The sequence below is a fragment of the Capsicum annuum genome, chromosome 8 (assembly GCF_002878395.1).
Source record: "Capsicum annuum cultivar UCD-10X-F1 chromosome 8, UCD10Xv1.1, whole genome shotgun sequence".
NCBI lineage: Eukaryota > Viridiplantae > Streptophyta > Magnoliopsida > Solanales > Solanaceae > Capsicum > Capsicum annuum.
Genome location: NC_061118.1, coordinates 54,011,436 through 54,083,524, shown reverse-complemented (window position 1 = coordinate 54,083,524; position 72,089 = coordinate 54,011,436). Strand labels below are relative to the sequence as shown.

Genomic DNA, 72,089 nt, shown 5'->3' with positions numbered 1-72,089 from the left:
TGTTCCCTTGATTTATTTGTAATCGCCTTTATGACAGCATTTATTTTGTGATATGTAATTACTTGGAATCCCTTTCCTTTTATGTACAAACTATGTTTGACCTGAATTCTAAAGAAAGGGATACGTAGGTGGCCAATGTCTTCTTCGGTCAACCCCTTAGGAGAATTTATCCTTTTCCTTTATGTATGAACTATGTTTGACCTGAATTTCCAAGAAAGGGGTACGTAGGTGGCCTATGTCGGCTTTGGTCAACCCCTTAGGATAATTTATCTCTTGCTTTTATGTATGAACTATGTGATGACCTAAATTCCTAAAAAAAGGATGCATTGGCAGATTATGTCGACTTCGGTGAACCTATTACATTTTTCTATATATCTCTAGAGTAGTCTTGAACTATGTTTAACCTGTTTCATGCTTCAACAGGATACGTAGGCACCCCAACAACTCAGTCATATAATCCCAGGAAATGGAAACTGGGGCAAAAATTTTAAGAAGGAATCTAAAAAATTCACAAGAGGAAGATCATCTTCCAACGAAGAGAATAAAGATCAGCAAAGACTTCAGATCCTTTCAAGCCAAGATCATCTCAAATAGTAGTAAACTGGGGCTGAAATTTTGAGGAGGTTTTCAAAATTTCCATAAATTTATTGGAATATATGTCAAATTCTCCAGCACTAGAGGTCAAAGGTAAGTTCTGGATATCACCAGCTACGACAAAGTCTAGATGGACTAAATCTCTTGCTATGATGAGACTTTTTGAAAACCCTCTAGCAATAATGATGAGTTTTGAAAATCCTCCGTCGGATGTCGAACATATCTAAACCTCAGGAAGAAGACGTTCGTTAAGATAGTACATGACATGACTGGCAGAGACTTTCTAAAGCTTTTACAGAATTTTTTTAAACTAGTTTCTAAAAATAAGACTACTTTCGAAAATCTATACACATCTTTTTACTTAGTGATTGCTTAGGTATCTATTGGAATGGGGAGTCAGGGTGGGGGTCCCAATATGACAGAGCACCTAAAAATATAGCGAGGAGCAAACCAAAGATCGAAGGAGGTCAACACGGACTAGTTCTACACCAAACTAATCATTTTTTTGTGGATGCAGGGATTGATGTTGGGTGTATTTATACACTTTAGTGTTACTATTCCTCTTGTTTAGTCTTATTTTGAGGATACATTATGTGCTTAATGTGTTAATTATGATATAAAGAAGCATATAAGTGTTCAAGGACGTGAGTACAATGGTTAAAAGTATTTTCCAACAAGTTTGTACTTAATTGAGTCATTTAAAGTTCAATCGAGATAACTAGTTTTACTAGATTGAGCTAGGTATGTATCTAGTTCGTTTCATGGAATTCTAGTGAGTTTAATGAGTTCCAAATGGTTTAAATGTGTGATTATATATGGAAAAACGCGTTGTTGATGTGTGAAGTTTAATTTGAGTAAGTGTAGAGGTGGAACAATAATTGAAGATCAACATGAACTAGCTTAGTCTTAGCTCTGGTTTTGATTCATCGTTATGGATATTGTGTTGTTATGATCTCTAATCCGGGGTGTGTGATTATGTAAGAAGCTTTGTGAGTTGAATATGGTGATATATTAATGATATAAAGCCTGGAAATCCATTGAAAATATACCACAGGACAAGGGATGAAAGATTGGACGATAAAGCCTTAACCAAAATTTGGATGGCAAATTCCAGTGAGGGCACGTAGATAAGCCCATGTAGCCCCCTTCATTACGGTGTAATAGAGCAGGTGCAACCTCCTTCATTGTGGTACACTAGAGCCCGCGCAGACCCCATTAGTGTGGTGCACTATAGGAGGCGACGTCCCCTCTACTCCCATGCTCAAAAATTGGAATTCTTCTACTCCTACACGACTTGTGATTGGGGCATTATAAATACCACTTGTTAAACACTTTTGTGGGGTATATTTGGACGTCTTGGAACATCAAGGAGCTTCTACTACATGTTTTTTTAGGTTTACATTCTTTTATTCAGCATTCTATTAGATCATAACATGTATTCAACCTTTTGGATAATAAATATGACTATAAGTGGCTAGAAACCTCTTTTTCGGGGTTAAAGCCAAGAACATAAGTATTATTGTTTTGAATTGATTTCATTTAATTCACTTATCATTATTGATTGTTTGTTTATTCTTGATTTAACTATTTTGAGGATTGATCACCCTTAGAATACATCTATTGTCAACCTTTTAATCTCGGGAGAGGGAATGGAGAGATAGAACATGGGAATGAACAAAGTATGGTTTGTATTCCTTTATAAAATAAGGAGTGCAAATTAGCGTCTAGGACAGGAATGTACTAGAAGCCTTACTTGATTCACACGTAGAATGATAGCTTAAAGAACTTAATTAGATTATTATATCCCCGCTCAACGATGTAGTTGTAAGGTCCAAGTTAGGTAAACGATTAGAGGTCGAGAGACCATGATCATGCGATTAACCCTACGAATCAACAATCAAGACAAGCGAGTTAACGAATGAAGTTCAACAACATAGTATGATTGTTCAAAGCGCTTTAACCCTGGGCTCGTATTGATTGTTTCAAGACTTTTCTTTTTGCACTGTTACTTTACTTTTAGTTACAATTTCCAAACTCTCTTTTTGGTTACTCTCGGATCAATTAAATCTAAACTGTGAACTGAAATTGAATCGTTGTTGAACCAAGTCCCTGTGGGATCGATACTCGGCTTTCTTGAAGGCCACTTTACTTTTTGATAGACCACGTACACTTGCGTGTGTGCTTGGGCGTTGTTAGGGATCAATACATAAAAATGAGGATTTTTTTCAAAAAATCCCCAAGTGAGTTGGGGACCACACAAAATCATATAAAGCTCAAGAACGGTATTTTTTGGGTAGCCCTAAAGACGGGTTTAGTACCCACTTATCAAGGACCTTTTGAATGGTCTATCTCAATTCTTGAGACCATGAAGGACAAACAAAGGCGCCTTATCTTCTTTATGAATACTGTATTTGGAATTTTTTAAAAAATTAGTCGTTAGCAAGTAGCGAATTTGTGTCTACTAAATATTTACCTTGAGCGCAGGTATGGATAAAGGAGACAGCCATATAAGGTCACAACCAAAAAATTACTCGAGAGAAGGGAGAGAAAAAAGTCACCCCCAAATCCGCCATGAGGCGACACAAACGGTACATTCATAAAGCAAAAACCCAGACAAACAGACTCAAGTGAAATTGTATTCATTGCCAAGAGGGTCATTTCATCACCAAGAGGATCATAGCATTAAATATTTGATGACGTGCGAGATAGCATACTCTAGCATCGAGAATATCATTTGTATTAAATATCTGATAACATGTGAGATAGCATACGCTGGCATCGAGGATATCATCCGTATTAAATATCTAATGACGCTCGAGATAGCATATGCTGGCGTCGAGGATATCATCTATATTAATTATCTATGACACGCGAGATAGCATACGCTGGCATCGAGGATATCATCAGCATTTAATATCTATTAACACATGAGATAGCATACACTGGCATCGAGGATATCATCAGCATTCAATATTTGTTGACACATAAGATAGCATACGCTAGCGTTGTGGATATCATCAGCATTCAATATCTGTTAAGACGTGAGATAGCATACGTTGGCGTCGAGGATATCATCAACATTCAATATCTATTGACATGCGAGATAGCATATGCTAGCGTCGAGGATATCATCAGCATTCAATATCTATTGACATATGAGATAGCATCACTGGCATCGAGAATATCATCAGCATTCAATATTTATTGACACACGAGATAGCATACGGTGGCAACGAGGATATCATCACCATTCAGTATGTGTTGACACGCGAAATAGCATACCCTGGCATTGAAGATATCATCATCATTCAATATATGTTGACACGCAAGATAGCATACGCTAGTGTCGAGGATATCATCAGCATTTAATATCTGTTGACACGCGAGACAGCATACACTGGCGTCAAGGATATCATCAGCATTTAATATCTATTGACACGCGAGATAGCATAAGCTAGTGTCGAGGATATCATTAGTATTTAATATTTGTTGACATGCGAGACATCATATGCTGGCATCAAGGATATGTAACGACTCAATTTTCTGGAATTGAAACACTACATAGTGCTCATGATCCCGAAGGACCACAAGTTAACCCTCTACTGATATCTGTACTTGAACATTGCATAATACAGATAATAAATGCATAAACTAGCCATAAGGTTCAAAACATCTAAAAATACTCAGAATTTAAAACTGAATACTGATACATCTGTCCGAAAAGCCTCGAAACTATTTGAACTGTGGAGTTGATGGGACATGTCCCCAACTAACTCCATCTACAAACATAAATAAAATCCGATACGATAATAATAAAAATAAAGATCATCCTTGACTGAAGAGGACTCACTGTTATGTCTACTGCTACTGACTGGGACTGAGCTGCTAAGGATACTCTAGATCTCGTGGCTCTGAACCTATGGTGTCAAATAAAACACCATAGTACAAATGTTATGGTGTTAGAAGATGAGGTAAGACTATTGACAGAATGGGAATGTACTGAGTATGAAGATGAGGTAAGGCTAAATGCAAGGTCTTATGCATGAACAATTACATAACTGAATAATCATAAGAGTACTGAATGAGAACACATGCATGCATGCACGAACCATAACTGAAATTATCGTGACTCGAAGTACTAAAACTGATTAACTAAATTTATTCATATCCATGACTGAATTCTGAGCTTTCTACTCTCAGTTGACTGTATCAAAGATCAAGCAGATGATTCCAAAATCAACTATCAATGATTAGAAAAGATCATGTCCGAATCTGACAACAAGAATACTCAACTGAATCTGAGACTGAGATCAAGCCTATCTGACGGGTGATCTCTAGATCTGATAATGAGATTACTCAACTGAATGTGAGACTGAGATCAAACCTATCTAATGGGTGATCTCGGGATTTGATAATGAGATAGCTCAACTGAATCTGAGAATGAGATCAAGCCTATCTAATGGGTGATCTCGAGATTTGATAATGAGATTACTCAACTGAATCTAAGACTGAAATTAAGCCTATCTAGTAGGTGATCTCGGGATATGATATTGAGATTACTCAACTGAATCTGAGACTGAGATCAAGCCTATCTAATAGGTGATCTCGGAATCTGATAATGAGATTACTTAACTGAATCTGAAATTGAGATCAAGCCTATCTAATGAGTCATCTCGGGATCTGATAATGAGAATACTCAACTAAATATGAGACTGAGATTAAGCCTATCTGACGGGTGATCTCAGGATCTGATGATGAGATTACTCAATTGAATCTGAGACTGAGATCAAGCCTATCTGACGGGTGATCTCTAGATCTGATACAGAATAACTTTATATGGGACCAAGCCTATCTGACGGGTGGTTCATGAATCAATGGAACTATCTGAGTTCCTCACTAAGATAGATGACTGTATCTGACAGTCCTGATTTTTTAAGATTGATACTGAAACTGCAACTGTTGGAAGTAGTCACTTGACCGACATGCCCCGAATCTCAACTGGTGGGGTCCAACCTGTAACCACAGCTGGAAAGGTGTTAATACCATGCCACGGGTAAAGACCTCTCTGGTCAATCCTATCTGACGGGTGACCCTCGTAGGAAGTCAATCCTAAGGTAATATAATAGTCAAGCCTATCTGAAGGGTGACTAACGTTTCCTGACGGGTGACTCCTATACTCAGCGCTGGCTACACAGTTCTGGAGTTTATCGATTGCTCTTAATAACTCTGCCTCTCTGACGGGGAGCCGCTATCCCTGTCCTCGCTCGGTGCTAGCTCCTACTTCCAACTGAAAGACTCTAAACTGATTCTTAATTGAACATAAACTAAGTTGAATTTAATACTGATCATGTTTCTTGAATGATCTGACTAAGTTTAACTGAATTCACTTATTCCGCATCTAACGGAATACTACTGAATCTCATTATCTAACTGAATGATACTGAGCTTTGAATAGAGTACCCAATTACTACAGACGTCAGAACTGAACACTTGAATATTATTAGATCTGAGTTGGGTATAGAACTGAGGCTAGATTACTAGCGATACTAGGATTACGACGATTACAGAGATTCTGAGATTTTTTAAATTCTGTATCTGTCTGAGAATACAAAGTTCTATAACTTGCTGAGTTTTGAGAATCATGACTCGACTGAAATTATAGTGAAAAATGACACGGGCTCTAGACAACAGCTAAATTGTTGGGTATAAATACCCCCAAGACTCGATAACATAAAAGTAAAACATAACCATTCTTGAATAATCAAGACCATGGACAATCATTCACCATCACAATCACTAAGGCATCACTTCAATTATTTAGGAATCATAAACATGTGATAGTATAGGTAGACATGTTATTGGATCATACTTCATCCAACAAGGCCTTGCATCAAGCACTTCACACATATTTAAGTTTTGTCATGTACATGAGAACACATAATTGGGGAACTTCATGCTATCATGTTACAATTCATTCATCAAACACTTAGCATGTATTAAAGTCTTAGCATGTATCAAAGAGCACAGAATTGGGGAATTTTATTCTATCATGCTACAATTCATTCACTAAGGCTTTTCAACAAACACTTGACATGCATAGGCTTACACACAATTGGGGATTTCTAGTCAACATGATATAATGGTTCAAATTCATTTACATACGCATTTTATCAAGCATATGGGGAGCATGCTTTGATTATTCAATAATTTCTACACTTAATTAACATGAACACACCACTTAACAAGCAACTTGAAGAGGGTTTATCATGAACATCACATGAATACCACATACTAGGGTCAAAGCTTGAAAACCTTGTAAAAAAACATAAATCACAACTCAATAATAGCATGAATATCAATTTCAACTCACATGAATCATGAAAACTCATAACATACAAGCTTTGAAATTTAGAAAAAGGGTTTTTGAGCTTCTTGGATGAAAGGTACCCAAGAATCAACATCTGCATACCTTAGAGAAACTCTTTCTTAAAAGCCCTTGGAGAGATTCTTGATTTCTTGATTTATCTTGATGAACAAGAAAGGGTTTTGATTTGGTAGAAACCTTAGTTTTGATATTGAAGAGAATTAAGAGAAAACAATGATATTTTGGGTGAAATGAGGCCAAATCCCGTGTTAAGGAGTATATATAGAGGTTGGGAAAAAACCCTTTTTGCCCTTGGAATTAAATTGAAAAATCCCGATTTTACATGCTGGCACGACGCGCCATAATCGCGCTAGCTCACTAGAAATTGTACAATATGGAAACTGCTTGATGGCACGAAGCGGTGGAAATCGCGTTGCCACCTTGGTTGCGAACTGAAAAGGCACCACGACGCGGTGGAATCACGTTGGTGCACTGGAAATTAACAATTCTGAAACTAAGCCTTGGCGCGATGTGCCATAATCACGGAGGCTCACTCGATTTTAACGATTGCCATTTTGGTTGGCCCCATGATGTGCTAAAGTGCCAGGTGGCACACTGTCTCACTAAAATGGCTCTAACTCTTTGCCCGAGTGTCGGATTTGGGCAAATTTCATATCGACGGAAAGCTTATTAAATTATCTACATAGTTCAAAATATTTCTCACTTGGGAAGACACTTCTTAATCTTTGAAGGCTGGATTTACGTTTTACTGAACATGCTCTAAGGCTCAGACTATGAGACAATTTTGTGGGGCCTTACAGGATATCTCATCATTTAATGAATCACCATCTGAATGCATCACAAACATATAATTCAGAGGGACATCTTTAAGTCGCTATCTCAAAGCGAATGACATATGAGACTTTGTAGAAATTAACAATTTGAGGATCATCTATAAGTCATATTATTTGAAATAGAATGGTGTGCAGGATTACCTATGAGTTGATCATTCATAATTTATCTGTAAGTTGCGACATCCTAACTGGATAGTGTGCAAGGTTTCCAAAGATCAATAATTTAAAGGTAATCCATAAGTTGCAACTAAATCCTTACCAAAAAATATGCGAGATTATCAAATTGATAAGTCCAAGTGTTCTCTATAAGTCACATCTTATCCAAGATCTATTATGTGTAGGATTACTTAAAGACTATCAATTTGAGAGATATCTATAAGTCATACTGTATCCGAGGTCGAATGATGTGCAGGGATACCTAAGAGTTAGTAATTAGAGATATATCTGTAAGCCATCTCTTATCCAAGGCCAAATAATGTGCAGGATCACCTAGAAGCTAGAAATTCAAAGTATATCTGTAAGTTGCCTCATATCCAACATTAAATAATGTGCAATATTATCTAAAAGTTATCAATTCAATAGAAATCTATAAGTCGTATCGACACAAAAGATGTGGAAGACTTACCCGAGGTTACACGCAAAGAATCATTGTCAGTGACCGGAGAGGTTATCATACAACAAGCGTTATAGGTGACCAAAGGGTTACCACATCAACATAATATTACACAGTTACAGGGACCATTCTGCATAAATTGTCGTCGGTGTCTAAAAGGGTCACCCCACTTTGAAGACATATTCAATCGACAAATGAGATAATTATGCAACAACTAAGAAGGTTTTTGTGTCTGTCATTGCAATTTATTTCCTTCCAAGCAGGTACATAAAAGGATGAATTCATTTTTCAAGCGACAACTCACGTGGAGATATAGTAAAGACTATACACCTCTTTCGTGAATTATGTTTAACTAACGATTTTTGTTTGAGACATTGTCGAGAATATTCGAGAGGATGAAAATCATGAATTAGAATCAAAGGTGTGGCCAACTCCAGATAGGACGCAGCACAACGTGGAACAATTCCCTAGAAGCAAAATAGGACATAGTCTAGAAGGGCGTCAAACTCCTTGGACGCGAGATAAAGGATGACCCCCACCATCAATCACACCACACCCTTGTTAGAAGGAATTTGGATACTTTGGGATATTTTATTCCAACTTCACTCTCGAGATATTTCTAAACTCATATCAAGGGTAACCTTCTCCTTTCTTCAAATTCGAGTGATAGTACACTTAGAGTTTTAGAAATTATGTCCAGCTAAGTTCTTACCTATGGATGTAAAGAGCTCCCAATTCATGGTTAAAAGGTTACAAACATCTTTTCTGCAACTCAATCAACTTGTCACTTATCTCAAGTCAAAGATCGTTTGAAATAAAATATATCTATTCTACCGATTGAGTCAAACTACCAGCAGTCTGATTTGCGGAGTCTCAGAGATATGTAGGATGAGCTCTATGTAGAAAAATTGACTATATTCCAACCCCCCCCCCCCAAATCCCTTTATTCTCCAGCTTTTGGATTTTACAAAAACTTCAAAACCAATATAGCTTGTGAATCTCTTGAAAGCGTGCTTAAAAATCAAGCTTTATAAACTACATGCAGCCTGAATTCTCATATAATATGAGAAATGTAGGAAACTTGATATCGAGGTCCGACCATAACTCCATGAAACTCATGTAAAAACCAATCTCCTTCAAACATAAATTTGTGGTCGAACAAAAATTAGGAATGTCAAACTCCATTTGTCCAGGGTTACTTGCATCCAACCTACCCAAAGGGACGAGGCAGTTATTGACACCTAATTTTTGCCCTCCACGACTGAGTTTAATTCTGAGTTTCTTCAATTTTAAATAAATTATAACATTTATTTAATTCAGATAAAAACCTTTCTAAAGTGTTTATCTGGGTAATTTCGTCATTTTAAGTGGCGATTATATATTATCGTATTCAATTATACGAAAAATATATATAATTTTGTCACTTAAATATTTATTCTATGAAATATTAGATTTTAACTAAGAATTATCTTGAAAATAAATATAACGACTAAAATCTTGATTTAAATATATTCATTCTCAAAATAATTTATTTGGAGAAATACCTGTTTGATTTTAGGAAACCAAGATATTCGAGATTAAAATGGTTGGTAATTTGTTTCAAACCTTCATTCTATTTAGTCAATTTATTAAATTTAACCTTAATTGAAAACAATTAGGCTACAATCGTAATGCTATTGACCAACTGATTATCAATTAGGCTAAAATTTAGATACAATTGACTAATTTCTTGAAAATAGGCAATTTGATAAATGACTTAATCTACCCATCCTTCCTAAACATGCACCAACCCATTCCCATTAAATATTCAAACATCCATCAACCCAACAAAAAACCCCAAGACCTGGCCCACTAAAGTCTTCAATAACAAATAGCTTCAGTAATGCACAATCAGCATACTATACCAACAATAGCGGGTACAACATTGAGCAACATCGACAACTAACAATGCCGACCCAAACCCAGACCCGACCTCAACCCGACCAATATTATATTAACTCGATGACCCAATGCTGGTATTAGCCACAATAATGATTTCAATATCATCCAACAATTCAATGATCAACAACATCAAAATACGAACTAGTCATGTAATCAAAACCCGACAAAAAACTGACCCGATCTCAATCCACTTAGGTGGCATGCATTGATTATGGAAAAACCAAGAAGCTTTTAAAACTTGATGAGTTGGCTCATCCAACGTTTAAATTCTGAGAATTTTGGGCTAATTCATACGAATTCGTACATTTATGGCCGAATCTCATTGGTTCATGAGGGAATTTTGAATAGTTGAAGAAAAATCCAAATTGATAAAAGATTTGGACAGGTAACCTTATCCTTGGCTCTAATTTTGAATTCTCTCTTAAAAAAATCCCCAAATTACCCCCGAGATGGTTGTTCCCACATGATTTAAGCCTCAAAATATATACCTGATTTCCATCTATAAAAACTCCTTTTTAAGCTAAAAAAAGAGGCCAAGAAGAGAGAAAAACTGGTTTTGAGAACACAAGAAAAAAATTTTTAGCAAAAATTTTAGGAAAAGCAATCATCTAGTCAAAATTTTTGCAACGGCATCGAACTTTTCGGTGGTAGTGAACTCCGAAGGAGCTTGAGGTTTTGTTTTGCTACTTCAAAACAGGTATCATTTCGTTCTATTTAATTTTTGATTATTTTTTCTTCATCTCGCCATTCTGTAGTCATAAGTAATGTTTCGATAATCTTGTGTGTTGGGTTGTCCACTATAGAGGTCTTAAAGGCCATAGGTTTCTCTTTTGGTGAGTCAATGTTGGTTGTATTGTTACTTTAGGTTAATTCCTATCTTAGTTGCCTGATATGTGGTTTTTGTTATCTTTGTCTCAATTTCGTAATCTGTCATTTACTCATGACATTATTGATTAATTTTTGACCTAATGCCTCATCTTGTGTACTGCTTGTGGTTTCAATCGTTGGTTTCATGGTTAAAGTTCATGCTTTGATTATCGCTTAACAGTTTCAGCCTGATGTTGTCTTATTCGTAGTTGTTATTTGACATTATCTTGTTTGTTGTTATTGCTGGATGGTGTCGTAATCGTTGAGCTAGTATCGTCGCTAGAAGAACTACCTTTTGAGCTCCTTTGGCTTCTTATATGCCAATAGGACAATGAGCAAAGTCCAAAAATGTACCAGAAAATCATAGAATTCCTCGACGACCATTTTGTTTTAGTTTGTCGAAATGAGGAGGAGGATTAGAATAATATGTCATCTCATTCATTGTTACTATTTGATGTTGTGGTAATTGTTGAGTTGGTAGCATCATTAGCTGGATTTTCTCTTAAGTTCTTTGGCTCCTCAAATGCCAAAAGGATGATGAGGATATATCCTATAGTAAACCAGAAATCCCATGGTTCCTCGATGACCATTCCGACTATTAAAAAATCATTTTAAGTCTATCGGAAAGAGGAGGAGGATAGAATAATATGCCCCACTGGCTTCCCTCTTTAACCTGTTGGTTACGCTCCCTTTTTCATAAAATTTTGAAGTTTGATTTTTCTATTTTCCTTTTGAGTTCGTTTCAAACCGATGCTTTTTTGTTTGAAGCGTTTGAAAAATGCAATGGTTTGTTGAAAAATGTTAAACATGAGAATGGATTTGATCTCGTTTGATGTCTTTGATGTCAAAAATCATTATAGTGTGTATATTCTCTCTTGATCTTGGTTTGTATCCTTTTTTTTAATTTTATTTCAAGTATTGATTTCAGGTTCTAAAACTCTTGAGGTTTTGAAAGACCGTGTTTTGGAGAATAACTGCATTAGCCTTTTAAGCTTGTTGTTTTGGATAGTAGAAATTTTAGAGGTTGTTTTGTCATTATCGCAGCCTTCCGAAGTTTGGGGTTTTCCCTGGGATTAAGTCTAGGAACTTTGGGATTTTGTTTTATTTTTGACTATTCTACTTTACTATTTGTTTGTATGATTTAGCTGCAACTCGCAAGGTCTTTTTGATTTATGATATTGAAAGGGACGTGTAAGTTTGTGATGAAGTCATAATACCAATTCTACGAACCTCTAATATCCTGCATTTTTGTTCTTTTACATTATTTGACAAAGAGGGGGAAGGATTTGTTCAAGATTGTTAATTTAATCAAATAGTTTTGAATCAGTTTAAAGAGTGCTCCCCACCGCTTCACTAGGTTTATGTGGTTTTATTCAAATTGTTGTGTTACTTCCTGGTAGTTGTACCTCCTTCCTTTGCTCTAATTTTATTTAGATTGCTTGGTGAGTTATGTTTTGTTTCCTGGAAATTATTTTATGATGTTATTATACCATTGATTTAAGTATAAATACGAACTCATTTTTAGCCTTCTGGCAACTCTAGCAATCTTATTGATATTTAAATTTTTGTTGCTTTCTTTCTTGGTGTGATTAAGATCTGATGCTTTCTCGTAAAATAAGTCGTAATTGCAGTCTTGTAGTTGTAGAATTTGTGAGAGTCTCTCCATGCCTTACTGATTTATTTTCCATGAATTAAGCCTTCTCCATATTCCCATTTGATAAGGACTGTTAAGATTCTCTCATGCCTTATTTGAAGTGTCTTGTATGGATTTAAATTTCCTGAGTGATTATCATTTGCATCTTGATTATAATATGTGATTAGTTAAAATAAGATCAAACTGGTTAATACGAGTCTTAATTTTTTTCCTCTTTATTTTTGATGCATGTGAATGTGTTGGGTCTGAGTTCACCATGAACTTTCGATTGCATTTTCCTCATCAAGTCAACTCCTAGAGAAAGTCCAAATGTCGATCCTATGGCGTATCGATACAAGAAGATGGAAGAAGAAAAATGAGTTAAAATCCATGGATGAAGATGTTAAGAGACTCAACAAGTCTCTATTTATATTTATGAATTTTTATATGTTTATTTATTCGTTCATTCATTTATTTGGGGCCTCAAAGCCAAAGTTGTAAGTTAATACATGTGAAATTGATTATGGGTCAAAAGGTCCAAAAAAATAGTTTAGGACAAGTTATGGGCCAAAAGTCTGATATTTAGATTAGGACAAGTACAGGTGGTCCAAAAGCCCAATTAGATTAGGACATGAATAATAGATTTGGGCTTACGAGCCTAAGTCTTCTACTTTTTCCCTTTCCCTTTTACGTGCTTATTTGTTATCTTATTTGCTTAGACTTAGTTAAATTCCCTACTAAGTCGTCAAAATTTATAAAAGTATTTTTCTAAAACCACATTCTTTTTTCAAAAATCAATTTTTCTTTTTAAAAGTTAGTCAAAGATAGTTTTCAAATAGTCCGGATAACCGCAAGTTAGTGGACATTTTAGGTTCCTTAAAAACCTTCCTAAGATGTTAATAAGAACCTTTTACCTGGGATTTTCTTAAAAGCCTAAGTCTTTTTTTATGTTTTAAGACTTAGGATTTTCCTTAAAAGTTTTCTTAATTTCTTTTCAAATAAATTAAGTGGCGACTCTATAATTTCTTAGATCATTTCGATTTTTCTTTAAAGTTTCGAAATAGTTTAAAATTTTAAAATCAATGTTTTTCAACCCTTCGAGTTAAAAAGGGATAAAACAGAAATAATCCTTTCGACTAGAACCACATCCGAAAACCCCCCATTTGAACCTCAATAACGAACTATACCAACCTCGATATACCCTTTTTGCTCTATTTTTCACCAACCCAGACCTGCAACTTGACCAATCTATCCAACCCGCTCCCACTTTTCACTAATTCAAGACAAAAACCACGACAATAAGAATAACCACATCTAAAACCACACAACAGGTCTGTTTTGGTGTCCTTTCCAGTCAATCTCACCGGAAATAGAGACGGGGGGAGGGGTTTGGTGGTTTTTCAGCTGTAGGATCGCGGATTCTCCGCTGGTGGGCGTTTTTCAATGGATCTCGAGGCGTTAAGGGGACGGAACCGACGTTGGTTCACCAAAACAGTGAACTCCGGTGATAATTGCTTCATTTTTTTCCTCTTTTCCTGATCTCTTTCTTTCCTAGTTTTTCCTCCCTTTTTCCCTACTGTTTTTCTCTCTTTCCTATGTGTGTATCGATATTTCAATGGGTGTATTATTGTTGTTGGTTTATTGTCTACTAGTGAGTGCATGGTGTGTGTTTTATTATTTTTTGTGTGTGCGGATGTGTGTATTGTAGTGTACTGTGAGATGTGTGTAAAAATAAATTAGTGTGTAAGTAGGTGTGTGCAGAGGGTTGTTGGGAGTGGGTCGATTATATGGGGGTGGGGGATGGGTAGATATAGGGTAGGGAGAGATAAATGGGTAAAAAAAATTTAGAGAGAGACAAAATTATGTGTCTACATTAAATTTTTACAAACACTCATATTTGGAACTCTCATTTTATGATTAAACATGAGGAATAGATAGACTTCAAGAAAAGTTAAATTACCTTAAAGACAAATTTATCTAGAGTTGAAAGAAAATAAAGAACTAAGCATGGATAAGTGCACTTCAGTACCACATGAACACATGCTAATCGTTTATTTTATTGTACACCTTGAAATAAAATTATTCAAGGAAAATAAAAATTTTGAAATATGACACCTACTACTAGAAACTTTATCATATTAACATCCCTTGGAACATGATTTCTAACAATATTTAAACAATATAGTACATGAAGTTATTAGTTGCATAAGAAAATATTATGAAACTTTAGACATGATTTTCAACCTGTAAATTGTATTACGTACACAATATTTAAATAAGTAAACTAGCCAACAACTTCTTAGTAGATGAGATCACTAAAGAGAGAATAATACATAACATCTACCTAACAAAATAAATCATGCTCTCAGAAACATAGTCTAATTTAGATTTGATATTTTGTCTCTGATATTTAACGAAGAACAAAATAATTCATTTTTTGCACTGATATGATTTCTTTTATCAGGCAGCACACAATTTCATTCACACAAAAAGGTAAAAAGACAGATTCAACTTGATATTTCTACTATAACTAAAAGAGGTACGAGATTAAAATTAAGAAAAAAATGAGGGGGCTAACCAAACGTTTTAGATGATTGACATCTTTGTGTAGATTTAAAAAAAATATAGTATAAATTTTTGGAGGCTAAGGGATGAGACACGTACGTCCCATATTTACGCATAAATGGACACATACAGTAACAAACAAGGTAAGACGAGATACAAATAAGGAAAGATGAGATGAGTTACATACTTAATTCGAACAAAACATCAAGGAATGCGAAATACATATGGAAAGCAGAACTTGATAACTTCACATCCTTAAATAGTTATATTGAACCAGGAAAAACAGAAACAATGAAAACGTGAGGGGTTTTTACGTACTTTTGCACGATTAGATGCAAAGAATTCATTTGCTGAAATAAACAAAATTTAAACGAAGTCATATATTGCGACTAACAAACAACAACATCACAATCAAAATAAATCATATATTCACATTATCAAAATAAATGAAAGTTAAACTAAAGGGATAGATTCACATTTTTTTGGGGGCAGCAAACTGGGGCTTCCTAGTCGGAGATTCGAACTTCAACTTTAAACTCGAAAATAAGAGTAAGAAAATAAATAAATTTGATGTTAATTTTTGATAATTGTTGATTCTTTCAGTAAATCTTCATGAAAAGGGGAGTCCAAAAACTCCTTTTATAGTCAAAACAAATGAGGGCTTGCAACGGTTCTCTAGTGAGGCTTCTAAGAATTCAAATTTTGAATCCTTGAAAAACCCAAATCACATAGAGAAAACAAAGAGATGGAATTGGATATTAAAAAAATATTGATTTTCTTACCTTTTATTATTGATGTAAAAAGGGAAAGAGATGGTTTGAAATCTTTTACTTTTGTATCCATTGGATTAAGATTGAAATCAAAGGCCAAAACACCTTGAATCCGTTGGATCTTTGAATTTCTCATCTTTTTTTGAAGTTGTAAATTTTTTGCTCTATTTTTGCGTATGAAAAGTGATGAAAGAGATGGGCGATGTTGATAGAGATGGAAACAGAATAAGGGAGAGAAGAGACTGCCTAATTTTTCATTATCCGATAATTTTAGGATTGTTCAATGTCGTTGGTGGATATTGTTGTCGTTGTTGCTTGTATTGTTATACATTGGTGTTGCTGATGGCGTGTTTTATCGGGTAAAAGGAAAAGAGATATAGAGTTGGGCTGGATCTGGGCTGGCTAGAGCAGACTGGTGGGTTGAACTTGGGTCAGATTAGGATATTTTAAATTGTTGGGCTGCTACTCTGGCTGAAAAAATTGAGCAAATGGCCCAACTATTGTGTATAAGCGAATTGTGCTCGTAAAAAAATTAAGTTTCCTCGTCACTTTTACTTAATTAATTTGATACTTCTCTCATCCTAATTAATTTTCGTAATGTATCGGTTATATATGTATACATATAAATTTAAATAAACATAACTATGTTAAGAAAATATTATAACGATACGACAAAATTCGTTTAGAATTAAAAGTAAAATTTAACAAATTAATATTTAAATATTTATTGCGATATATATAATGTTTGTGTGATATATATATATATATATATATATATATATATATGTGTGTGTGTGTGTGATAAAATTAAAAAATAAGTAAAAAAAAAATATTTTGTTTATGTCAAAATTACTAAAATTAATATGAAAAATAGGAAACTTCATTTTGATAAAGTATTTAGGACTAAGAAGCACAGAGATATTAATTATATGAAAAGGAGAGTTAAATTTGGGTGTCAACAAATATAATGCTGTTTTTTTCTATATTTTTTTCTTGGTTGTTAAGATGATTTAGACTATACTATCAACAATTGTAGAGCTATAGATATTATGTTGTTGTGCACATAAAGAACAATAATATAAATTAAACAAACAAAAACGCAGTATCTAAATTAAGTTCCGACATCCTTATCCATTGACATTTACTATATACTTCCTTCGTTTTATTTTACTTGATAATGAGAGTTGCTTCATTTGTTCAGCAGTATGACTTTCTGTTTTGGTATTAAATTTTTTATTGGTAAAAATTATGATGTTATTTTCACTTTGTTCATCGGCTCATTGATGCTGGATACGATTATTTTATACTTTTGCTTCTTGTTTTTCAGTTGTTTTAATCCAAACATGCGATCATTTGTGACTACAAAGGGATCAAGTAAAATAAATAGAGAAAGTAGCATGTGAACCGCATAGTAAACATATTGATTGAGTTTCCGGAGACTATGTTGGATCAAGAATTAGGATATTAAATACTATAAATTTTTTTAGAGGAAGAAACACTTATTTTTGGTGCTGCAATGAAAGTAGAACCCTACACACAAAAATAAATAAATAAATCTCTCAGCAAGACGGATCACCATCCAATGAAATTCACATTCTAGAGAACAAACTCACAATAATATTTAATGCCATAACATTTGCTCATACTAAAATCAAACAATAAAATAAAAATAACAGTTTGAATTATAATAATTTGACTTTCTTCTTCACTTTTAGTTATAGTCATTTCATTCCAATACTTCATAGTTTATTGTCTAATAATAAATAAAATAATAATAATAATACATAATTTTTGCAAAATAATTTATCAGAATTGTTAAGTCATAAAAGCACAAAATCATCAATAATTATCCTTATTTATGAGTGAACAAGCAGAGAATGAACGCATCAACTCCTAATTGTACTAAAGGTGGTAAAAGTTGTACATTAAATTTGACTTTATTTTATGGGGGAATGAACAGATATCTCATTTTTGCTTCAGTTTATGCCCCACTTTGCAATACCACTTAGCACTATCATTTCTTTTATAATTCTCTTCATATTTCTTTCTCCTTCATTGATAGGTTTCATCACTTGTTTCTTTTTAGTGAATGACTCTGTTTTCTTTGTCCCTTTGTAGATTCATTGTGACGGTTGAACTCAGACATTTTTGGTAATCTTCAAAAGTTACGTCTACTCGAGTAATTGATCTTGCAAACTTGACAATGAAGAGATGATGGACTATTGAATCTAATCGAAAGTCTATGAACATAAAAGTACTATGGCGAAGCTTTTGAGTTTCCTCTTTATATTTTGATTTTATTTTTTATTACAGTTAGTGTCTTTTTGGGTAATTTAATTTATTCACATCTTAATTTTTTTCTTTTTCATGTTTTATTAATTGATCTTATACATGCACTTGATTATTTGTTCAAATACTTTTACGAAATGCTTCAGGTTTATTGCACAGGTTATTAAATAACTTAACACACTAATTTTTGAACTAAAGACAAATTAGTAATGAAAAAGAAAGAAATTTTATGTTACTAAGGTGTTTGTTGAAACGTCCAAAATAAAGAAACTTCATTTTTTTCTTAAGAGTTCTATTACTTAAACATCTATCATTTAGCAACTCTCTGATGTATTTTATCAAAAGAAAATATTACTGTCATTCACTACAAAAATTATTGAACCATATACATTATGTATCAAGTTGTTTGATATTGAGATATTACAAAAATTTAAATTATATTTGTCTTAATTGCTTCTAATACAGATTATTTGTTTTAAGATTTTCTTCTGTCTCGGGCAGTCCTTCGCGTATCGTCATATTAATTTGGGTGGTTGAGGCTGTGTTGTGGACTTAAGACATTTTCTATTAATTTAAAGCTTTTGTAGTTAACAACGTCAAATTAACTTTTGCCGTGATGTCATTTATGATAACTTTTGTCAACTTCTGTTGTATGGACAAAAAGGTTTTTTTCGCTTATTTCTTTACAAATAGCGTATGATATATCTATTTAAACAATTAATCTTGATATATAAAATTAAGAGACCAAATAAATAACTAAGGTTCGACGTATTAATAGTATTCAAAATCTTTTATAGGATAATAAGGTATATCACATTCAAATTCAAAATAATTAGTAACAACATCGTCTTTCTCCTATTTATGTGATTCTATTATTCTGTTTTGAAATTTATATTCTTTTAGATCTGATTTTATAATTTTTTTTTGTTTGTATTTGGTATGACTTGGGTGCGTTGGGGTATATCTGTATATCTATTTATGATTTTTTTACTGTATTTTTTGTGATTGTTACTCGAAATATAATTTAATTTTTTTATTTTTCTCTTTGATATATTGATAAAATCATGAATGTATTGTTTGATAAAAGATACTTCGATTATTTTCTTTGTATTCTAATTAAAATAAGTAAATGATTAACGTTGTTGCTCTTTATTGTTGTAGATACTTTTACAATCTGGCTATCTTTTATGTAATAAAAAATTACGATGATTGACATACATTGTTTTGGACAAGACATATAAGCAGAATCTCTAATTTTCAAAGAAGTCTTTTGTATTTCAATCAAGAATATTGCTTATTGATTCTTTGAATTGGTAGGATAATTCATTGATCGCATAATGGTGGAATAAGTATGTTCTTCATCGTAACTGATTCAAATTTTCAAAAGGACAAAAATTATTTTGTCCAATTTTTTTATAAAAAATGCATAAATTTTGATGTAAATGTTTTGAAAGCTAGATCTCGACTGATCGCATAGTAATAGTGTCAGTGTGTCTGTTGTAGAAGCTGATTATTGACAGAAAATAACACTATGTACAATTCTTCTACATAGTTAATGTTGTTTCATCAAAATATCTAAGTTTTTTATGTGAAACAATTTCTTTAATGTATAATTCTTCTATACTATGCACATAACTTTTTTTTAGATATTTTTATGAAATAAAATTAAATAATTTCTTTTAATGTACGACATTAAATAAATACAATAGACCTATCAAAAAACTTAGATATTTTGATGAAATAACATTAAATAATTTCTTTTAATGTACGACATTAAAGAACCTAGTTATTTATGTGCTTTTAGTTTAGTCAACATTTTTGATAACCTATAATTTATTTTTCTAAAATTTTAATAACTTGACTACAGACATAAACTGTCTTAAGCCTTATACGACTTATCAAGCTACTATGACTATAGTGCCGAAAGATCACAAGTCAAAATAAATTATATTTTTTAACTCAGATAAAAATATTATGTTAATTCTGGACTCATCTATCGGTGAAACAATAAAATATAAACATTCTTACTTTACTTTTGTTGGAGGGAAATCCTCTTCTACTAGGCCTCGAAGAATAAGAATATCAATTCATTAAACTACTATAGTTTGCTCTCATTAATTTATCTGCAGTGTTTCACAAGAGGATAATCTATTGATTTACCTATGAAATGCGTCTTTATGAATATGACATGAATCGACAAATGGCTACGATCTGAATGTCTTCAACGTAAATGATTTTCACTCAAAGTCATGACCCACACTGAAAATCCTTTAAGCCCTCTTTTCTTGGGCCTATTTAATGAATTTTTTTTTTTTTGATTACTATCCGAAAATTTTAGAGAATTTACCATGGCCTCCCACCGCTACATAAAGATGATGTCACTTTCACTTTAGATACGAAAGTGGAGCATATTTGCATCCCTTTTCTATTTATTTTTCTGAAATTCTAGGTCTTCACTATTTTTGTTTTGTGAAATTTTCACAATAATAATCCATTTAAATATTTTTAATTTTAAACTTCATTTTTTTTTTCATTGCATCCTTTGTTTGTGTGACCTTTTTGAGAGATAAAAATGAATAAAATCAAATACCTTTATTAAGATTGAATTAATTGTCTGCAACTGTTGTGTATATTATAGAGGTAATGAATGAGGTTAGAGTTGATTTCAGATTAGACACTTTAAATTATCGTGTTTCTCTTTTTCTATTGTTTTGTTGTTTCATCAAAATATCTAAGTTTTTTTTAAAATAATCTTGAATGTTTTGTGAATTGTGGTCATTTGTGTATGTTAATTATTTATTTTGTTATAATATTCGAGAATTTGGGTGTGTTAAAATTCACTTGAAAGTGAATTTTTTTATAGTGAGTATTGTTCAATTTCTGAAAATTGAATGAGGTTTCTGCATTAGCAATCTCAAAAACTATTTTAAATTTATCTTATTTGCTCTCTCATTTATTTGTGCTTGATCTTGCTATGTTGTGGCTTCTTCACTTCGTTATTTTTTTTCAAATTGCTTTATTATGTTCTTTTCTTGAGTCAAGAGTTTAGCAAAAACAACCTTTATAACTCACAAGGTAGGGTAAGGTCTATGTGTCTGCACATTATCTTATTCAGTTAAAGAATGATGAAAATAAAATAAATCGATACATCTTTAGAAGGTGGGGGCCTACATTGAAAGAGGAAACAAGACGAGGAGATGAAAAACAAGTACCTCAAAATGCGGCAGATCCATAAATTTTCCTTAATTAGAGAAGATGTTGAGAACAACATAAGGAACATGTGTTGACTTAATTTTTGTTTGGAATCCTTTTTATGAAGTTATATGTTTATGATTATTCGCAAATTAGATAGAGATTTGGGGCTTAATGTCTTTCCATTATTGTTCACTACTGCTTCACTCAGCCTTCAATCTAAGTGATTTATTTAATTTGAGTGTGGATAAAGTCCTAAGAACACCAATTTTAAGTTTAGACAAAAATACTTTTAAGTTTAAAAAGAATATGGTGCACAAAGTAAATTTTGGACAAACAACTGTTGAAAGGCTTAACTTTATGTTTAAAGTAGCACATTTACAGGGATTTGTTGTTAACGATTTTATTGAAACACTTTCAAATGAAAGTGTAAACCCAACCTCTCTGTAAGGAGCTTAAAAAGATGCATCCGTTGCAAGTTTGTAATAATTCTTAGAAATTCAAATGTATTTCATAGTTCGAATATACTTCTTCTTTTCATTACATACAAAAAGTCAACTCTTTCGTTAAAAGTCTCCCTTTAGAATAGAGATTTCAAAATAGGATATAGTTTCACGTTCATTAATTCATGGGAGATATGAGGTTATGAGAAAAGAACAAATATGAAATCATTTTAGACTTTACTTGCATTTAATATATCAATAGATGTGCTTATGCAAGTTCAGCATTATGTTCTATCAAAGATAGAATTCTTTGTTTTGTTTTTACTTTTATTGCTATCCTACTTCTCCAAATGATTATATAAATATTCCTCGCTTTGAAAATGAACAGTATTGGGCCTGTGCTGACAACGGACTGTGTCTATCTAGTTCAAACTAAATCCGCTTAGAGCCCATATGCATATCAAAAGTCTAACAGTGGATTGCTTATATTCTTCATAAATATCAAAAATCTGTAAATCAATTCAACCAAATCTAACTAAAAATCAAAGAGAAAACTGAATAAAGAAATATGCAGATCAAAACTTTTACAAATTCATTCAACTAAACAAAAAGATTGAAGATGAAGATGAATCGATTTTTCTTTCGAGAAATTGAAGTGGGCATAAAAGTTGTGTACTGTCAAGATATCCACGTGGAAGGACAATTGATATGAAATGACGAAAATACCATTATTTATTTGTAGGTATTTGTACATGAGAATTTTTTCACTTTTTTTTTTTACTTTAGTGAAAAAAAAAAAGTAAAAATAGTGTATTTGACCATAAGAATTTATTTTAATTTAGTGAAAATTATTTTTGAATTTTTTTTTCACTCCCATTTCTCTCACAAATTTTTTAAAACAACTCCAATTTATATCTATGACCAAATACAATACCAATTCCAACTTTAACTTCAATTCAATTCCAACTCTAAAAAATATATTTCATGATCAAACGAGTCCTAAAATTTTGAGTGTTTTACATAAATTCCTACATATTTACCCCTAATTACACCCTATCCTAATATTTAATAAAATTTTATAAAATCGCAAATTTTTATTTTTCTGATAAATCCATTAACAAGAGATATATCTTATTTGATACGTCCATTAAAACAACTATGATGCGCAAGAAAGAAAAATAACATAAATTTACTTAATTAAGGAGAAAATCACGCTTTAAAACTTCAAAATTATTATCAAAATCTCCAGAAAATTGTAATTAATTATAGTGTTAGTATTAAAAAAAAGGCCCTTATTCATCTTGCTGAAACATTCTTCTCCTCTCTTTGTAAATTCAAAAAAGTACCACCCCATCTTCTGACCGAATAATTCCACGCCTTCATCTTTTAGAATTTTTTTAAAATCTTCTAGAATTTTATCGTTGCAAGAACTATCAAACCTGAACTGACGTGGTGGAACTTCTTTAACGATGTGATGCATAGAGCAGTTAGTCATCGACTTGGTTAGTAGTCATATTAACTAAGATACATATATTTTTTAAAGTTATTATTTGGAGATACATAATTCTGTTCAATATTAAAGAGAGATGCATAATTAAAATTATGTCTCCTGCATGAAATTAATGTTAATTATGTATCTCAACATCAAAATTTATTATTGAGATACATTCATTTTTTAATCTATTTGATCGACGTACATAATGCAGTAATTAAACTGAAGAGAGAGATATAATTAAAATTACATCTCATGAATGAAACAATGTCATTTAGGTAGTTCGACAACAAAAATACTGTATGTGCCGAATTTTTAATCTGATACATATGTATAATACTTTTTAAAGTATTTTTTTTTCAACAATTTTGTGTTTTGAATGACCAACTTTTTCTTTCAAAGAAGCAGAACCCTTTTTTATGGTGAACAACCCCTTTATTGTTGTTTCTTTCTGATTCGGCTTCTTCGTGAGATAATAATAATAAATACATGATGGGATTAATAAGAACAAGAATTGAAGTTTTTTTTATTTAATTCATGATTTCTAAAGAAAAAAGTGTGAAATACGGAGAGAGATTAGGGAGAGGGATTTTGCATGATAGTTGAAGCAATGATTGCAGAGTATGTTTTCTTAAAAATACTTAAAATAAGGAGATGGTTAAATGCTAATTGTATTAAATTGGTGGAGAGAAGACTTTCAGGTAAACTTTTAGTGGGACAATTAATATAGCTAAATTTTTAAGGTGGAAGTGTTGTATCTGAAAATTTAAAGAGAGAAAATGTAAATTAGGAATATTAGTAGTTAATTAAAAAGATAGAAATTATAAGTAGTTTAGGCGAGTTAAGTTGTGGTATTAGGTAATTTATCCAAAAAAAATTACCTTTAAGCATACATATTGATATCAGGTTACTGGTAGAGTTTGTCAAAATGAATTTGGCCCATAGGATTGAGTTACAATTTCTGAGCTCATTTAAAACTAGGGCTTATAACTCAGCTTAAATCAGTATGCTAGCCTTTAAGGCTTGACTGAAGTGGGGTAGGACTGGCCCTAGACCAAAAGACTATTTAATTTAAAAACATATGAATATTGTGAAAGAAAAAGTATAACAACAACAACAAATTCAATATATTTCCATAAAGTGGGGTTCGGAGAGGATAAAGTGTATGCAATTCATATCACTATCTCAGATGAAGTAGAGAGGTTGTTTCTGATAGACTCCCGGCTCAGGACAGATAAAAATATAACAAACAAACAACATAAAAACATATAACAACAAAGGATATCTACTGCTAGATAGAAAAAAAAAATAAGACACCTACTAAGTAATATTATAAACTAGTTATACGAAATCATAGACATCACTAAAACACCATAAACAAGAGGCTACAAGACACTACAAGCACAACTATAAATAAAGCACTCTTTCCCACTAGTACGAATGTACTCCCACCTACTAGCCCTCTACCCTAATCCGTGTTCTTCACACCTTCCTATCAAAGGTCATGTCCTTCGTAAGTTGTAACTGCCTTATGTCCTGCCTAATCATCTTCCTTCGATATTTTTTTGGCCTACCTCTAACCCACCTAAAACTACCCGTAGCCAGACCCCCATACCTCCGAACTAGAGCATCCACGTCCTTCCTCATTACATGTCCGAACCAACGGAGCCTTACTTCTCGTATCTTGTCCTCCAGCGAAGTCACTCTCACCTTCTCCCGAATAGTCTCATTATTAATCTTATCCCTCCTGGTAAGTCAACACATCTATCACACCATCTTCAGCTCTGTCACCTTCAACTTTTGAATGTGAGAGTTCTTAATTGGCCAACTCTCCGCTCTATACAACATAGTCGGTCGGACTACCACTTTGTAGAACTTAACTTTAAGCTTAGAAAACGCTTGCTTATCATATAAGACTTCGGAGGCGAACCTCTATTTCAACCACACTGTACCAATATGGTGCATGACATTTTTATCAATCTCATAATTTTCTTGAATCATATATCCAAAATACTTGAAATTCTCCCTCTTCTGGATGGCCAAGACTCCAACTCCACAACCACGTCATCCTCATGCGATAAATCACTAAAATTACATTTCAAGTACTATATTTTAGTCCTGTTCAACCTAAATTCTTTAGACTTATGAGTCTGTCTCCAAACTCCAACTTATCATTAACTTCTCCCCAAGTTCCATCAATCAATACAACATCATCAACAAACAACATACACCAAGACACCTCCCCTTAAATCTGTCGCATCAAAACATTCATCATCAAGGTAAATAAAAAGAGGCTACGAGTCGATTTCTAGTGCAACTCTGTCAAAATAGGAAGGTGCTCTGAATATCCTCCTACCGTTCTCACACGAGTATTTTACATAATATTTAACTTATTAAGTGTTAAATCTTAATCACAAAGTATAGTTATTTCATTCATTATTGTTATTCAATTAAAACTTATTTTAAAAAAAAATTGTAAGCAGAAAGAATTAAAAATATAAATAACGATTACGTAATAAATTCTAGCTACTATCATAATAATATTTGAAATCGCTAATACTAAAATTTTTAACCATAAATATAAAAATTACATCCATCAAGAATTGTTCAAACACTAATTGCAGCTATTCAAAATCGATTTCAGAACTATACTCAGATTCAAAGTGATAGTATTTTTAAGTGAAAATAAAATATTATTAATTTTTGATTTATAACATTTATATTGTTTAACTTATTAAATTTGCGTATGAACTTAGAAGAAGGTGATGTTAATTAAGATAATTTAATCAATAAATTCAATATACTTGACGATGTGTTAGTGGTGAAAATATTATAAACTATCGCAGATTTATGTACTTTATATTATAATATATTAAAAATGTGAATGAATTATCACACTTACAAATTTAAATATAAATAAAAAAATTAATCAAAAAAATAATAAGAATGAAGAATCAGCTGCCCCCAACGTGCGATCCTTTTAGAAAATTACATGGTATAGTCCCAATAGTAAATGACTTTGGATTTTTGACCCCAATAAAAAAAATCTTTAAAGACTCGTCTTCCTTCCCTTTTAAGTATAGTATAAATACATTTTTACCCTTCTACACTTCAAATATTTTTAAACTTTTCTTACTCATTTGTCTCTCAAATTCTATTTTTATTTTTATTATTTTTACTTTTTTATTCTTCTTTTATTTTTATTTTCATGTTTTAATTCATTTGTCTCAACCTTTTTTTTTTCTCTTTTTTCTTTTTTCTCAAATATTATCTATTTCTTTATTTTTTATTTTTTTTATTCATTTGTCTCAACCTTTATTTTTCTTTTATTTTTGATTTTTATTATTTCTCTTTTTTCTTCCTCAGTTTTCTCAAACTTTTTTTTAATTTTTTCTCTCATTTTTATTTTTCTCAAATTTTTTTAATTCCTGGCTTTTTTCTTAACCTTTATTTTTTTCTTGTCTTTTTTTTCTCAATCTTTTTTTTTTATTTCTCGATTTTGTTTGTTCTTTTTTTTTCTTATTTCTCAACTTCTATTATATTTTGTTAATAAATAAAAAATTGAATAATCCATAAAGGAATCTTTTTTTGGACATCAAAGTGAATTTAAGGGCATGAATTATTGTTAGGAAGTTCTTTGGGATAAGTTTTGCTTCTAAAGCAAAAAATATAGAACAACTCATAAATCAAGACACAATGTGGTAGTGTCAAGTTTTGCTTGTGGAGCATACTTTATTTTTTAAAAATTCTTGAGTTAAGTCTTGCTTCTAAGTCAGGAGTTATAGAACATCTAATAAATCAAGAAATAATGTAGTAGTGTCAATACTTGTCCATTGGGTGTAACTTATTCTTTTGGGAGGTTCTTGGGCTAAGTTTTGTCTTAGAGGCAAGACTAATAATAGAGCATCACATAATCAAGACACAATGTGATAGTATCAACTTTTATCCATGGGGTGTAACTTGTCGACTAAGTCTTGTCTTTAAGGCAAGAGTTATAGAATATCTCATAAATCAAGACATGATATAATAGCGTCAACTCTTGTCCATGGGGAATAACTTGTTGTTTGAAAGTCCTTGTACTAATTCGTGTCTCTAAGACAAGAGTTATATACAAAATATATCACAAATCAAGACATAATGTGGTAGTGTCAACTCTTACCCATAGAGCATAACTTGTTGTTTAAAAGTCCTTGGGCTAAGTCTTGCCTCTAAGACAAGAGTTATAGAACATTTCATAAATCAAAACATAACGTGATAGTGTCAAATCATACCCATGGGGTGTAACCTATTGTGTGAAAGTCTTTGAGTTAAGTTTTGCCTATAAGGCAAGAGTTATAGAATATCTTAAAAATCAAAATACAATGTGGTAATATCAACTCTTGCCCATGGGGCACAACTTATTACTTGAAAGCCCTTGATCTAAGTCTTGCCTCTAAGGAAAGAAATATAAAACACCTCACAAATCAATACACAATGTGGTGGTGTCAACTCTTGCTCATGGGACATAAATTATTGTTTGATGGTCCTTAGGCTGGGTCTTACCTATAAGACAAGAGTTATATAGGATTTCATAAGTAAAAAATGCAATGTGTTAATGTTGACTCTTGCCCAATGTACGTAACTTATTTGAAATTTTTTGGAATAAGTCGTGTCTCTAAGACGAGAGTTGTAGAACATCTCATAAATAAAGACATAATATGATAGTATAACTCTTGCGCATGGGGCACACTTTATTGTTTGAAAGTTCTTGAGTTAAGTCTTACCTCTAAGGCAAGAGTTATAGAATATCTCATAAATGAAAACATAACGTGGTAGTGTCAACTCTTACCCGTGGGGTGTAGTTTGTAGTTTGAAAGTCCTTGAGCTAAGTTTTGCCTCTAAGGCAAAAGTTGTAGAACATCTCATAAATGAAGACATAACGTGACAGTGTCAATTCTCGCCCATGGGGCATAATTTATAGTTTGAAAGTTCTTGAGCTAAGTCTTGTTTCTAAGGCAATAGTTGTAAAAGATCTCATAAATGAAAACATAACGTAGTAGAGTCAACTCTTGCCTGTGGGGCATAATTTGTTGTTTGAAAATCCTTGAGCTAAATCTTGCCTCTAAGGTAAGAATTATAAAAAATCTCATAAATTAAAACACAATGTGGTGGTGTCAACTCTTGCCCATGAAACATAACTTGTTATTTGAAAGTCATAAGTCTTGCCTCTACAATGTGGTAGTGTCAACTCTTGCCTATGAAACGTAGCTTGTTGTTTGAAAGTCATAAGTCTCCTGCTCATGGGATGTAACTTAATTGGAAGAAGTCAAAGAAAAGAACAAAAATAATAAAATTGCAGAAAAAGAAGAAAATGAAGAAAAAGTATTTAAAAAAAATAAAAAATCAAAGAAAATGTAGAAATTGAGAGAGAACGGAAAAAAACACAGGTTGAGAATTTTTTTTTAAAAAGATAATATAAAAATAAAGCCTGAGAAAAATTTAAAAAGAAAAAAAGGAAAGAAAAATAAAAATTAAAGAAAAAAAGTTTTTTTTAAAAATAAAAATAGACGTTGAGAGGAGTAAAGGAGAAAAAGAGTAAGAGTTGAGAAAAACTAACTAACTAACAACAACAAATCCAGTGTATTCCCACAAAGTGGGGTCTGGAGAGGGTAAGATGTACTCAGTCTATACCGTTACCTCCGAAGAAGTAGAGAGACTGTTTTCGATAGACTCTCAACTCAATAGTTGAGAAAAGCTAAAAAGAACAAAAAAAAAAAAACAAAGTAGAAAAAAAAAGAAAAAAAGAGAAGTTTAGAGGAGAAAAGAAAAAAAAGTAAGGGCTGAGAAAAAATTAAAAATATAAAGAGAAAAATAAAAATAAAAATCAAAGTAAAATTAAAAAGAGAAAAAAATAAAAGTTGAATGATTAATAAGTATGGAGTTGTTATCCATTATGGGGATCATTTATGTAATTTACTTCATTGATCAGGGGTAATTTTATCTGAAAATATATTCCTTAATAGGTGAAACTATTTTTATGAAGATTTTTTATTTAAGGTCAAAATTTGAAAGTCATCTTACTTTTGAGGCTATTACTATAATTTTCCCCGATCCTTTTAAGGTTGGATTGGGCCATATATTTTAAGATAAGGCCCTTTAAAGTGAGCGTGACTTTGTCTTAGCCCATCAAGTTTTTTTGGCCCGTACGGCTTGGGCTGGGTTGGATTGGGTCGACAGCTCTACCTATCACCATTACCCCCACTTGGACTGTACTAGAACGATTACTACTGCACCACCACCTACCCTTTCTCTCTCCGGCGAACACATTTCTCTCCCCTCTCCTCGCCGGCGAAGATTTTGCGTTTGTTAGTCCCCCCTCTCCCTCTCTCTTCCCTTCACCGTTTACCTCTCTGCATTTCTTTCTTTCTTTCACTCTTGATTTCAAAAACCCTAAACCCTAAGCCATCGTAGCACTAACTGGACGGCCTTCTCACCGGAGTTACGAATTCGTTGTTTTTGGTTTCTTCACGTTGCTATTAACAGGTAGGCCACCTCCTTCTGTCCTTTCTCTCTCTCTCTCTCTCTCTTTTTCCCTTTCCTGTTTGCCTTTTATATTTGTGTTAAAACTATTTCCTAAAAATTTAGGTTGGTATGTTGTCTGAAATTTGGTTTGAGTGGTTACAGGATTTTCATATTAAAGATTAGAAATCTAGAATGTAGTGCTATTATAATTACATTACTACTCTCCTTGAAAGTTTCTCTAGTCCTGTGCGTGTGTGAGATCAGTGATGATATCAGTGTTATCAAAAGCGAAAAGGTCATTGATTCTGAGCCGTTCAGGCGATAATTCAGGCTCTTCAACACCCAATTGCAGCTCCTCCAGCGTTGTTCAAACATCATCAACATCTTCAGCACACAAACCAGACCCCTCAGCTTTTTCTACACTATCACCACTCAGTTTTTCTTCGTCATAAGAACTCACGATACCATCCACCTCACTTCGTTATCTTCTGATTTCCTCTCCAAATTACCATTAACCCCATAAGCACCCTGCCTATTCCCAGATACCCTTTTGGAGTTCCTACAATTCTAATTGTGTTTTTGGTCTTTTTGATTATATTCCAAGATGGGTTCTTGTACTTTTTCCATTACAGGTGAAAAGTCTTGATTTTTCCCTTTTTGGGTCAATGGGATTTTGATGGGGTTCTGGAGTTCCCTCAATTGGATATGGCATCTGTAAGATATTTTGCATATTGATCTGGTCAGCGTCTGAAGAAGAATTTTGATGCTGATGTTTTCTATTAAGAAACTTGAATCAAATATTATTGCATTTGCATGTGTACATAATGATGTAATTATTGATTATTTTTGAAAAATAACAAATTGATGTGACCTACTGAAACGGTGATGTTTATATTTGCATATTTGTGTTTAGGTGGTTGTTAACTTTTTTCAAATATGTATTGAAAATATGGATACAAGGTACTTGGTCCAGTTATTATTGTTTATTAACTTGAGATCATTGTCCTAGAACTTTGAATTTTGTATCCATAAAGTTGAAATCTTGGTTCAGCCTCTATCCTCAACTATGATGGCGAGTGGTGATCCTCATCAGCATCAGCAACACCAGCACCAGCCGATGCCACAGCAGCACCAGCATCAGCACCAGCCTATGCCACAGCAACAATTCCAGCAACAACACCCTCCACATTTTGGAGAGTTTCCAAGGGGTCCACAACCTCCGCCAGGGCCACCTCCCATGATGCGTCAGCCCTCTGCATCCTCCACTACTCTTAATGTTCAGCCACCTGGACCTCCTCCTTATCCTTCTTATGATGGTGTGTTTTGTTTACTAATGTTTCATCTACTCTTTACTTCTCATCTTTGATTTTTTAGCTTTTCAACAGAATGTAGTTATCAAATTATTTTGTTGTATGAAAAAAAGACTTGGCTACAGATTTCCTTCTTCTACTTTTTCTCTTTTATTTCTTTAATTTAAGTGACGAAACTACTGTTGCGTAATTCATTAATCTGAAAAGAAATACGGGTAGATACCGAGTGTTGTAAATTGACTGTAGTTTTAATGGGGAAAGAAGGGAGAGAGAATATTAGTTGAAACTACAGGTTTGGAGAAGAGTCACTTGAGCATACAATTTAGCCTTCTTTGGGAAGGACCTCGTTAGTCGTTATTTCACATAGTTTCTATCTAGTTGGAGAAGAAAGAAGACTTTCAACTCACAGATATTCATGTTGAACTATTAGTACAATTTATCATTTTCATTCATTTTATCTGTGGAAGGAAGATGAAAGACAAGAATGTTTGTAAGCAGTAAGAAGGTTGATAGGCAATTTCCTCATCACTTCCCTATTTCTTGTTAGCGAGAATTGATTGCCTTTTATTATCTTATCCACAAAACAACTGATAATGAGGCTATAATTGTGTCAAATTCTGGAATTCTCATAGAACCTACCATTTCTTAGTGCTTGGGTAGTATTAGGTCCATAAAGTTGAAGAGAGGATGGATGTTACGATGTTCTAAGGGACTTCTATTTGCTTTGACGCCACATAATTCATTTCACCTAATCTTTTTTTTGATAAGTATTTGCTGAGCCTAATTACTATGGCTACCAAAGTTTTATTCTTTTCCTTATATTTGCAGCTCATGCTGACAGTCATTCTGCAAAGAGAATGAGAAAAATTGGCCAGAGAAGAGCAGTTGATTACGCTAATACAGTTGTAAGATACATGCAGGTAATAATGGTCGAATGTGGGCATTTACCCAGAGACCTAGTTATGCAATGTGGTGCGGTAAATGTTCTTCTCTATGTTACTACTATATAGATTAGCAAGGGGTTAGAACCATGAGCTGTTATCCTGTCATCACAAAGAAAATTACGGCAAATGTGGGTTCATTTTCCTCTTTTCTTTCTTTAAAGGGGTTACAACCATGATTATTTGTAAAGTGATGGCACTGGTTAGAACCTAGTTGCGCTTCTAATTGTTCTAGTAGAAAGAATAGTCTCGAATTGCAGTAAATATAGCCTGTACAGTGGTTTATTAGTACTAGTTGTCAACTAGCAGCAAGTATAGCCTGTATCGTGGTTAATTTGTTTAGCACTAACCATACACTCCAGGAATATTTTAAGAGCTCTTGTTATCTTTCCAGAAGCTTATCTTGCTCAATCCCACATATTTTTTGAAGGAGTCCAGCCTCTTCTTAGTTCCACTTCCACAAGAATCAAATATGTGCTTTTGGATTGCAGTAGATGCACCCATATGAGCTGTATTGATGTTCTGGTTTACATACAAGTTACTGCATCTTTGGTTGCAATAGCTCTAGGTAACGAGTTCTTTTATCTTAAAAATAGAAAAAAAAAGTGAGCAGAATTAATAATAAGAAAATTCTTCTAAAAGCTATTCACCTCTCAAAAGAGGGAAGAAAAATGAGATCAAGAAGCCAAAATCGTCTTGATTAATTTGTCCTTTGATTACTTCAATGTTTCTTCTTTTTGTGGGTTGTCAACTTGGCTTTGGTACTCATAACATTCTTATATTTTAAGGTTATTTGGTCTTAATTTAAGAACATCGGTTTTCTGCAGGTCCGCATGTGGCAGCGCGATTCAAGGGATAGGACAGTGTTGCAACCTAGCCCAGCAGCAGCAGTTGATGTTAGTTTACTCCACCTATGAATTGGTCTTTGATTCTGCAAAATTTAATTTTTTTTCATAATCATACCTTTTTATTTTTATTACTGATAGGATCTCTGACAAGCTTATCCTGGGTGAGAAATAAGAAGGAAAAATTACCCTAGATATATATATTTCCTTCAGTTTGTGGTTTGTACAAAATACAACCCAAAAGAGACGAACCATTCGCTGAAGTCCTGGAGGTTTCAAGCTTCTTATGTTGAAGTTATTCAAACCTTTTATTCTATACTCACAAACATAGAATTTTCAAACAGTAGAGTGTGTGCGAGAATAGCATGTCTTTTGAGAGCTCTATGCTTATCTGCGCAAAGAGTACAAACAACTACTACATTCTCAGTGAATCCCACAATGTGTGGTCTGGGGAGGAGGGGAGAGTATACGCAAGCCTTACCCCTACGTCGTGGAGGTAGAGATGCTGTTTCTGATAGCAATCTTGAGGAAAGTTAACCAAAACATACCTGTAGTCCTGGAAGGTGATAGTAGTTCAGTTTTACCAGCATGTAATGCTAGTTATAGACTCCAAGAACATTCTAGAACCACCTAGTAGATGAGTTAATGTTAATTTGTAACTTAGATTTCCAAAAAAGTATCAACTAACATGTTTGAGATTGAAGTCTCTCCCACAACTAAACATACCATTAAATATATTGTCCTGAATCCAGGAAATTAAATGCTAATGATTCTACAAAGTGTGTGTAGGCTGGGCCAGAGCTCCAGACAATATTGTTATAAAAGACATCAAGCAAAGCAAGATTGTACCTTCTTCTGATCTTATTACTTTAAGTCAACATTTGATCATGATTTTGTGCTTCTTAATGGTGCAGATATTGCCAGCATTTGCCTATTTGGATAATCCATCCACAAGTTTTGCTGCTAAATTTGTTCATACATCTCTAAATAAAAACCGCTGTTCAATCAATTGTGTTGCGGTGAGTTGAAGAGTTCTTCTTGGTCTTCTATCTTTTCGTTTGTGCTTTAGTTGTGTATATGTTTGGTTTTGTGTTTATACACAATTGAGTTACTGTGTCCAGAAGCAAACATGCATTTTTGTACATGTGATATGTGGCACTTTCTCTTTTTCATGACGTCCCAACGTGGTTGACACTATTCCATTTCTATACATCTCTCACAATTGTCAAGTGTTCAAATTTGTTAATATTAGAAGTTTGAATTTCGAGGTAAATACCTCTCTGTCAAACTAGCTTTTCCAGCACTTCTGTAATACACTGTTTTCTTCTATCACTAATAAGTAATATAATATATAAGTCAAATTAACTTATTAAACTGTGTGTTCAATCAAACATCGTCACATAAAATATGTAGAGATTAGTTCTTTCTACTGATCACAAAAATAAAATGGAATGGTGGAAGTAATATTTATTATAAAGGTTGTTCGATTATGGTATGTTCTTCAAAGCATTTAAATGTAACATATCTGACTGCCTAAATATTCACATGGTTAGTTGCAAGGCCTTGATTAATGTACAATCTGGATCCATTGATTTAGTTTGATATCAAACTCTCTTTAACGATTTTGTTTTTATTTGATAAGTACTAGTTCTTATCCTGGTAGAGCTCTTTGTATTCAGTTCATTCTGACATCTTTTGGAAATAAACAAGGAAAAGATGACATGAAGCAGTTATCCTGTCACATGTTGTAGTTTGAAATCGTATAACATCTTGGGCCTCTTATATGTCATTGTCACACTAAATAATTGATGAAAGAAGTTAAGAGAATCCAGCTTGCGTTATGACACAAGATGTAGCTAAAAGTTTTCTGAGTCTCTCTCTATTGGTTGTTACATCTTCTGTGTGTTTCATCTTTATATTTTTGTTCTCTTATCGAAACCTTTTCTCTTGAATCGTATAAAGTGGACTCCTAGTGGGCGTCGCCTTATTACTGGATCTCAAAGTGGTGAATTCACACTCTGGAATGGGCAATCGTTTAACTTTGAAATGATACTTCAGGTATGAATCTGGGGTTGTGCATTTCAGATCTTAGTACGTGATAAGCAATTAGATTGACGATGTAATGCATTTCATTGAACTACAGGCTCATGATCAAGCAGTCAGATCAATGGTATGGAGCCACAATGATAACTGGATGGTCACTGGTGATGATGGGGGTACAATAAAGTAAATAAAATTTTGGAACAATCTGCAGTTCACACACTCATTACCTATATTGTGTTTTTTCTTTCTCTGTTGTGAATTTGCATCTATATCATGTGACAGGTATTGGCAAACCAATATGAATAATGTCAAAGCCAATAAGAATGCACATAAAGAATCAATACGAGAATTAAGGTAATTATTCTAAATGTTTTGACCTGGGTTTGAGAGTTTTTATGTATTTCTTGGGTTTTATAACTTTTTGATTTTAGCTATCAACACATTTGCATCATTAAATATATTTTTAGGGCTTGCAGCCTTGCACGATTCAAAGGTCAGTTGGTTTCTGTTCTCGGATAAAAAATGTTACTTGGTTACTGAGTCTTATGCTTGAATGTGAACAGCTTCTGCAGTACAGATTTAAAATTCTGCTCCTGTTCTGATGACACTACCGTTAAAGTATGGGACTTCGCAAGGTGCCAAGAAGAGCGCTCGTTATCTGGTAATGTTCCTCAAGCTCTTTACTATAAGAATCTTGTATTGCATATCTGTGATCCTGTGTTATGGTGATCTTTTTGGTTTTCTAAATAACAAGCATGCTGCTGTGATGCACTCTGCTTTCCATTACTTCTTGCTGCTGTGATAATTATTACATGTTTAAATGTATGTTTCCAGCAGAAGTTTACTATGAAATGGAAAAGTAAAATTTGTTCAAAAAACAATCACTGGCAGTAACTCTTCAATTTTTCCATCAACACTTATTAATGTACCAGTTAACTTGAGCATGAGGTGACCTAAGATAGTTCCTTATATCACTTGAACTCAGGCAGGCCATGGTTGGGATGTGAAGAGTGTTGATTGGCACCCTACAAAGTCTCTATTAGTCTCAGGTATATGGTTTTGTCTTCTCTTCTTCACTTAGAATTTGAGGGGAGCCTTGGAGTAACTGGTAAAGTTGTTGCCATGTCATCAGGAGGTCACAGGTTCAAGCCTTGGAAACAGCCCTTTGCAGAAATGTAAGGTGAGGCTGCGTACAATAGATCCTTGTGGTCGGGCCCTTCCCTGACCCTGCATATAGCGGAAGCTTAGTGCGCTAGTCTGTCCTTTTTTTTTTTCTTTTCTTAGATATGTTCCAGGTAGTTTACTTTTTTGATGGTTGAAATGTTCCGATTGATTTGAGTCACTCTTTGACTTTTGCTGTTGTCATGCCTGCAGGTGGAAAAGATAATCTTGTTAAACTTTGGGATGCCAAGTCAGGGAAGGAGCTTTCGTCATTGTCAGTCAAAAACTGCTCTCTAAATCTGCAATGTTATAGCTTCTTTGAACTTGAGGATATTACCACTTGATAAGTTATAATTTTTTTAGCAATAACATGGTTGTTGTTTGCTCTTTGCTCTTTGCAGTCACGGGCATAAGAATACCGTTCTCTGCGTGAAGTGGAATCGGAATGGTAACTGGGTCCTTACTGCTTCCAAGGATCAAATTATCAAGGTAGGCTGTTCCATGCCATACTTTTCCTAGAAGAAAATATTTTTTCCGGTTTTGGATGTAATGTCCGTATGGTGTAAATTGGTTGTTAATGAACAAATGACTCGATCTTTGTTTCAAAAGTTCATTAATTTGAAATTGCATGTCAATTGACAAAAGTGTAAGAGTCACTTGTTCTGTCCTGTTGCTGTTTGTATGACATGTTTGGTGGTTGAATATGTACCAAAAATTAGAAATATGTCAATTTTAAAATACAACAAAATAATAATAATAATATTATATTCGGAAAAGGGCCAAAAATACCCTTGAACTATTTGAAAAGGATCAAAAATACTCCTCGTTAGTTTTTTGGCTCAAAAATACCCCTCCGTTAAATATTTTGCTCAACAATACCCCTCCTCCTGACAGAATTCCGCCAAGGACGCCACCTGTATTAAAATAGCCATCTCAACCTTTCACATCAGCATCCACATCCACATGTATAATTTCTTTTTAAAATTCATCAGCCCATAAGTTAAATAAATGGATCTGACCCGACCCACTAACCAAACAAACCGATCCTATAACAAATAGAGGGTATATCGATCAGCAGCCATTTGTTCTCTCAACTATTTCACCTTCAGCTTTTGAAATTCAATTCCATCTAATGTGACTAGGCCTGAATCCGGATCATAAAATCTTTTTTTTTAAAAATAACTGTTGATTTTCTGCTCCCACTTTCTCCCACAAGAGCAACCATCTATCATGAAGGGATACATTTATTCATCACAATTGTTGTCAAATCGCATTATAAGACTGGAAAATGGTTCTGTGAATAATGCACTAGAATTTAGCTCACCAGAGCTAATGGCAAGGCATAGATCTTTTAGGACTTGATCCTCAGGTCGACTTGGATAATTGAAACTGCTGACGTGTTGAAACTCAATGTTTCCCTTCACATTGTCCAGTGTCATTCCCGAGTTACTACTCGAGTCTATCTTGGATTGCCTGTCAAGAAGTGCAAAGATAGAAGATGCACCAGTTTTGGCTTTGGGGTCAGAAACAAGGCCGATTGATCGAGAAAGTGTGTTAACTGTAAAGACAAGACCATAGAAAACCTGAAATTCAGAACTAGGAAAGTTAAAATGACAGAGAAGGAACTTGTAAAGAGAGACATGAGACAAGTTTTATGTTTCCTCTTAAGACTCACTCGAAGAACCTCAGTAAATGTGACCTTACCGGACTCAATCAACCTAGCAGCGGCACAAAAGCTGACTGCATAAGCATAGTACCTACAGAACATTGAAAAGCCAAAGCCTGCAGCACTCAAATAGCCCTTCTTTTATTCCAGCTCTAACTGGACCTTCACATTTTCTTTTGTACAATTGCACCTTCTCTTCTGCAGAGAAAAAAGTCACTGTTCTGATACTTCCAACTGCTTCACTAGCAACTTATGGGCTGATGAATTTTAAAAAGAAATTATACATGTGAATGCTGATGTGGAAGGTTGAGGTGTTTTTTTTAATCCAGGTGGCGTCCTTGGTGGAATTCTGTTAGTGAGAGGGGTATTTTTGAGCCAAATATCTAACGGAGGGGTATTTTTGAGCCAAAAAACTAACGAAGGGTATTTTTGATCCATTTCAGATAGTTCAGGGGTAATTTTTGACCCTTTTCCTTATTATATTTATTTGTTAATTTAACTTATGATATGTGATTGTTGTTATATGGGGAAAGACTGTCATTTTTTTCTTGAACTGGTCAAAACTAGATTTATGCTATACTTTTTTAACTCTTGACAAGTCAAATGCTTTCATTGATGATGCACAAAGATGACATCGAAAGAATTTAAAATGTGGGTGCATAGTAAAACGGAGAAGGATCAACTTGAAGTTGCTGAGTTCAGTAGAAATGTTTATTTTCTTTTCTGTTGAGACTTGAGTTATACTTTGAGTTTCTTGAAGCTTTAGGAACATGTTTTAGTTTTGTTAGGGGTTCAGTCAGGTTCAGTAAATCTGTAGTTTAGGATTTGAGAAGCCTTGCTAAAGTTTCTAATTAGTGGATTGGAAACAACATGCTAGCAATTTTAGCTCGATTTTAAGTTGCAACTGCTTCTTTACTGCAATTACATTGCTTCTTACTACTCTTGGGTTCTGGTTACACAATTCATCTTCTTATTTGGTTAGAAATGAAGAACAAAGCTTATATACAAGTGAATTACATGCTAGTGAAGGAATACCTGTAAATAGTGATTATTGTGTCAAGTCAAACATTTGTGTGCAAGTGCTTGTATTCTGTCCTCATAACGTGCTGTTCCATTTCAGCTTTATGACATAAGGGCTATGAAGGAGCTTGAGTCTTTCCGTGGGCATCAGAAGGACGTGACATGTAATAATTACCTTCTTCTATATGTGTATATCTTATGCAATGCACACAACAATAGCATGTCGTGTAATAGCCAGGTTATGGGCTCAGATGAATATTTGCAGTTTGTATGCTGGTATTATTCTGTAATTTCACCAAGGTATTATTAGAAAAAAGAAATTTCAAATCTTGTCGACGGAAAGTGAGTAATACAAACGGAGGTAGTGGCTGAATTGTTATTCATGATAAAACTCAGAGTTAATCACGTTTAGTTTTCCTACGTTCTTTGTTGTGTAACAATAAATTTGATGCTTCTTTATTTTGTTCATTCAGATAATAAACACTCATTTTGTTCCACTTATTGTGTTGTTCCTCCACCATGCTTCGTTCGTCAACTTTCATCTGTTTGTGATACTAGCTAAATGCCTGTTTATATTCATGCAACTGTGGCAGCATTGGCCTGGCATCCGTTTCATGAAGAATATTTCGTCAGCGGAAGCTATGATGGTTCAATATTTCATTGGCTTGTGGGGTAAGTTCCTTGAAACTTCTTTCACTATCGAACGATAAAATATTTTTTTTGCAGCTCCCGTGCTTTCAAAATATCACTTATATGACCTTGTTTAGGACATTATTATTGATGTTTCTTGTTTTTGTCAACTCTGAGCTATAGGGATAACGATTTTCTATTTGATGAAATAGACAGGATACGTCTCTATCGATCGAGGAAGTGTTGCTAACTCTTTGTCATAACATTACCATTTCTTTATATTCTTTTGCCACCACTTACTAAAATTGAAGTGTGATTCTCCTTCCACTTTCTTGGATAAATTCAAGTTGGGTAGAATGACAAAGGACAATTCAGGATGAATGTTATGGCTAGTGGCTTAGACTTTATCAAGAAACTTGTGGGGAAACTGTCTAGGTTAAGAGTCAATAAAAGGTCCAAATATGCACTTGCTCTTCTCTAAAAAAGGAACCCAAATATGTACTAACTTGAAACAAAAATTAAAATAATCTTTACTTAATCTGAGTCTGCACGAACTAGTTCAATTATTCTTGGCAACAAGAAGTTGGACATACGAGAGGGAACCTTGTTTTGTCTTCTAATGCTCCTCTTAGCATGCATCTTTACTTCATCAAATATTCTTAAGAAAACCAAAACAGTGGAGCTACATGGTTGTCGTATGTGAAGCTGGTACTATGGTTATGTATCAGATTTCCTTTTCTCTTCGGAAGGTGTCAAAAATCTGTTTTCTGAGTTTAGATAGCTCTGGAAAATTAATCACCCTTCACTGAAATCCCTTAAATGCTTTTCATGTAAGAGAGTCACCTGATTTTTTGTCATATGCATTATTTGTTCTAGTTTTATTGAATAAAACCTTTTTTTTTCTTTTGCTTTAAATCAAAAAGTTCTTTCTACCTAGTATTGCGTCGGTGTAAGATCATCCTACAGTTTCTGTGATTTTTGGGAAAGAATAAATGAGCCCCCTGGACTACTTAATCTGTCATCCAAACATGTGATGAGATAGTCCAGAATAAGATTTCACTTAGAAATGAACTCAAAAGGGTAACCTTTATTAAATCAAATCCCCCTATTATTAGTGAATCAGATATCTTCTAAGCATCTAATCTTTTTTCCTTCTGTTGTCTTTTTGATGCTCTACCCACAGGCATGAAGCTCCTCAAGTAGAAATTACAAATGCACATGAAACTGGTGTTTGGGATCTTTCATGGCACCCAATTGGTTATCTTCTTTGCAGGTTATACTCCATTTTCTTGAGCTGCATTTCTGTAGTTATGTGTCATTTATTACATTAGTACTTGTTTCCAGTTGCAGAAAACAATTTTCTGAAGTGCCAATTGTTAAAATTCTTCTCATAACTGGTCTGCTTTTCTTCTGTGCCTTGTCCCATATTTTAATATTCTGGTCGATCCATCTTGGTTGTTGCTGGATATTGTTTTGAAGTTGTTTGTCTTAGTGTTGCTTGTACCAGTATGGTGCAAATTTGCTGCTTTACTATGACAATATAAGCTGAATCTGATTTCAAAAGCAGGTTTCGTATTCACCCTGCAATTCTATGCCCCAGTAAGAGTGCGAAGCATTCCCGAAGTACTTCTTTCACAATTTTCTTGTAGAAGTTCTTCAAATTCCGTTTGATATTGCTCTTTCTATTTCTCACATAATGTTTAGTTTTTCCACATAATGTCTATTGGATTTCAATTGTCTTTGTACTATGGATAGGCTAGTAGAGCTTGTGAATAGTTATAGTTATACTTCTTTTTTTGATAAGTGTATTTCCTTCACAAACAAGGCCGAATTGACCATATACAAAGGAAAAAACTAAAAGGTAAAGAATCTACAAAATCCGATTCTCTACAAAGTCCACCCATTCTTCTATACAACTATGAATTTTATGGTGCACCAAAGTAAAATAAGAGACCGGAGGCTATTCCTCGCTTGAGAGAAACTCAACTCTACCCCCTCAAAAGCTCTTCTATTTATCTCATCTCAAATAACCCACATCAACGCAAGAGGGACCAAATTCCATGCCTTACGCCTTCTCCTATTCCTGCTTCAACAAAGCATTAAATCTTTCACAGATTTTGGCATAACCCAAGAAATGCCGAACCGCCGAAGCATATCCTACCATAATCTGATATGAAACACCCAACACAAGATACAAAACATCCAACAACACAACAATAACAAGATTAACACAAGCTACAGATTCAGCAACACAACAAGAACACAAGATAACAACAACAAAATGTAAAGATAGATAGTTTGACAAAGGAATACATAAGCTCTAAAAACCCTAGAATGTCTCAAATTCTAAGACCCCTAAGGCTTACATAGACATCATCAAACTCTTGTGTAGACACAAGAGGGACGTTAATCTCCTCAAGCACCACCGTTTCTTAGTTAAGATTTCAACACAAGTGAGTACCACACTTGTCCTGCCTAGTTACGGTTGGGATACTACTCTCACAAGAGAGAAAAAGTTTCAATGTTATCTTTCCATCATCTAAAATCAGCTAAGGAAATAACCTAAAAAGGGTCTATTTATAAGCTATTACAAAATGAAGATAAAATGACCCTAATGCCCTTAAAGTGAGGAGCTCCTATGGAGTGTAATGAGGAGGGACAAAATGACCAAAACATCCTTAAGTAGAGGGGCGATTTTGGAGTGTTTGAAGGCTCTTCAATGCTCCAAAGCTGTGGGTTCCATTTTACTCTCGGGTAGGCATCAAAGTCAAGCCCAAGCAACCTTCCACACATGGAATTGCCTTTTGGTGTGTTCAAGATGGGTCCTCCATACATGCTCTTGTGTCTTCGAGGTGGCCAAGGCTAGAGTCTTCATGTGTTGGTCTCTCAAGATGTCATCAAAAGCTATAGTGGCCATTTGGCTCATATCATCCTCCTCTTCTTGAAAATGATTCAACCTCGAATCCATACCTTGCAAAATCAAAGAGAAGACAAACAAGCACAACATCCTCATGGCATGGGGGTTAGGGTTAGTGCAACAAATAACATCATCATGCCAAGGTGGTACACACTTGAAGTATACCCACGAATCCTTTGTTTTTAACATGAAAAGCTTAGGGCAAATATCACAAAGGATTTGGCCAAGGGAAGCACCAAGAGGTAAGGAAACCACAAAGGTCATAATGGCATTACTAGAGACAAAAGGTAAGATTATCTTTACCTTAGGGACCATAAGAGACAATTGCTTCATCACCTCTTTAAAAGGCCACATCAAGAGTGGTGCCTCAATTGAAGTTAAAGTCCATGCAAAACATATTGCAATGTCACTCAAAGAAGTGGACCAACCAACAAATATCCTACCTCTACATATAGCCAATCCATAACTATCATGGAAGTCATCAAAAGCAAAAAGGTAGTATAAAAAGGAATCAAATGTAAAGGCATCGTCCAAGGTGCTATTATCCATGAGGATGCTATTTGGCTCAAAAGATTTAGCTCGGGATGTGCACAAGGACGAAGTCAAGGCATTTAAGCACATACAGTTTCTTCCTTTTAGGCAATTCATGCCAACATACGATGTAGTTTCAGCAAGATTATGAAAATCATCATATGCATGAAGGTAGTGAAGAAAGGTACTAAAGACACTAGTTTCATCAAAGATGTATTCACAAGTAGGAACACACAAAGATAGAAAGAGACATTGCAATCACTGTTGTTCTTAAACCTCACCACTTCAGGAGCCTCACCTTTTGGATATCTGTGCAAGCATATGAAAACATATGAAAACACAGGAGAAAAGACCCGAAGACCCCAACTTCTTCTTTCAAGCTCTCTGATTCTTCCCCTTAAAACAGAAAAAGAAAATCATTCAAGGCCTTCCACCAACTCTCCTTCAAGGCCTTCCACCAACTCTCCTTACAGCTGCAACTAGATAAGAAGTCAGAACACAACTGGTCAAATTCTTAGTTTTTCTCTGTTTGGCCTAAAACATGAAGCAACGAATATTGACCAAGAGGAAAAGCTAAAAAGGAGACCAAAGGATTCTATGTATGCCATTTCCCATTTCTATTTATCTTTTATTTTGAGAAATCAAAATCTCAATTTTCCCCTCCAATGTGGGTTGATTGAATCTCACACGTATCCAGCACCCGCACCCTTCTCATGTTGACACGGGTGCGGCAACAAAATTGAAGAGTCCGTGCAACTTATTTTTTTCCTTCATTATGGAGAACACTATGTATTTTGCTATTGGATTCAAGTCTTTCGACATTACCCGGTCAGGAGATTGGTACGAATGGACCGAAAGAAGTAGGAACACCATCACAAGAACATCCTTCTCCAAGAAGACAATGGAAATGGATCGTTCAGTTTCTGTCTGAAGCTTCTAGGACAAAAGGAAATGTAATCAAATGGTGGAAGAAGAAAGAAACTCTGTCAGAAATATTTTGTGCTAGGAGCTTCAATAAATTCGGTAGATACATTAGTCTCATTAATGTAAGGGGCAGAAGGAGGTCAGTCATCATCATCCTAGAACTGTTCTTCAACTCAGGCTGGGCCTACATTGCCGAGAAAATTAGGGCATTCGTTGACAAACAAAAAAGAGAGATCAACAGTGACAACCTCAGATTTACATAAGACAAACTACTTTTTTCTGAGGCAGTCAGAAGCAGTAAATGGTGTAACAGGGAAGAAAATAATTCAGAGGACCTCCAAGCATTTGAGAAAGGGGATATCATCTGGGGCTTGTCGCCCTCCCATAATGAGGTATTAAAGAAGAGTTTGGTCGGTTTCTTTGAAAATGGGGCCAGTTCCTATCCGACATTGTCAGAAATACGGAGATGGGCCAGCAACTTATGGAAGCAAACGCATGGCCTAAACATTTATGAAATGGATAGGGGTCTCTTCTTTTTTGAATTTGCCTCCAGGATCACGGCGGAGCAAGTTTTTTCCGGTCATTGGATGTGGAAACAAAATGGGGCTCAAGCTTCAATGGTGGACCCTAATGTCAGGCACCTTTGAACCAAAAGACAAACCAAATTCCACTTGGATGAAGATCGTAGGGCTTCCTCTTCACCTCTGGGCCCCAAAAACCTTCAAGGCCATCGGAGATCATTGCGGTGGATGGATTGAAACAGAGGAAGAGACGACCCTCCGAAACCATCTCAAATGGGCGAGAATCAGAATCCATGGAGACGGCAGCAAAGTTTCGAAGGAGATCTCTATTGAAAATGGCGGAATCACCCTCTCCATGCAAATCTGGACTGAACTTCCGGCAATGGCGGTCATTGGATATGGTGGGAATTTGAATCCCAATATCCAGCAGCCACCGGGTCTTTACCCCATGGATAAAGAGATGACTGAGATTGGCAGTCTGTCATCTGCAGGCACTGCAGATGGGACAACTGTGACAGCTCATGCAAATGTCGAGTCAAGTGGGACAGCTGTGATAAGACATGCCTATGCTGAGTCAAGTGGGACAACTACCAGAGAAAATTTAAATTCTTTGGGCCGGGTTAAACTTAATTCAGGGGGTCTAAGTAATTTTGGCCCAAAACTTATTTCTGAAGTCCAGTACACACCCCTTCACTCATTTATTCCACAACAACTGAAGTGTACCTCTAGCACTCTTAAAGAATTGAAGAATATTCGCGAACTGGCTTCGAAATTTCTCGAATCCTTCATGGCTTTGGAAGCTTCCTCTCCAGATTTCGACAACATAGAAAGTCTGATGAAAGCAATAACATGGACCCCGATCATGCAACTCGATGTTGTTTCTCAGAATGTCGAAGAGAAAGGGACTAACAACCAATCTAAAGAGTTAACAGAGGAAATAACCCAGCTCATCCCCCTCCCAGATGAGTCCAACATGCAATTGCAACAGGTTCATGATGTTGAGCCTGTTACTACTCAAATTCCGGCAGCTCTAGAGGTAACTGAGATGGAGGCTTCTCAGTGGGTAAATTCTCACATCCTCGAACTAAGTAACACGTATGAAGTGGCTTTCGAAGGTTTCGAAGAGGAAACACTAGCTTTACTCATCAAGCTTGATAAAAGGAAAGCTTTACTGGAGAAGAAAGAACAAAGAACAGGAGAAGATAGTCACCACGCCTAAGGGCACAGGAGAATTGGCAAAAATGAATTGAAAAACCTATAATCCAGCCTTAATGAACATGTAGAAGGTGTCAGAAATAGGGGAAAGCCCTTAGTCTCTCTTATAAATGAATGTGAACCTGGTCACATGGAATGTAAGGGGACTTAACAAGATAGAAAACAGGAATCTTGTTAAGAGTTTATTTCAAAAGTGGAAAGCAGATGTTTACTGCCTTCAAGAAACAAAGATAAGCGAAAAAGTTGAGGAGGTAGCCAAGCAGTTATGGCCTTGTAGATGGATGAAATGTGGCTTTATCAAGGCTGTGGGAAGCCGTGGAGATATCCTACTTATGTGGGATAGCAGAATTTGGTCTGGGAATTTGGTGGAAACAGGCCAACACTCTTATCACTTATGGTTTTATCCACTCCCACAACTCTTTTACTTGGTACCTCACTAGAATTTATGCTCCACACACTAGAAGTGAAAAATTACTATGTTGGGAGGAAATCGCAGCCTGCAGAGAGCTTTGTGAAGGACCTTGGATCGCTTGTGGGGACTTCAACACAAACAGATTCATGTCAGAAAGAAGGGGGTGCTCCAGAATCACTAATGTGATGTCCGATTTTTCTAGATGGGTTGAGGACATGGAACTTCATGATCCTCAACTATATGGGGGGTAATTTACTTGGTTTAGAGGCATCAACCTCCCTAGTGCAGCTAGGCTGGACAGATTTCTTTTCTTCTCAGAACGGGAAGAGACTTTCAAAAGCACCAGACAAAGAATCCTGCCTAGAGTTACTTCTGACCACAATCCCATCATGTTAGAATGTGGAAACTGGGAGAAAAGGAGATCAAATTTCAAGTTTGAAAATTGGTGGCTTAAGGTGGAGGGCTTCAATGAACTGGTAAACAACTGGTGGAATGATTTTGAAGTGGAGGGGTGCCCTGATTTCAAGTTCAGCAGCAAGTTAAAGATGTTGAAACTGAAACTCAAAGAATGGAGCAGAACTACTTTTGGTGAATTAATTAACAAGAAGAACAACCTTCTTGAAGAACTGGCTTACATCGACTTAATTCAGGAGAGCAAAGTTCTGACAGAAGATGAAATGATGATTAGAGCAACTATAATGGTTGAATTGAAAGAGCTGGCTGGACATGATGGAGACAAAAATCAAGAGTTTTGTGGCTAAAAGAAGGGGACAACAACACAAAATTCTTTCAAAGAATGGCAACATCACATAGGAGATTCAACACCATTGATAGATTGATAGTAAATGATGAGGAGATTCGGGAACCTGCAGCTATAAAAGAAGCCACGATAGACTTCTACAAAAAGCTATACTCAGAATCAGAACCCTGGAGACCTCCTCTCAATCCACAAGGCTGCCCCAGAATCACTGATGAAGAAAAAGAATTGCTTCAAAGACCCTTCTCAGAATCAGAGGTACTGCACATAATAAAAAATTGTGATGGGGACAAGGCCTCAGGACCTGACAGCTTGCTGGGACACGATAAAGACTGACTTAATGCAAACCTTCCACAACTTCCACCAGAAGGAATTTTTTGAGAAGTCTATGAACGCCACCTTCATAGCCTTAATCCCCAAAAAAGCAGGTGCCAAAAAATTAAAAAGCTTCAGACCTATAAGCTTAATAGGAGGGACTTACAAGATTATCTCAAAACTTTCTCACTGAAAGACTGAAGTCTGTCATGGGTAAGTGGACGAACACCAGATGACCTTTTTGAAAGGGAGACAGATAATGGATGCATCACTTATGGCAAACGAGCTGGTAGACTCCAGAGTGAAACAAAAAACACCTGCAATCTTGTTCAAGTTGGACATTGAAAAAGCCTTGGATCATGTAAATTGGATTTATCTACTCAAAATTCTTGAAGATATGGGGTTTGGCAGGAAATGGATGAATTGGGTTAAAGTTTGCATCTCTAATGTGAGTTTCTCCCTATTGTTGAATGGTGACACTGCAGACTTTTTTAAATCCCAGAGGGGTCTAAGACAGGGCGACCCTCTCTCACCCTTCTTATTCATATTGGCTATGGAGGGTCTTAATCATATGCTTGGGAAAGCCAATGAAAATGGTTGGTTGAGAGGTTTCGGAGCTCAAAACAATAAAGCAAATGCCATGAGAATTTCCCACCTGTTGTATGCGGATGACGCTCTTATTCTATGTGATGCAGAGGTGTCACAAGTCAGACACCTGAGAGTTATTCTGACCATTTTTGAAGCCATATCAGGACTTCATGTGAACTGGCATAAGAGTTAGTCTCTACCCAGTCAATGAAGTCCTAAATATGCAATTGCTGGCCAGGAATCTTGGATGCCAAGTTGCCTCTCTACCCACAAATTATCTCGGATTGCCATTGGGAGCCAAAAACAAGGAACTTGAAGTTTGGAGCTCAGTGATGGAGAGATGTAGTAAGAGGTTATCAAGATGGAAGGGTCAATATCTATCCTTGGGAGGTAGACTGACCCTCATAAAATCTGTCCTAGATGCTCTACCCACTTATATGAGGAGTTTGTTCCCCATCCCAAAGAGCATTGAAAAAAAGATGAATCAGATGAGAAGGAACTTTCTGTGGCAGGGGAATAAAGAGAACAAAGGCTACAATCTTGTAAAGTGGGATGCCCTTACCCTCAACAAGAAACAAGGTGGTTTAGGCATTAAGAAGCTCAGCCTCCACAATAGCAGCCTGTTGCAAAAATGGTTGTGGAAATTCTGCATAGAAGAGATGATCCTATGGAAGAGACTCATCACAGAGAATTATGGACTCCTGAATCAATGGACAACTAAAGAAGTGGATGGCACTTTTGGATGCAGTGTATGGAAAACGATTAGAAGACTCTGGCCACAGTTTAGTACCAATATATCCTTCAAAGTGGGAAATGGTACGAAGATTCAGTTCTGGAACGAACACTGGATAGGTGATGAAAGCTTAAAGATCACCTTTCCTGACCTCTACACCCTCAGTCTCCAAAGGAGCGAAACTATCTCTCAGATTTGGAGTCCACAAGGGTGGAACATCATTTTTAGAAGAGCCTTAAATGATTGGGAGATAGACAGAATTGCTAGTCTCCTACAAACTTTGAATACTTTCCCAGGTACCTCGTTAACTCCTCGTTAACTCCTCGTTAACTCCTGCAAACCTTTTTGGAAACTGCACAGTGAGGGAGTTTTCTCAGAATCATGCTACTGGAACAACAACAGCCTTTCTTCCACCAGAATTTGCCCTTGGAAATTGGTCTGGAAAATTAAAATCCCCTTGAAGGTGTCATGTTTTATTTGGTTGGTGATTAAGAGAGCTTGCCTAACCCACGAAGTACTACAGAGAAGAGGTTTACAGATTTGCTCAAGGCGTTTTCTTTGTGACAAGGAAGCAGATGTAAACAACCACCTCTTTCTACACTGCAAAACAGCTGTAAATCTGTGGAACATGTTCTTATGCATGCTTGGAGTAAGCTGGACAATGCCTAAGGAAACTATTGATTTGCTGAGGAACTAGGAGTCAATTGGTAGAAGAAACTCTGAGGAAGACTGGTGGAAGCTAATCCCAGCCTGTGTTTGGTGGATCTTATGGAAAGAAAGAAATGCAAGGTGTTTTGAAGGTAAAAACAACAACATTCAGAAGATCAAAATGAACTGCATCAGTTTCTTTATTTTTGGTGTAAACAAGATATTGTGGGGGATATAGACTTGTTAGTTGATTCATAGGAAAACTGTAATGCCTTAGACTAGACTGGATTTCTAGTTGGTTTTTTTCAATGCCCTATGGGTTGTAACTAACCAATTTATCATTCTTTGGATGATGCTTCCCATGTGAAATATAAAGTTACCTTTACCTCAAAAAAAAAAAAAGAAAGAGACATTGCAAGCACGTAGGACCTCTCTTTTTCCAACTACTTTCTGAGGGAAGGTATTCCATCAAGGGAGCCATGCCATTAGTGAGAATAGAGAAACTACCATGCAACAAGCCAATCCAAGACAAGTAGTTTTCCCAAGAACTTTGTTTCCCTCTACTAATGAAAGTAAGCATGCTCTCAAGAGTCCCATAAGATGCTTCAAATTGTCCAACCTTATGAAGGTGACAAGAAGTCTTTAACATCCTTGGACCCTTCCACAAACAAGAACTCAACTTGGCATCCACAAGTTTCGGTTCACATAACTTAAGTACAAGTGTGTCAAACATGAATGGAAGTATATAAGAAATACCCCAAAGAGACAATGACACATTTGCCCTAGGGTCCTCAAGTATGAAAACACATTTGAGAAAGGGGTTTCCCATCAAAACCAAGTCACAAAGAAAGGTATCATATGAATGGAAGTCATCTAAAGTGTTTGTTTTCAAGATGTAACTCTTTCCTTGACCTACAAGTAGTGATACCTTGTCAAGAGTGGAGACACTCAAGGATGAACTTTCTTGGCTCACGGCAAGCAACCTGGTGGTTAGATTTTTTTGGAAGCTCTGTTGCTGCATAAGTAAGCCCCTTGTATCCAAAAGATTCCTCACAACCAATGATGCATTCTTAGGTGTAGGAGGATCCATCCTCTTTATGTAATAAATGTACATCCGCTGTATCCAAAGGCAGTCCTTCCTTGATACATCCCATAGTAGTTTTAGGATAGCTGCCTTGTTTCATATTGTTAAGTTCAAGATATTTAAGCCCCCTGCAGCCTTTGGTTTACACACTTTATCCCAAGAGACTAGAGCTTGGTTCGATACAGACACATTGCCGGTCCACAGAAAGTTCTTAGGATTGTATGAATTAGCTTTAGTACCTCTGGGAACATAAAGATCTGAGCCCAGTATGTTTGAATTCCAAAGAGTACTGATTTAGTCATCTGTTCTATCCCAACATAGGAGAGGAGTTTAGCACTACAAGAAGTTATCTTCCCTGTGATTTTCTCAATAAGAGGCATGTATTGGTGTATGGCTAGTTTTTTAGAGTCCAGTGGTACCCCCAAGTATCTGAAGGAGAGTGTTACCCACATTGACCCCCAGCTTATCTAAGATGTCCTACCTTTTCTGATCAGAAACACCAGCCATATAAATTGCACTTCTATCCACATTTGCCTGGAACCCAGAAGCTTTTGAGAATCTGTGGAATGCTTCATTTAGTACTGTGACAGAGTTCAAATCAGCTCCGCAATACATCAGAAAATCGTCTGCAAAGCAGATGAGTGTACTTCCTAGTTTCCAACACCTAGGATGAAAATTAAAGTCCCTATTATGTTGAAGTTGGCCTAGTTCTCTTCCCAAATACTCCATAGCAATAACAAAAAACTAAGTTGCACGGATTCTTCACTTCCGATGCTGCACATGTGTCGGATTCTCCAAAAATACTCTACTTTTGGAGAGTCCAACACGCGCCCGTTGATATTTTTGAAGAGTCCGAGCAACATAGACAAAAATATATGGATGCATTGGGTCTCCCCGTTTGATGTCCCTCTTTCCTTTAAATGGAACTGTGAGCCCCCCATTAAGAATCAGTGAATAAGAAACAGTAAGATTTGAAGGTCCCCAGCATATCCTTAAATGGTGAAGAAGAAAATGTTACCATTTCTCAAAAAAGAAAGAAAAAAGAAATAGTAAGATAAAATTCATTACCCACTCAACAATTTTAACAAGAAAGCCCGAGTCTATTAGCACTTTTCTGAGGAAGACCATTCAAGAGTATCAAATGCTTTCCCGAGGTCTACCTTGTACACATCTAGGAGAACTCCATTATCTGGCATGTCCGTTAAACAATTCATGATTAAAAGTACATTGTCAATGATGCTCCTTCCCTCAATGAAGGCAGATTGAGAATTACCAATGATCCCATCAATGACTAGCTTGATTCTTCTAGTGAGTACTTTAGAGATTACCTTATTGAGTGTTGTACAACAGGCTATAGGTCTATAGTCTTTTACCTTAGTAGGAGCAGGAATTTGGGAACCAATGTGATGGCACTGGTTTTGATCATAGTAGGAAGTTCCCCTGGGGCGAAGAACTCTTTGACAGCTGCAAGTAGATCTTCTTTAATGATATCCCGGTTCTTTTTAAAGAATTCAATGGGGAACCCAGCCACTCCTGGTGTTTTATCCAATGTTATTTCAGAGTAAAGTTTATTGTATATCCAAAGTAGTCAAATCTTTTTGGATAAAATTGTTCATATGATAAAGGGTCATTCCTTCCAAAGGAGTCATTGTGTGCCCTTTCCACTTGACCATGCTTTCTGGATGTGCTTGTTGGGGCATTAAACCTAGGGTGAATCCGACCCTTTCCACTGGCTCTCTCGTTTTCCTTTTTTTTTTTTTTGGGTGAGACTGTTTTTCTATCAATTTTTTTGAAATCCTAAAACCCCGTGGTGTGTTCCCTTGATACTGCCATCCACTGTTTCGGTGATCAAGAAGAGAGTGCTGTAATGGAATGGGCTAGGCCTATTCTCATTAAGGTAAATGTTGTCTTGGCAAAAGGTGAATTATGGTTTGTACTGGACACCATTTTTCTAGTATGAAAATTGATGCTGAACTCTGATATGATAGTACATCATGAATTATTCATAGAGCATTTGTTGCATATGTGTTTCATTATTATAGTAGAGGGAAAGGAATTCTCCTACATGAGTTCTGTCGTATATATTTTTTCATTTCGTTGAAACCTCTCTTGGGCAGGCAACTTTATGGGTACTTGCATTTTAGGCCTGATTGTGTTCATCTTTATTTAAATCCTGCACAGCCTCCTCAGGCTGGATTCAAAATTTTTCACTCCCTCCCTGTACTTGTGTGTGAGAGGAAGGCATGGTGTGCTTTGTACTGTGAATTGCATGTCATTGTCTTTGAGTGGTTGGTTGTAGCTTTTGTATTCTCTTTAGAACTGTGGAGACCCTTAAGCCTTCTCCACTAGGCATTATTCTGCGAACATGAATAAAATTTTCATCAACATAAAATGTTCAACTGGAGTTACCTAAGCAGCTAACTAATCCGTCTTTTTACTGATGCAGTGGCAGCAATGATCAGACAACAAAGTTCTGGTGCAGAAATAGGCCTGGGGACTCTGCTCGTGATAAATTCAATTTAGGACAGCAAGGTGTTTCTAATTCCTGTCCATGCAGATGTTATCTTTATATCTTTTTATGCTATTGATTTATTGTACTTCAGATTGTGTACCAGTTTATTGTACAATTATTTTGACCAGGGAAAAAATTCGGCTTGATTTTGATGAAATTTCTTGAATGATTGTCGTTTTCCTTTGTCCATTGTTACCTAATATTCTTTGTTGGACTGTCTCTTTGAACTACCAAATTACAGTGCTTAAATAACCTTAGCACGGGTATTGTGGTTGATCTCAGGTTTGGGTGATCAAAACAATGTTCTTGGTCGCATGCCAGGTAATTTTCCAGGTCCTGAGGCCCCCTCAACCCCTGGAGCATTTGCCTCTGGTATGTTACGAACTGAGGGTACAATACCTGGAGTTGGAGCTGCAATGCCTCTGTCTATCCCATCACTTGATTCATCATTTCAAGCAGAACAGAAGACTTCAATGCCAGTTTCAATGCCTTTAGGAGCTCCTCCTCTTCCTCCCGGTCCACATCCATCTCTTCTTGCAAGTAATCAGCAACAAGCATATCAACAAAACATGCAGCAAGTTCAGCAGCAGCAGCAGTCACTACCTCAACAAATGACTTCTCTTCCTCTGCAGCCTTCAAATTTGCCACAGCTGCAGCCTCCACATATGCCTCTAATGCCACATCCTCATTTACCTCGGCCCCCACACCAATTACAACCAGTAAACATGCCTGGCCTTCAGTCTTCAATGCCAGGATCTGGACCCATCCAAGGAATGCCTATCCCTGGTCCGATGGTATGTATCATATTTCTGTGGCCGTCTCTGCCTATTTGCGTGTTGTATCCCCCCCCCCCCCCCCCCCCCCCGGTGGATGTGTCGTGACTTATCTTGATTGTAAACTTCTTGGTGTATCAAGTATTGTGTTCTTGCTAAAACAACAGCAACATACCCAGTGTATTCCCACATAGTGGGGGGGCAGGGGGTGTCTGGGGAGGGTAGCGTGTAAGCAATCCGTACCACCACCTCAGAAGTGATGTATATGCATGCTGATTTGTATCCCTGCATTTGTGCTTGCTTATTTTGATATATTCTGATTCTTCATTCGAGCTCTCTCCTTATGTCAAAAAGCTTCATCTTCCTGTAGATGTTCGAGATTCAATTTGTGCAGGATTGTCTATGAAACTTTTTGACTTTAAGAGATTACTTTTTTGAAACAGCCATTACCTTTTTGAAAGATTCTTTCATTAAGTTACTGATATTCTAGGTTAAGGCGTAATAATTTCCGAGTTAGCTATGCATTTATGTCTAGATGGAAGTTGTAGACAAATGCTTACAGTTTCTCTTTTCATCTGCTACGGATATATAATAAAATAAATTAGTAATGAGGCCTCCGTTTTGAGAGCTTAAACTTTTAGATGTGACGGTTCACATAATTCAACATGGTATTAGAGAAGGTAGAGGATCCTGAGTTCGAGTCTTGTCTCCATCCACGAACAAAATATTTTCATGTACTTGGCTCAAGGGGGAAGCCAGTGTTGCATGTGAGAAGGCAGTATATAGTGACATAAAATCCATTAATGAAATGTGATGTCTCAAACAACTTAAGCTTTTATATGAGACGGTTCACATTGTTCAACAATATGCAATTGATGCAGCATGCGTGGATCAAATTTCACTAGTATCTTCATCCTCTTCTTGAATAGAGCGGAATTGGTTGCAGCTGCAACTACATCCTCATTGTGGTGTAGTTGGTTGATTGATACAAAGTGCATTTGTTTTGAAAGAAGTATATTGGGAGGATTAAGAGGTTTTATTTCAGCATCACGGATTGATGGTCTTCTTATTTTCAGGGGATACAAGGTAACATGAATCAAATGGGTCCTCCGATGCCTCAAGCTCAGTTTGTTGGCATGCCTTCTGGATCTGCACCGCAGGGCAATGTTCCTCCTGGTGGTATGCCAAATGGATTGCCAACCATGCAAGGCCCTCAAAACCCAGGAGGTAATCAGATGTTTCCACCAGGACGAGGCTTCAACAGGCAACAAGCTGGGCAGATGCCGCTCATGCCTGGACTTAATCCTTATCAGGTGAATGGCATGTAAATTACTTTGAGACCTGAGAGTTTGGCAGCATAGTCACTTTTTTCTGTCTGGATCCCTTTATAATTTGGAGTTTTTGTTTCAATTACATGTATCTAACCTTTTAGTTAATAGTTAGCTACTATATTTTACGTAGGTCTCCTATTTATTGTTGCATTAAGTTGGATAGTCAGTAGCTGGATTGAAAAGAGAGAGTTACGGAACCAAAAAAAAAAAAGATAATAAAACTTTATTGTTCCTAGCAGTTGTTGTCGGTTCTTGAGCTATTCTTGAAACAGGAATTCTAGACTGCAGCCTTGACTTATATGCCAGAGAACTGCAGAATGTGTGAAAATGAGTTCAATCAACAACAACAACAACAACAAACCTAGTATATTCCCACATAGGAGGGTCTGGGGAGGGTAAGATGTACGCAGTCCATACCACTACCTCCGAAGAAGTAGAAAGGCTGTTTCCGATAGACCCCCGGCTCATGACAATGAATAATAATCAAATCCATAATAATAAAGCATGAAACAATACGGCATAACATAAATGCGACACTCAAAGATAATATTAGACATGGAAGAGTAAACAACTTCGTAATAGAGCATGGAACAGGATGGCGTAGCAATAAATAGTACACCCCCCAAGTAATACCCTACAATGGCGACCCAAACCGACACTAGCCTTCTAACCTAATTCGCGGCCTCCAGATCCTCCTATCTATGGTCATGTCCTCAGTAAGCTGTAACTGCTCCATGTCCTGCCCAATCACCTCTCTCCAGTACTTCTTCGGCCTACCCCTACCCCGTCTAAAACCCTCCAAAGCTAGTCTCTCACACCTACGAACCGGAGCGTCCGTGCTTCTCCTCATCACGTGTCCAAACCATCTCAATCGGACTTCCCGCATCTTGTCCTCTACTGAAGTCACTCCAACCTTCTCCTGGATAGTCTCATTCCGAACTCTATCACCCCTAGTTGACCCACACATCCAACGCTACATCCTCATTTCCGCCACCTTTATTTTTTGAATGTGGGAGTTCTTGACTGGCCAACATTCCGCTCCATATAACATGGCCGGACGGACTACCGTCTTGTAGAATTTGCCTTTAAGCTTTGGCGGCACCTTCTTGTCATACAACGCCCCCGATGCGAGCTTCCACTTCATCCAACCCGCCCCAATACGGTGGGAGACATCCTCATCAATCTCACCGTTCCCTTGAATCATGGATCCAAGATACTTGAAATTATCCCTCTTACACACCACCTACCTGAAAATGAGTTCAATCCATTTCTACAAAAGGATTAAACTTTGTCATTGAGTGAGAAGACAAGTAACCCTAGTGAGAGTAAGTCAATTATGTCGGGTTTATAGAGGTTTTTGTTCTGGTGCTTGGAATACTACTGTGAGGTCCAGCGTATCAAAAGTATAGCTATATGGGTGATACAAAATGATCTCTGTCGAAAGGAAGAGTTAGCCTAGGGATCTATAAGGGGCAAGTAACTGAGTCATGAGAATGGGTCTAATTGGATTTGCTAAAAGATAACATCGTCTTCATAGTTATTTTACTCTTCTAGTAGTTGTTACTGATTGCTTGGAAGGTTAAATGTATTTAATTTAGAAGGTGCTAGGAGTTTTCAAATTTATGCCATCACTTGACTAGTTATGCATGAGAGGGCGAAGCTTAGCAGTTCATATGGCACATATTTAAGTGAGTAACTTAATGTTTTTTTCAAGGTCATTTTTATACTTGTGGTGCGAGAATAGTTGGGTAGATGATTTAGCTCCATCTTTTTGAGTTTTTGGATACTATGAGCTACTGATTTAGTTGTTGTTCTTGCACTATTTTTTTTTTTTTTACATTTTCTACTATTTATTATCTAATCAAAAAAGTTCATTTCGAGGTCATTTTGAGAGCATGAATGGCGAATGCCCTACTTCTCTGCGATTTTTACTCAATTTAGATGCAGTTTTGATTTGTTTCTTCTTTTTCTAGGGGTTGTAACTTGGCTGTTGTGAGGTTTAGGGGTGGGCGGTGTTATTTTCTTAGGTGGAGAGAAGAGGGTGAGGGGTTCAACTCATTTGGAGTAATTGTTTGGTTTAGGAACTCAAGACTCAGTTATTTGTAAATCTTTGGGCTTTCACCAGACTATGTTGTGTGAACTAAAATTGGGAGGGGGGGTTATTCTAGTGAGTATATGTCTTCAAACTGTCCACGTGCTTTTGTCTAGTGGTTAGAGTGCAAAATGTGATTTCTTTTTTTTTTGGGGGGGTGGGTTAGATGCACGAGTTGAAGCTTGATATTTAAGTGGAGAAGGATTGGTTCATATCCCTCGAGTTTTGAATTGTGTGCCAACTGACCCTTGGAGCTTTTTCGGTTATCAGGAGGAAAATAAATGCCTACTCAAATTGCCGTGTTAAGTGGAAAGGGTCACTTGTAGATTGTATTACATGGGAGACGAGCAGATAATGAGCACTTCTATACAAGCTTTTTCTCATCCTGCCAGAACTCAATTCATAAGATTGCCCTTGCTTAATTTGTTTATTCCTATTTCCCGATTTCAAAAAATATGACTGAAGGAATACGAAATACCTTATATTCAACTGATTAATGAATATGAAATACCTTTGATTTCTGGAACTTGGAAAAATTTGCTGTTTGGGCTGTTGAGTTCATTTCTTCAGTTTAATTTTTCTTTTTGCCTTTACAGCAATCTGGAAATCCAAACACACCTGGAATGCACATGCAGTCAAACTTTGGTCATCAATCTGGAATGCCGCCTCCGCCACTGCCGCCAGGGCCTCCACCACATAATCAAGGACGTTAATGGGCTATTGTTTATAGTGCAAGCTTTGTTCAAGTTGTTTGTTGAAAATCTGCCCCTGTTTAATTAGACTTGTTTTCTTTGGAAAGACTATTAGATAGCATCTCTGTATTTTTAGAAAATTTACTTCATATTTATGCATTCGGTATAATATTTTGTTGGTGCTTTTAATTTCTAAGAATTCATAGCAATGCCTGGCTTTCATTTTCACACTTATTTTAGCAACGGAGATCCCTCTGTTAGGTTCATGCGGGGTAACCGTGGAGTTGCTCATCGTTGCTTCTGTCAGAGAAACGTCTCCCTTGTCATAAACCATCTTTATCTCACGACAATTTGCTGTGTAGAGACGTGCTATCTCATGTGATTTGCTATGATCTGTGCATCTCATGCGATTATCACTATTCTTTGGAATCTTTTCACTATATTCAAAAAATGGTGTTTGGCATAAAATAAGTGTTTGTTTGAGCATATTCAAAGTTGAAGGCCAAGTTAAAAGGTCACATATTATGCCAATTAAATTGCGAGTGACTCTGCCAGCTAATTTCTCCCAAAAGCCCTACGCAGCAAGAGTTGTACTCTCCTATACTGCGCGCATCGTCCTCACCTTTCTTTGAACTCTTTAGAATCAGAGTTGTGCTTTTCATTTTTAAAAATGTCTAGTAGGTGTTTGATAAGATGCTTATGTGAACAGGTCTATTCATTTTGCGTTTTCAGGTAAAAAATTTCAAGGATTGAAGGGAGTAAAATTTTGAGTCTAGCAAAAACAACATATTGAATGAAATCCTGTAAGTGGAGTATCAGTGACGCGTTCGTAATTCATTCGAACCTGCAATTATTTTGTACTTCCAGCACACCCTTGACTATAAAGCTAGAACACTCAACTTTTGAGTCTAACAAGTTTCACATTATATTAGAGGTTGATATATTATATATCGTATATGTTGATATACGACAAAATAATGTTGATTAATATGAAACTATAATCAACATGAATTGAAAATAATGACTCATTAAAAAACAAAGAGCAGATCAAATTTAACATTGTTAAAAAATGATAAAATACAAGCCAAACTAAAAGGCAAAACAAATATATGATGAATCCTTATATATGAATCAAGCTATGTTTAAGAAGGTATAAACGTCAATTCTCCTTCAAAAAAAATTACATGTGCATCCGTTGTGATCTTCATGATCATATCTTCTACAACAGTTTGTGCTTGATGACAAAAATTCACTTGATTTCTCGTGTCTTTCTTTCTTTGGCCTTTCGGGTGGTCTTATGTATTTTGGTGGTATGACCACTTTGTTTTAAATATATTGAGGCACAATTTAATCTTTCATATCTAGCATCGAAATAATTGTAACTTTATATGTTCTCACTAGTGTTGCAGGCTTACAGTAATCAGAGCAGTAAGAATTCATATTGTCTATATATTTACTTTTCAAAGCTGCAATTGCGCTAAGACATCGTATCTCATCAAGTTGAAATCATTCACAATTACAAGCAAGTTTTAATCTCAAGGTTCACAATACATCTTCTACCAGAATCGTAAACAACATACACATAGCTTGATGAAGCTTTAACCTAACCAACATATATTCAAATAAATCAACCGATTCATAACTATAAAGTTTGTTCAGTTGAAACAAGATAAAACAGTAAAAATATTGAATAATACATAAAAAAAAAATTATTCTCTCTCCCTATATATATATATATATATATATATATATATATATATCTTTTACAACATTCGAAAAGATTTTGCTACATTAAGAATTAGTATCTCTTCAAACCTTCTTCCTAATGTAATTTTTGTACATGATGCTATTTCTTCATTTTGTTTTAATTTTCTGACCCAAACAAAGTTCTTGCTTGTTCCAAAAAATTTTAGGATCGACAATTAATGCACCTACACCAAATAACCATTGATACATTCTGCAATATTAGATGTCATCATCTTACCTCGGTTTGTTGCACTACTAAAAAATGATCAAAAAGCGACGGACTGTGTCTCTTTAAAAAGCGACGTTGACCGTCGCTTTTTTAGTTTAATTTTATTTATTTTTTATTTTTTATTAAAAGCGATGGCCAACGTCTTAATATCCGTCGCTTTTTTTAGCAAATTTTTCTGCCAAGTAATTAAAAAATAATTTATAATTTTTTTTAATAAAAGCGACGGACAACGTTGTAATTTATTAAAAAATAATAATAATTATTTTTTAAAAAAGCGACGTAGTTCGTCGATTTTTAAATTTTATTTTTATTAAAAGCGACGGCCAACGTCGCTATAATTTTTAATATTAATTCTAGAAAAGCGACGCTATCTGTCGCAATTTGTAATTATTAGAATTTTTCTTTATTTTTTCAAAAAGCGACGACCAGCGTTGCTTTTGTTAAATTAAATAAAAATTATTTTTTAAAAAAAGCGACGTTGACCGTCGATATTTGATATTTTTTAATTAATAATAAATAAATAGTTTTAATATTTTAAAAAATTAAATTCAATATATAAATCTTTTAAAAGCGATGGCCAACGTCGAAATTGACCGTCGAAATAAAGTCAACTTTTAGTCCAACGTATTAGGGCAAAAGACCCATTCTTTTCTCTTTTTCTCTCTCTCTCTTCCTTTCTTTCTCTCTCGCGCCGCTTCTGTCTCTCTTTTTCTTCCTTTCTCTCTTTCTCTCTTCCATCGCTATTAGTGACACTTCGAGGTCGTCATCGACGAGGTAGCTATCAGTGATATTCACACTTTGAGGTAACTTTTCACTAGTCGCTAACATTTTTTTCTATTCACACTTTTTCGTCATCGATGAGGTCGCTAAAGTATTTGTTTTTTTGAGTTTTATAGCTGAATTAACAGGTGTTTTTGTTGATTTTTTACTTGATTTACTTCGAATTTGATTTTTTTGTGAGTTAAATGGTTAAAAATATGCGTAAAGTATCCCTTTTTTTTTTTAGTTTCGTAGGTGCATTATTAGGTGTGTGAATTGTTATTGTGTATAATTTAGTGCTGAAAGATGTATTAGTCCGAGGTCAACTTTTGGAACCGATTTTGTGTCAACATGATGAAGGACTTGTACTTGTTAAGGTGTATTTCAAGAGAAGAGATTTCACGTATAATTTAGTGTTGATAACTTATGGTAGAATACAACACGACTCAAAAGAAGTTCACTTAATTCGCCATGAGTTCAAATTACAACTTCTGTTATGGAGAATTTTAAAGTAGCACAACTTAATCTAAAGAGTATTCACATAGCTTCTTGGGACTGTAGCCTAGTGTTAGGGGCATTAGTTTTGCTAAGAGAGAACATTTGGGCATCCCTAAAACTGAAATGATTTGGGGGAAATAAGTGATATGGATGGGATACCTCAGGCAGTAGGGGCACATGTTTTCTTACAGAGTAAAAGTACAAATCTTGAAAGTATCTAATACAGTATCAGTACATTTTATTAAAGAAATCTTTTGATATATGAGGAAATGAGCTCAATAGAGCAAAACTGATATTGGGGATTAGTTTGGGTTGACATGTGATTAATTAGTCTGCATTGCATTTGATGAAATTCTATGATTTGATATGATTATAAACTTTGCTAGTTTCATGCTTAACAAACAAAAATTAGTTAATCTTTCCATGTAATTTGTCATGTGATGACTTATTCTTTGAGCCCATTCTGAAACTTTCTGGTTAAATAAAGTTTGAAACTTTTGCTTTCTTGGGGATTCCCTTCTCATTCTTTTAGCATTATATGAAATTCTGTATCTTAGTATGCTTTCCTTCTTTGCTAAATTCAAATTTCACTGCAATAATATTTATTACTCTCTCTAGTCCATATTAAGTGACTTATTGAGGTATGGCACACCCCTACGAAAAATATTTAGGGATGAGATTACACTCTACCTTCCGCAGACCGCATCACATCTTATGAGATTACACTGTGTATGAGTTGGTGGTGTTGTTTCTGTAGATCTTGCTAGATTATGTTGAAAAATGGTTTAAGATTTGTCTTTTTGGATTAATATTTCCATTATGAATAGGTTGGGTTGCTATTTCTTGGAAAAAAAGGTTGGTTGCTATTTTTCGACGATCGCTTGCCTCTTTCTTTTCAAATTAGGCCAAATAAAGGTAAGTTTACTCTCTCTATTTTTATATAGTGAAGTCTTTATATATAATGTAGTGGTGGAATTATTTGCTGTAGAAGGCTTATAAAGCCATAGGTTTTGTGATGACCATATGGTGTGAGAGGGACATGCGACGCCTCTACTTATTAGCTTTATTAAGTTTATTGAATTATTTGACTTATATTGCAATTGAGAATGTGAACTAGTGACTTGAAATGTGAAGTTAATGACTTGTGACTTGAAAATGCTTGTGTTGCTACTTGAAATGTGAAGTTAATGAGTTGAAAATGCTTAAGTGTAGTTAGTTCAAATTGTGACTTTGCGACTTAAAAATGGTTAAGTGTAGCTACTTGAAATGTTAAGTTAATGAGTTGAAAATGCTTAAGTGTAGTTACTTGAAATTGTGAACTTGTGACTTGAAAAGGCTTAAGTGTAGCTACTTGAAATGTGAAGTTAATGACTTGAAAATGCTCAAGTGTAGTTTCTTGAAATTGTGACCTTGTGATTTGAAAATGCATAAGTTTAGTTACTTGAAATTGTGACTTAAAAATGGTTAAGTGTAGCTACTTGAAATGTGAAGTTAATGAGTTGAAAATGCTTAAGTGTAGTTACTTGAAATTGTGACCTTGTGACTTGAAAATGGTTAAGTTAGCTACTTGAAATATGAAGTTAATGACCAAAAAATGCTCAAGTGTAGTTACTACAAATTGTGAACTTGTGACTTGAAAATGCTCAAGTGTTGCTACTTGAAATGTGAAGTTAATGAGTTGAAAATGCTTAAGTGTAGTTACTTCAAATTGAAAACTTGTGACTTGAAAATGCTTAAGTGCTGCTACTTGAATGTGAAGTTAATGAGTTGAAAATGCTTAAGTGTAGTTACTTGAAATTGTGAACTTGTAACTTGAAAATGCTTAAGTGTAGCTACTTGAAATGTGAAGTTAATGACTTGAAAATGCTCAAGTGTAGTTGCTTGAAATTGTGACCTTGTGATTTTAAAATGCATCAGTTTAGTTACTTGAAATTGTGACTTAAAAATGGTTAAGTGTAGCTACTTGAAATGTGAAGTTAATGAGTTGAAAATGCTTAAGTGTAGTTACTTGAAATTGTGACCTTGTGACTTGAAAATGGTTAAGTGTAGCTACTTGAAATGTGAAGTTAATGACTTGAAAATGCTCAAGTGTAGTTACTACAAATTGTGATCTTGTGACTTGAAAATGCTTAAGTGTTGCTACTTGAAATGTGAAGTTAATGAGTTGAAAATGCTTGTGTGTAGTTAGTTCAAATTGTGACTTTGCGACTTAAAAATGGTTAAGTGTAACTACTTGAAATGTGAAGTTAATGAGTTGAAAATGCTTAAGTGTAGTTACTTGAAATTGTGAATTGTGACTTGAAAATGCTTAAGTTTAGCTACTTGAAATGTGAAGTTAATGACTTGAAAATGCTCACGTGTAGTTACTACAAATTGTGAACTTGTGACTTGAAAATACGTAAGTGTAGCTACTTGAAATGTGAAGTTAATGACTTGAACATGCTCAATTGTAGTTACTACAAATTGTGAACTTGTGGCTTGAAAATGCTTAAGTGTTGCTACTTGAAATGTGAAGTTAATGACTTGAACATGCTCAATTGTAGTTACTACAAATTGTGAACTTGTGGCTTGAAAATGCTTAAGTGTTGCTACTGAAATGTGAAGTTAATGACTTGAACATGCTCAATTGTAGTTACTACAAATTGTGAACTTGTGACTTGAAAATGCTTAAGTGTTGCTACTTGAAATGTGAAGTTAATGACTTGAAAAAGTTTAAGTGTAGCTACTTGAAAGTGATTTAAGTGTATTCACTTGATATCTAAACTAATGACTTGATTTTTATATGTTTTAATGTGAAATTGCATATTATTGAATATCTATATTTTTGTAGATGGATCATCGTCTGTGGATCATCATCTTTGGAATGGTATATTTTATAATTTGTTGCCTGTGGATGAATATGACATGCTTGTACATGGTCGACATGGTAGGATTCAACATGCTAGAGTTTAACATAGGATACCTAACGATAGAGTGCAACACGAGGATAGAATTCATGAAATGGTCAATGATGCTTTTGGTATTGGGGATGGGATGGAACCTGAATAGAATTTAGAAGAAGATCCCAATGAAGAAGTAAGGGGTTTCTATCAACAATTAGAAAAGGCTAGTCACCCACTATGTGAAGGAAGTCTGCATTCTGCTTTATCTGTTGCAGTTAGATTACTGAGTATCAAAGCTGATTAGAATGTTGTTCAATTTGCTATGGACTCTATACTTGGTCTTTTGGGTGAACTAGTAAATCCAGAGTTGAACATACCTAAAAAATTTTATCAAGCAAAGAAATTGGTTTCCAAGTTGGGATTGTCATATAATAGAATCCATTGTTGTATAAATGGTTGTATGTTGTTCTATAAGAATGATGTTGAATTAGAAAATTGTAAGTTTTGTGGACATTCTCGTTATAAGCGGACTCCCGGTGAAAAGATGATTTCTATTAAGGCGATGCACTATTTACCTCTTATACCTAGGCTAAAGAGGTTGTATGCTTAGATGAGTTCTGCCCCACACATGCAATGGCACCATGACAATAGAAGGCCACCAGGTGTCTTATCTCATCCATCAGATAGAGAAGCTTGGAAGAACTTCGATAGAACTTATCCTGATTTTGCTAGTGAACCAAGAAATGTTAGATTGGGGTTGTGTGCAGATGGTTTCACACCATTCTCTAATTCTGGCACACCTTATTCTTGTTGGCCTGTATTTATTACTCTATATAATCTTCCACCTGAGATGTGCATGACAAGTCCTTACATATTTCTAACTTGTATTATTTCAGGTCCCCGCAATCCAAAAAGTTTGATCGATATATATCTCCAGCCATTGATAGATAAATTACTACAATTATGGTATGAAGGTGTAGTGACATATGATATATCAACTAAGCAGAATTTTGTTATGAGTGCCAATTTAATGTGGACTATTAGTGATTTTCCTGCATATGGGATGTTGTCTGGTTGGATGACTGCTGGAAAGTTAGCCTGCCCATATTGCATAGAAAATAGTAAAGCATTCACTTTAAAGTATGATCGAAAAAATTCTTGGTTTGATTGTCACCGCCAGTTCCTACCAATGGACCACGAGTTTAGAAGGATGAAAAATGCGTTCAGAAAGAATAAGATTGTGAATGATCCGCCACCTCCATTACTGTCAGGACATCAGATTTGGGAGAGAGTTTGTAACTTGACTAAAGTTACAGATGTTCCACCTTCTAGACTTCCTGGATATGGTGTTGAACATAATTGGACCAAACAAAGCATATTTTGGGAGTTTCCGTATTGGGGGACAATAAACTAAGACATAATCTTGATCCGATGCACATTGAAAAAATTATTTTGATAATTTATTCAACACAGTCATGGATGTTAAGGGCAAGACAAAAGATAATTCAAAAGCTAGAATGGATATAAAGGAGTATTGCAAGAGAAAGGAATTGTGGTTGAAGGAAAAAGAAAATGGTAAACTGTTTAAGCCCAAGGCCAGTTTTTCATTCACATTAGATAAGAAATGGGAAATATGTGAGTGGGTTAAGAATTTGAGGATGCTCGAGGGCTATGCTTCGAATTTAGAAAAACGAGCAGATATGGAAGAAAGGAAGTTGATTGGTATGAAAAGCTACAATTGTCATATTTTTATAGAAACCTTGATTCCTATTGCATTTAGCCACCTTCCTGAGAGGATATGAAAATCAATCATGGAGATAAGTTTGTTCTTCAAAGATTTGTGTTCGGAAAAGTTGTTGGAGAGTAGCTTGGACAAAATGGAGTAGAATATTCCTGTCATCACTACTAAGTTGGAGAAGATCTTTCCATGTGGATTTTTTAATGTGATGGAGCATCTTCCAATTCACCTCATAGAAGAGGCACATCTTGGAGGCCCAGTTGAAATGAGGTGTATATATCTAGGAGAGAGGTAAATTTTTTTAAACTAATGCCATTATTTTCTTAAAAAATTTACTTTTATCTACCTAAGATAAAATTATGCAGAAAAATTGGCGAGTGCAAACAAACTATTAAGCAAAGGGGAAAGATTGAAGGTTCGATTTGTGAAGCTTATCTTACAAAAGAAACTGCTTATTTTTGTTCGTACTACTTTGGGGATGAAGTGCCATGTAAGAGAAATGGGTTCAATCATAATGATGAAGGTGATGGTGATCCTATGTTTCCACCTATATCGATTTTTAACAATTCGGGTAAAGGATCTAAAAGTTATTGTACGCAAGCCCTCACCAGTAAAGGATCTAATTTTTTTTTTTTGTATTCTAATGATGTAACTAAGAACGGGGTTCTTGCTAATTTGATTGTTGTTTAAGTTTATATTATTACTTGTTGTGTTTTGATAATAATTATTCATGATAAAAATGTTTGTTATTTAATGGTCAGACTTGGAAATTAAGGCTGAAATATCACATTCTAGTGGTTGTAAAAGAGTATATACTTGCTTTACACTGTCAAGGAAAACTTGTGCTATTTAAAGATATATGTGTTAATACTATCAAAAAAGCTTGACAGTTAATTTGGCGCTTATTAAAGAAAACATAAGGTTGAGTTCAAGTGTGTATATATATGTATGTGGTTTAAATATTCACACAGGTGCATTTTAGACTTGGAAGCTTTGGGCTCATTACCATCACATTCCACTAGGTTCAAATTCACCTCTGTTTCAGTAAGGGCTTTGGACTCTTTGGCATCATACTCCACTATTTTCACCTCGATTTGAGTTGGATAATGTCATTTATTTGCTCTTACCTAGTTAATGTTAACTATTGAAAGTAGACAGCACTGAATACATTTCAGAACACTTAGCTTATTTTACATGCTCCAAGAAAAACAAGTGTTGGGGATTTCAGACATTGGATTTGTGAAGCTTGTCATCATTCAGTGGTTTACAATATTCATTCTAGGATATATGGATTATAGGGTCTTTACAGGATTTTTTTTTTGTTTATCAAAGGTATTGCCTTTTTTGGAACTCTGGCAGTTCTTTTAGATGGGAATGTGTTGGCACAAACTTCTGGAATCAAGTTATTTACTAGTTTGCATTACTTGATAAGAGATTTTTTTTTAACACCAAGTGCTTTCAGTATACTTCTACACCTCAAATGCCTCTTTTTAGTTGACTTTACTGATTGGATTATAACATGGGATAATTGTAATAATTTTTTCTTTCCTGTTCCCTTCCTCTGCCCAACCTATTTACAGGAGGAATTTTTGAAAGATGTAATGCAGTTTTTGATGCTGAGTTTCCTGCCCAACCTATACTTGTCTCATTCCTCAAGGTGGCCTTTCTGAGTTTCCTGATGCTATTCTCAATGCCAAACGCCTTTACCTCTTTAACTTGTATAGGGAGGTGAGCTTTCTTGTCTTTGTGCTTATTAAGGGCAATTTCCCAAATCTGCAAGGATGCAGAACAATAAATTTTATACTCCCTTGCAGAAAAATGACAAGACTATCAAACATTGTTCTATTTTGTAAATTAAAATATTCTTCAGGTGGTCTCAAGGGGTAGGTTTTATGTTGGCAATGACATCAATTGGAAAGGGCAAGTTTCCTCAAAGATGCAAAATCACACCGTAACTAATAGGATGACTGTAAGGCTTTTAGTTAGTATGACATTTCTCAGTACTGACAGTAGCTCGATGGGTTTGAATTAGATATTGTGCAATTGGCTTATAACACAGTCCTGCAATTTGGTCAAGATTTTGGGAATGGAAAAGAAGGGACAAAAGAAAATGATATGATTAAGAGATTGAAAGAACCAACAAATGTATGACAGAATAAAATTCTTAAAAAAATTATTACCTTCCTATAAAGAGCACCAGTAGGAGCCCAATCTTTTGCTTGTCGGCATAAGCTACAGTTGCAAATTCCATTTAATCTGTGAAATATGATCTTGAATTCTGTTTGGAATAATTGTAGCTTTCCATTTGTATGCTAAATTTTTCTAATTTAAGCATCTCACTTATTCCTGGTAATTATCATTCGAGTAACACCATTTTTCACATATGCATTCCAGGATCATTTGATTTTTCATTTTTGCAGGGGGTGATTGATATGGAAGATGCACTGTCCATAGGGTTACCAATTCAAAAAAAGATAGAAGTTCTTCACACTTCTCTTGAAGGGAAAGATAACAATTCGCTGCTGGAATTGGTTCTATCTTCTCTTCCAAAAGAAACACGGAGGTGTGGTTCAGATATAGTGTTACAACTGAATCATAAGGCAAGCATCTGAAACACTATAATGTTATGATTTAAGGTTGAATATTTCCTGTGCTTATAAATCAGTTTCTTGCTAGCTGCTTGAGACCTATGTGTTACCACTATCATAAAGCCTTGATGGGTTATCCACATAGTCATTGACTAGATAGATGCAAGCCAATGACTTTTCAGGAACTTTGGTAATTCAGATTGTTATTTCTCTGAAATTTGAAATGTAGTTTTATAGAGGATAATGAAAGTTCAAGCATTTATAGAGCATGTCTGTTATGCCCCTATCTATGGTAGTTTTTATTTCTTAAACTCTATCTATGGTTTCCTGTTTATATACATCTATGTTTTGTGTTTGTCACCTATGTCAATATTAACCACATGTGCCCTGTCACCTATGTGCTCTACATATTGTAAGCTGAGTTGTTTCTTAAGAAAACTCAAGCATAGCTTACACCTACACCTTCAGTAAATGTACTTCAACTTTGTTGTCTTTTTTTGTTGTCTTCATTTTTTGCTGGTTGGGGTTGTAGATTGTCTTCTTTTTCTGTTGTCTGCATGCACTTTGTAACATGGAAGAGTACATAGATCAATAACCTCAACTTCACTTGAAAAACCTGAAAAAAAGAATCATTCACTTGTCTGCTACTTCAAAAAATCAAAAATTTTTGTTTCTGCAGTAGTCTTCTAAGCAATAGGTAGTTTAATGTAATCTTGCCATACAGATGGCATCTGGTGGTAGCGATGATCGACTTGGTCCTGATAAGAATTCAAAGTCAACTGCTAAAGATAAATCTGGGATGCCAATATATCCTGACGATATTCCTAGTCGACTTTCTTCACAACCACAGATGCACACCACTTCATCAGGGAGGTCTTATGTCCCATTTGGCACTGGTAATCCTGTAGATTATCATGGTCCGAGAAAGCAGCGACAGGTGTCCACTTCTTATACTTCATATACTTTCAGGCCTCCTACAGATATAGGGACTTTGAGATTATCATCTGGTACTTCATCCCCTCGCGATTCATCCCCCACATCTCAGGATTGTGTCTGAGAGACAGTTCTGACTCTGATGCACAGATATCTACTCCCCCATTTAGTGAAGCTTGGGTACTACCGAGAGTAGCATCTGCATCTGGATCTACACCTCCACCTCCACCTCCACCTCCACCTCCACCTCCATCTCCACCTCCACTTGTAGCAGATGATACTGATGGATATTTGGTTGGTCTAGTTCCTGGAGATAAGGAAAGGCTTGGTAGAGTCTTCATCGAGCCTGATAGATCTACGTAAGTTTATTGTTTAATTCATAATTTTATTTTTTATTAATAAAATATTCATGCTTACATATTTATTTTGTTCCTTACAGGTGGTATCCCGCATCAAAAGAAGTTAATAAGGCAATAAGAGAAAGAGTTAGGAGGCTTTTTTCACAACCTTGGCACAGTTGGTCGGAGATTCCAGAAGACCATAGACAAGCAATGTTTGAAAAGGTCAAGGTACACTAGATTTAATTATTATTTAGTTAACTTTAATAGTAATATATAGTTGTATATGCGTATATATATCATATAACATTACTCAATTGATTTTTAGACAATGTGTACTTGGTTGGAAAAGCACAATAGAGTTATATCCACTATTTTTTAGAGGAATGCTGGTGTAAAGCTACGAAACTGGCTGGAACGTGTTAGGCGTACAGGCAATGTTGCACAATGACTTCTCAAAGAGGTATATGATGATTTGTGTATTTATTGGGAATCTGCTGAACATAAGGCACTCAGCGAGCAAAATAAGAAAACTAGAGCCAGTTTAAAAGGTGGCTTATTGTATACCGGAGGGGCAAAGAGTGTCAGCGTCATAGTTCGAGAAATGGTAAGTAGTAACCTTAGGTTTTAATTTATGTGTTTATATAAAGTTCATTAAATATTACTTGATTATGCTTATTTACCTTGTGTTTGTAGGCGAAGGAATTAGGTCGTAAACCAACTCAACTTGAGATCTTCAGACGAAAACATTTTCTGAAAAAGACGAATGAGTCGGACCCGGATGTGTGGGTTGAGCCCAAGAATGAAAATGTCATTGTAAGACTTATATTTATATTTTACTCTATTATACTATCTCTCTCTTATAATTTCTTATATTGTATCGCATCTAAATTCAAGTTCTTTATATATTTAATGAACCTTAACAATTGGAGCCAACATTCTGATTTCGTTGAAAAAAACAGTGATATCGTCTCATATATAGTCTAGTAACTATGTATAGCAAAAACTGTAACTGGATATTAGAAAATGCATACTTGGGATTGCTGCATGCAAACATAAATAAGTGAGTTAGATTTTAACATGTTGTCAGTTGGTTGTATATTTGCTGAACTTTTATATGGAAAGTCAATCTTACCTGGAAAGAACTTTTTTGCTAATTTTTTGCTTAACTCTTCACAAAAATCTACTAATTTTTTTGTTGTTATTGTCTTACAATTTTTGATCTTTGTATAAGCACGAGTGTCATGCACGGGCGCTGAAAGATCACACTGTATATATAAGGATGATTTTTTACTTTGTTTGGTATATATAGTAGATGACGAACCCTTACTGAAAATTCTAACCGTGTTGGATCCTTCAAAAATACACTAGCAATGAATAAATTAAGTTACTTATCTAGTCCAAATGATCTATAATTTTCAGCTTATTTCATTCTATCTTATTTTTTGTGTTTAATATGTAAGCAAAAATAATGAAATGTACGTTATATTCCACTATATTTAGTAATAATAAAAATTACTAATGTGTCTTTTTTAATATGCAGAATGAATATATACGCCACTTGTCTGAGTTTGGTTCAACCCAGCCTACACAGAAGGAAGCAAATAAAATTTGGACGGAAAAAGTGGCGGGAGGAAAAAAGAAGGGGAAAACCTATGGGTTTGGTTTTCGAAATGATTTACGATGTCTTCATGCTGGATGGGATGGTATTGGTTCCTCACGCCAGGCTGAGGCGATTGGCCGTGTTCAGCTTACTGCTATGTCGCAGCAGATTACTGATCTTTCACGTGCCTTCGCACAGTACGTTGCTTAAAATGAATGCATGAGAAAGACTGTCGAGAAACTCAAGAAACAAGTGGTTAGCATGAGTTGTCATCGTCATCGTTCTCCATCTCCCAATTCAAGTAGCAAAGAAGAAACAGAAAGTGATGAGTTTGTTGACATTACTCCTTAGTGTTAGTTGGATTTGCTCCTAGACTCTTTTTAGACATTAATTCCTGAACTTAACTTGTTACCTTTGAATTAAGAAGCTTAAAGATTTAGTTTTGAATGTTTTTGAATTACTTGTTTAGTGTTTTTGAATATTGGACAAGTGTTTTGGATGTTGTTGAAGCGTTGATGATTTGAATTTGATGTTTTGACGTAGTTCTTGTATGATTAGTAATCTGTGTTGCATGATGTATATATCAAATTGTATTTATTTGACAGGTGGGATGCAGAAAAAGCAAAATTGTGCAGTCCAAAAAAATACAGAAAAACGACGGACAGGGTCTCTTTTGTCCGTCGCTATTTTTAAATACATTTCCAGAAATGTGATGCTTTGCGTTGCTTTTTTATTCATTACGAAGAACAAAAAGAGACGAGTAACGTCGCTTCTTTAATAATTATGAAACACAAAAATCGACGATCAACGTCGCTTTTTTAATAATTATGAAAAACAAAAAGCGACGACCAACGTTACTTTTTCTAAAAAAAATATTTTATTTCTTTCAAATTAAGACAGACAACGTCAATATTTTTGAATTTTTTTTAAATATTTTTTCTCAATATAACGATGGCGTCTGTCGGTTTTTGTTCATCATGTTCTTCACCTGAAGAA

The 72,089-nt window shown here is 35.2% G+C and overlaps 1 protein-coding gene across 3 annotated transcripts; it reads left to right on the top strand.

Annotated features, from left to right (window-relative positions):
- The first annotated feature begins 29,855 nt into the window (after positions 1-29,855).
- Positions 29,856-57,988, top strand: LOC107839054 (flowering time control protein FY). Of its 3 annotated transcripts, none has more exons than XM_047395673.1 (19): positions 29,856-30,139; positions 31,128-31,434; positions 32,257-32,348; positions 33,197-33,265; positions 34,129-34,233; positions 35,177-35,272; positions 35,358-35,440; positions 35,540-35,611; positions 35,821-35,918; positions 36,247-36,306; positions 36,632-36,692; positions 36,820-36,907; positions 39,205-39,268; positions 39,698-39,776; positions 40,918-41,007; positions 52,826-52,911; positions 53,174-53,685; positions 54,741-54,977; positions 57,684-57,988. In XM_047395673.1, exons 2-19 carry the CDS (start codon positions 31,185-31,187, stop codon positions 57,798-57,800), a joined length of 2,259 nt encoding a protein of 752 aa, XP_047251629.1. In that variant the 5' UTR covers positions 29,856-30,139; positions 31,128-31,184; the 3' UTR covers positions 57,801-57,988. The 3 variants fall into 3 exon arrangements, with proteins under 3 accessions (XP_047251629.1, XP_047251628.1, XP_047251630.1); XM_047395672.1 differs by lacking the exon at positions 29,856-30,139 and adding an exon at positions 30,767-30,832 and having other exon boundaries at positions 31,170-31,434; XM_047395674.1 differs by lacking the exons at positions 29,856-30,139; positions 31,128-31,434 and adding an exon at positions 32,800-32,937.
- The last annotated feature ends 14,101 nt before the right edge of the window (positions 57,989-72,089 follow it).

Excerpts from the sequence above, each read along its gene's own strand:
- LOC107839054 (XM_047395672.1), top strand. Across the intron at positions 34,234-35,176 it reads GTTCAATCAATTGTGTTGCG|TGGACTCCTAGTGGGCGTCG; the intron begins GTGAGTTGAAGA and ends AATCGTATAAAG. Across the intron at positions 53,686-54,740 it reads TGCCTATCCCTGGTCCGATG|GGGATACAAGGTAACATGAA; the intron begins GTATGTATCATA and ends TCTTATTTTCAG.